A 72,089-nucleotide genomic window follows, 5' to 3' on the forward strand; every position below is an offset into this window, starting at 1 on the left:
GCTAGCGTGCTAGGGTCCAAGTCTCATCCAACGCAGTGGAGTCTGGACAAGACTCTGGACAAGGACCCTGATCACACATTGCACATAGTTCATATACAGTTTTGGCTGCAATTCCAGGAATGGGCCATTGATTCTATAAACAGGCATTGGCAAGACCGTAATTGGTCAATTTTGAGTGCCCGTGACCACTCCGGTGGTCATTCTCTCTTATCCGTGCCTACCCCAGGGGTCAGCCTCTATCGTCATGACCACCTGATGTCTAGGGACCTTTCAAGTCTCCTCTGATTGGCCGGCTCTGTCTAGGGTGTGTGGTGGCCTACTACTTCAGCGAAGCGGGTGCCTCATTCTAGGGACTGAAACTTAAGCCTAGCCTGTTTGAGGCCTGCCTGAGGTCTGTCATGGCTTTACCTTGGTTTCCCTTGTAGTAAGCGAAGCTTTCATTACAGAAGCCAGACTTAGCGGTCAATTGATCATTTAACAATTGATCACTCAGAATCATTCTAGCATCATTTATCCTATGTTCTAATTACCATTACTTACCCAACCCTCTGCCAATTGCTATCTCTTAGCACCTACATGTTTGTTTTAATTACCTTATTACTAGTTACTTATTTATTGCTGTCTCTTGGCCTTAATATCTATAATCACTGTTGGGGTCCGTGCAGTAAATGTGGGGGACATGAAGGGGTGAGGAGTGTTGTTCCATTGCAGGCAGGGCCGCAAGGAATTTCCTGCTGACTGGCAGGGCCCGCCCAGCAGATGTCACTACAACCACCTGAATGCAACTCCACCTTCTTTTGCATGGACACCGGACCACCCTGCGGAAGAATTCTAATCCATCCTGGCATCTGCTACTGGGAGGCTGACCTTTTGCTCAGCCTGAGCTTGGAGGTCAATGTCTTGCAAATGGGGCCCTTTATTATTCCTACTGTCTTGGCTGTCCTCATTGAGCCAATGCTAATCAAGGGGTCTAGATTTAGGCTTTCATTCTTTCCTCATTCTTTAGATTCCACTTTTCTTTGTGATACAAGATTGAGTTGTAGGATAGGAATTGTAGCAGGAACTTCTAATACTATGGCAGTTATCTTTAGAAACACCCACTTGACTGTGATGTAAAAAGTCTGAGCCAGAGTTTGATTTTGTATAAATAAAGCGGACAGCTTTTGTGCGTCGTCCATTATGATGATGAAATCCTAGTGGTCCGTCTCTTTCTTTGCGCCTCATCCACGCACCCTACTCGAGTTCTGAACTCAGCTGGAGCTGGACTCCGGCAAATCACCCAATGTTATCCTTTAACACTTACATATTTTTGGCATTAACTTTCCTTTCCTTATTGCTGGACATTCATTTATTATTGCACTATTTCTTCATACCCATTACTATCATTTCTTAATACTCATTACTATCATCCTACTACTATTTGTCTATTGCTTAACACAATATTTTCTTAATTCATCTATCTCTGCATACTTTAGTACTACTCAGTTCCGACTTCAGTTCCATAGCCTCACACTTGATACCCTGCTCCCCCATGGGAGACCCCAAGGAAGCTCCAGGCTTCAGTTCACTTCAGTTCTGCTCATTGTGGCCTCCTCTTCGCTTTGTAAAGCTGCCTGTTCAAACAGAAATAAAATAAATAATTTAACAAATTGCCTGCCACGACATTGCCCTAAAACTCATTTGAATGTTGTGCTGTTTTTGTGTTGATATTCTATCAAGACAAGCGTTTCAGACTCTGTGCTTTGTGTGTTTACAACTAAGGTGTCATTGCTGTCATTATGTGACTCTTTTAATGGTCCATGGGACCCTGCACTCACATAGTGAACATGGAATAGCTCCTGGCTCCTGAATTTCAATGGCTCTGCCCCAGCTATTAAGGCCATTTAGAGATTGACTCAATAGATGGAAGAGGTTTTACTGTGTGTCTCACTCTTGAGAGAGAGAGAAAAAGAAAGAAAGAAAGAAAGAAAGAAAGAAAGAAAGAAAGAAAGAAAGAAAGAAAGAAAGAAAGAAAGAATCCCAGGCGTGCAAGGCGAGGACCTTAACCACTGCGCCACCACGCCGGGCCCTAAATGATGCACTTTTTAAATGACACGATTTAAGGATGAACACACGTCCCATTCACATTAAGTGTTGAAATGACAGGTCACCTGTAGTCTTGGGAAGAAGATGAGAGATACACAATACCAGATGTAATCACAGCCTCATGCGGCTGGAGACATGAGGAGGCAGACAAGGCTTGTCAGCATAGGTTTCTGACACCCGGGAAGGAGTATGGAACATGCCACATAAACCAACACAGAATGTGGGGATCTACTTGAGTCTATTTAAAGCCTCAGGCGTGCTGAAGACCCGACATTGTGGCAATTCATTAACAACGTTAATAAAAATGTTGGACAGGACCAATGGCTCAGTGGCTAAATCCTCATCTTGCACATACATATGGTTGAAAGTTCTTGTCCTTGTGGTTCTATTTCCCACCCTTGTGGCTCCACTTCCCATCCAGCTCCCTGCTTGTGGCCTGGAAAAGCATTAGCAAATGGCTCAAAGCCATGAGACCCTGCACCCATGTGGGAGACCCAGATGAGGCTCCCGGATTTGGAGCAGCACAGCTCTGGCTGCTGTAGCACTTGGGGAGTGAACCAACAGATCGAACATCTTTCTTTTCTCTTTTTCTCTATGTACCAGTCTTTACGATAAAAATAAATGAATTTTTCAATGAACACATAAGTCAATATCAGTAAAAATCATTTAAAAGGAGAAATGAAGCAGAAACAATCACTTTCAGGAATATCAACATCATCCTTCACAAAATTGGTAAGCTTTCACCAGATCATAACAGTCTTTTCAGAAATACTTAGAAATAAGATGTTTTAAAGCAGAAACCAAAAGCGACTATATTTTTTTCAAAACAATACACTAAAACACACATATTTAGTAAAGAAAATGTAAACTACGCTGAATCAGAATTTGAAAAATCAAATCAACCAGTGAACAGAATTTACCATCAAAACTGCATGTTCACTGGTTGTTCAGCATTACATTGATGAGGACATGGAAAAAAAAGGAAGTTTATTTTTAGCAAATATTGGTAAGCTAACTATGCAAACAAATGAAATCAGTAACAATCAGGATATGCAAAGAAGATGCAAAGTGATTAATATTCCAAAATTAATCAAGTAATTCATGTGGGAGGCAAATTTTTAAGTAGTCCATTAATATCAAATGTTCAAAAAGTTGTTTAAATGAAATTCAGCTTCTAGTGATAAAAAGAAACTGCTAGCTGAATGACAGAAAATGGCAATTTCCCTGCTATAACTGAGGCTACACTGCATGTATAATGACCAGCATTGTTAACATGTAACACTGAGAGTCTTTCCCTTGAGTAAACCTAGACAAGGTTTCTTCTCACTTTGTCTCTTAAACATTGTTCTGGATGTGTAATCAGGAAATTAAACACAGAAAGGAAATTGTCCATCAGTCCGTACTAATGACCCTAAAATGTGCAGCGATAATCCAACAGATTAGAAAACCAAAGAGAACCTGATAAGAGAACGAAGCAAAATTCTTATGTACTAATCAGAAACAGATATGGAACAACGGGAAATCCAAAATACAGACCACAAAATAAACATTACCGAGAAATGACATTGAAAGGAATAATTTATGCTAATTTTTCAAATATTCTTCAGTTTTGTATTTTAAAAAGTCAAATGGACTAACGTCAAAAAGGCAATACAAAGAAGATAAGTCCCCAAGCCTACTGAGCATTCAGTGAGTTGTAACTCGCGTTGGGGTTTGTCACACATTTTTGGGATTCAAGACTTTGACAGGATCTAGAACTAGAGAGGGAAGGAGAGAGGCCAGCAGGTGGACTTATCTGAAAGGTGACGGCGACCCCTGCTGTTGGAAAGCTCGAACTGCAGAAGAGGAGGCTGCCTCAGCCCTTCCTCCCCCTCCCGCGGAAAAACACAGGTGTCCACCATTGAGACCAGGGTCGATCTCATTGGCTGCGCACAGTATGACGTCTGTGCAAGCCGCCCAATCACGCGCGGCCTTGAAAGCCTGTGGATGAAGGGGGCTGATGTGTAGAGGTGGCGCCATTGCCGCGGCTGGTGCTGCTCCTGAGAGAGGCCCAGGGAGCTGAGGCAGTGCTGCCCTGTGAACCCCGTGGCCCGCAGGAGCCCTCTGGAGGACACCCGACTCCTCAGGAGCTGGGAAGGGTGAGTGTGTGAGCGCATCTCCTCGGGCCCCAGGGCGGGAGGGGACGGCAGGGGGACCTTGTTGTCCCACTCTGCAGCCCTGACCTTGAACCTTGGGACTCCCATCTTTCCAAATTGTGCGGTGAGGAGGGGAGAGTGGCCAGGGACAGTCTGATCTTGATTTGGGACCTGATTTTCGTTCCTTTTTAAATTTGTTAAGATTTCTTTTCCCTTTGACGCTGCATTCTGTGAGTTGAGAAACAGGGTCTCAAGCCCACAGCTCAGTCCTCAGTGTAGCCCCTGTAAAGGTCTGGGCAGATTTCTTGTTGCTGATGGCAGCTGAGCACAGACTCCAGCCGTCAGAACAGACACGAACGCCTTTGTATGGAGTTTGAGCCTTGACTCTGAGGCCTCTACTACCTGTAGATGAAGGAAGAATTGAGTTGTTTGGGAATTCGTTGCTGGTGTCAACGAATTTAGCAGCATAACACATCTGGTGTTAGAAGTGCTAAGAGAAAATCCCAGTGGTCACACCTTCCCTTGGTTTGAATGTGCTGTTTTAGAAGGGAACTAAGATGCTGCAGGTGACGCTGCAGGCTGTGAGGTGTTTCCAGGCCACACTGTCACATTGCGTTGTCCTGGTCTTCCCTCCCAGGCCACAAGCAGGGAGCTAGATGGAAATTGGGGCCACCGGGACAGGAACCAGTGCCCATATGGGATCAGGGGTATACGCAAGGTAAGGACTTTAGCCACTAGGCTACAGCGTAGGTCTCTACTCCACCATTTTAATCCAGCTTCCTAGTAAAGCATCTGCGAAGCAGCTGGTGGTGGCATGAGTCCTTGAGTGTCTCCCATCCACATGTGACCTGCAAGGAGAACAGTGGGAGCCCAGTGTACACAGTTACAGCTGTTCAAGGCAATAAAAAAATGCGCAAAACATCTGTTTTCCATCATTCTTCCTTTCAAGTGCATAGGCACAATTGAACAAAAGCAGTGTAACTCTCTTTCTATCTAGGTTCAAGGTTAGCTTTCCCACAGTGGCATGCACAAAATACCAAGAAATTTTACTGCGAATCATGTACAAGAGGAGCAGGAGGTTCGATGAGAAAAGCAGCACTGTGGTTTGATTACAAGGTTGTGCTTGTTTGTGTGTGTGTGTATTTACTTATTTATTTATTACTTACTAATCTACCTATTTTAAAGATTTATTTATTTTTGTTGGAAAGGCAGCTATACAGAGAGAAGCAGATACAGAAAGATCTTCTGCCTGCTAGCTTACTCTTCAAGTTGTCTTAACACCTGGAGTGCAGCCGGAGCTCAGCCCATCTGAAGCCAGTATCTGGGAGTGTCTTCCTGGTCTCCCACGTGGGTGCAGGGTGCCAAGGTTTTGGGCTGTCCTCCACTGCTTTGCCAGGCCACAGGCTGCAAGATGGATGGGAACTTGAACAACTGAGATTAGAACTGGTGCCTAGATGGGATCCCTCTGAATGTGAGGACTTTAGCTGCTAGACTGCCATGCCAGTCCCAGGTTTTGTATACTTGAATCATCCTTGTTGTAAGATAGCATGTTACATTGCTGCATGCAATGTCAGCATGCCATATAAGGACCAGTTATACTCTGATGTTCCCTTTCTGATCTAGCTTCCTGCTACTGTGCTTGGAAGATTAACATAAAATGTCCCAGTTCCTTGGAGGCCTGCAGCCCTGTGGAGGATCTGAACGGAACTCCAGGCTCCTGGTTTTGGCTGGACCTTGTTTAATCGTTGTGTGTCCATAGGGGAGTAAACAAGTGGAGGGAAGATCTCAGTCTTTCTGTGTTTGGCTCTTGTACTGTGATTCTCACATTTAAGCCAATGATAAGTTGTTTTGAAAGAATTCAAAAGGGCCTGGCATGGTAGCATAGTGGCTAACATCCTCACCTTGAGTGAGACAGGATCCTATATGATTGCTGGTTCAGGTCCAGGGTATTCTGCTTTTAGGCAGTTCCCTTCCTGTGACATGGCAAAGCAATAGAGAATAGCCCAAAGTCTTGGAACCCTGTGTGTGCCTGGGAGACCCTGAAGAAGCTCCTGACTCCTGGCTTCAGATCATTTCAGATCTGGTTCTCGAAGCCAATTGGGGCGTGAAGCAGTTAATAAAAGCTCTTTCTGTCTCTCCTTGTCTGTGTAAATCTGAATTTCCAATATAAATAAATAATTTAAATGCAATTATGAATTAAAAAGGTGGTAACTGTACTGTATACTGTGTAGATTGGAACTATTTCATGGTTTCAGATGGCTCACTGTTAGTTTGAAGGGATGACTCTGATTTTAAACAAATTCTAGTGAATTTTGGTCGAGTCATCAGTATTTGAGTACATATATGTCATAAGCTGAGTAAACCAGGTGCCCAGGCTTTGTTAGACAGCACACGGGGTCCCCCGTTCCAGTGTCCTGCATAAGCTTATCATATTGTGAAGTGCAGTCACCACATGCTGGGATGGAACCCTGGATCTTGTTCCTTCTGTCTCAGTTTCTTTGCTAGCTGTTCCATCTCCCTCCTGTCCCCAGGCCCCTTCTTCCCAACCTGGAATAATCAGCATTCTAAGTCTTATCCTATCTGGTTTCATCTGTTCTGCGGGAAATATCAATATTTTATTCATTCTAATGGCTGAATGCAGTCTTGGCATTCATTGGACTTCACTCTTAATAAAATCAGGGGAAACAGCATTTAAAGCAAAAAGAATTGTGCCTTCATTCCTACTTCTGTGCCTTTTATTTTCTTCCTTTTGTTTACCTTTATTTTTATTTTTTAGAATGGTGTAAGTTATGTTTAATTAGATTTCTGGGGTATGAAAGGTTATTTCAGAAGAAGCATTAAGAAATAAATCTATAGAAGATCAATTGTGCTGCAATGGGGATTGCCTTTTTTTTTTTTTAACTAACAACACTTTTTATTCAGTTATTAGCCATACTAGCAAAAATCAAACTCGTCAAATTTTCCAGTGGCAATTTTTGTACACGAGATGGTTACCAATCTCAAAGAAGAAACAATTTGGATTTTTTTCCTGCCTTCATAATGTTTCCCAAATCCTGTATGTCAGGGTTTTGAAAACATGTAGGAAATGAGAAATATTTCAAGGAATGAAACATACCACATGTTCGTAATAAGAAAAACACATTCCTTTCGGCAAATGGCTGTTTTTCAAAAGTCCAGTCTGTATATGCAAAGCATAAGCAAGGATGTTCAGTCTTTTTTCTTCTTTGTAACTGCTATACTCCTGAAACACCATTCCACAGAATCGGAAGTGATGGACCCAGGGTGGGAGAAGGAAGGAAGGAAGGAAGCGGAGCATACACCTGGAACGCATAAGCTGAACAAACTCTAGCAGTTTATAACAGACTGTGTCATTCTCCAAGATGGGAAAGCCTGGTTGAAGGAATTCACCCTTCGGCAGGAGCTAAGGGTTGTATGCTGCATGATGCTCTGGAGAAAAATTCACTGCCTTGGAGCAAGGCCCCTGCCCACCCCAAAGCTGGGTTTCTGCGCCGTGCCTCCCCAAGGAGGACCTCTCATTCCCACCAGGGGCCCCCCTGTCCCCACAGGTGGTTATCACGATGGTCTCCTGAGCCATTCCATCGTGTTTCTCCATTGAAAACAGTCAGATGTAGGATAACATCGCCCAACTGCTGATTCAGTCTAGCTTTGAAATCTAAATATTAAACATTGGTGTTGCTTTGGTAGAATTTAGTCATCAAGACACCTGGTATTGACCTTCTGTTTGCAGTTTTTATTCCTGACTCGATGATGCTACTTACTATTGGTTTTATCAGTGTTTTTTTTTTTTTTTAAGCTTTGTTCATAGTATTGAAAGGCAGATATACAGAGAAAAGGAGATACAGAGAGAAAGATCTTCCATCCACTGTATCACTCCTCATGTGGCCTCAGTGATCAGAGCTACTGGAACTGAACCGATCCAAAGCCAGGAGCCAGGAGTTTCTTCTGGGTCCCTCACATAGGTACAGGGTCCCAAGGCCTTGGGTCATCCTCTACTGCTTTCCCAGGTCACAGGCAGGGAGCTGGATGGGAAGTGCAGCAGGAGGGATTAGAATCAGTGCCCGTGTGGTATCATGGCACATGCAGAACATCCATTAGTCAGTCTATCATGCCAAGCACACAGGAATTTTTTAATATTTGATTATTTTTATTGGAAATATAGATGTGCAGAGCAGAGGCAGATTAAAAGATCTTCCATCCAATGATTGATTCCTCAAGTGGCAACAATAGCTGGAGCGTGGCTGACCTGAAGCCAGAAACTGCTACTCCAGGTCTCCTTGCAGGTGCAGTGTCCCAAGGCATTGGACCACCCTCTGCTGCTCTCCCAGGCCACAGAAAGGGTGGTGGAATTGAACTGGAGCAACCGGGACATAAACTGGTACCCAACTGGTATCCTGCTGCATGCAAGACAAGGGCTTGAGCCACTAGATTACTGTGCTGGGCTTCGACTGTTGACATATGCCTTGTTAGAGTTATAAGCCAGTTTAGACTACCCCAAAAATCTGCCAAGTTCAGCAAAATTAAGCTGCAACACTATAAACTGCTGAATGCTAAAATGAAAATAGTCACGAGACAGCTGAGTAGTACCCTATAGCCATTTTAAGGTGTAGAGCAGCCAGTTCTGTGTATGAACTGAAATTGAAATGTCAATGAAGTAGTCACAGGATGTGGTTAAGAACTTGCGTTTTTTTTTAACATATTTGTTACTCAATACCAAGTCAATTAATTCCATAATGTTGTAAATTGATGTTGATGTTTTGTTGTGGCTTTTAATTGATCGGGATGATATTCTGCCAGCTCTGCTCTCAGACCAGAGATGGTCTCCCCAAGAAACCATTGAATTTATCTGGACAATAAGATGCTGGACTTTTTGCTTGCAATGAAAGAATCTTGACTGAATTTGAAATGTAATACTGCAACAAGGTGGAGGAATCCACCATGCGCAGGGGGTTTGGGGGTGCTATAGGGAGGGGTTTGGGGAATCCCAGAGCCTGTGAGACAGTGTCACGTAATGCAATGTAATCAATAAAAAATAATATATTAAAAAATAGAAAAAAAAAAGATGACTGCTGGGGCCGTGATGAGATTTATAAAAAAATTTTTTTTTTGTTTTTTGTTTTTTTTGTTAAATTGAAAAGTGAGATATACAGAGAGGAAGAGGGACAGAGAGGAAGATCTTCCATCTGTTGATTCATTCCACAAGTGATCACAAAGCCTGGAGCTGAGCCAATCCGAAGCCAGGAGTCCAAAGCCTCTTCCAGATCTCCCACATGATTGCAGGGTCCAAAAAATTGGGGCTTTTCTTGTCTGCTTTCCCAGACCACAAGCATGGTACCGAAGTGGTAACAGGGCTGCCGGGATTAGAACCGGAGCTCATATGGGATCCCGGCATGTCCAAGGCAAGGACTTTAGGCACTGAGCTACCAAGCCAGGCCCTCCTGATGAGATTTTTAAAGTCTTCTTGATTTAGTTTGGTATGTTAATACATATGCAGAAATGAACCATTTCTACCAAGTTGTTTATAATTTGTGCTAGTAGTCCCTAGTGATCCATTGCTATTTTTATTTTTTTTAATTTGTCAGTGAAGATTATTTTATCTATAGGGAAGGCAGCATTATAGAAAAAAAGGGAGAGTTAGAGAGATCTTCCATCTACTCATCCCTCTCCGAGTGACCATAATGCCTAAAGCAGGACCAGGTGGAAGCCAGGAGTCGGCGGCTTCCTCGGTTCCCCCCCATCAGTACAGGGACTCAAGCACTGGGGCATCCTGTGCATTCCCAGGTGCACCGTCGGGGAGCTGGATCAGAAAGGAAGCAGCCAGGACTTGAGGTGGAACCCACATGGGATGGCCACACCACAGGCAGTATTAGAACCCACCGCCACAGACAGCCCTGGGCCATGGTCCACTGATGAGAGCAATTTTTGTATGATCCTTTTTCCTATCTAAAGCATTATTAATTTTGTTTTTTAAACAAAATCAATGTTTCTGTTGTCTTGAGTTTTGCTTAATAGGGTTTATTCATTTCTTGACTAATCTTTATTTTGAGTTTCCTTTTACTGCTGTTATTTGGCTTTTTAGTTTGGGAGGGAATTGATGATCAGTATCTAGATTGCTTATTTGATATTTTCGTTGTTGTTGTTTAGGTGTTGGCTATCTGAAATCATAACCTTTGATTTCTGTGTCTCTGACGGTGGTGGGTTCTCTCTCATTGCTGTAGGAAGGACAGTTAGAAAGGAGAGTGTGCTTTGGTCATAACACAATAGAGCCTGTGTCCTGAATCACAGTCATCCATTTCTTGTGGTTCTAGTGATTGAAAATTGAGAGCAGGATGAGAATAGGTTTGGTTTCCCCTGAGGTCACTCCCTGGCCAACTCACAGCCTCCGTGGTGTTTCCTCTGTCCCTGTGCATCCTTAAAGGGACCGAAATCAGCTTGAAGTGGATTCACAGTAGCTATAGTTTCTGGTAATTACCCCCTTTTAAAATTTTAAAAGATTATGTATTTATTTAATTTGGAATATCGTATAGAGAAGATGGGAAACAGGGAAGATCTCCCATGCACTGATTCTCTCTGCAATGGATGAAATGACCAGACCTGAGCCGATCCAAAGCTAGCAGCCAGGAGTTTCTTCCGGGTCCCTCACACAGGTGTAGGGTCCCAAAGCTTTGGGCCATCCATGACTGTTCTCCCAGGCCACAAACAGGGAGCTGGATGGGATGAAGAGCATCCGGGACATCGATTGGTGCTCATATGACATCCCAGCAAACGCAAGGTGAGGAATAAAGCACTAGGCTACCACACTGGGTCCAGTAATTACGTTATTAAAGTGCTGTTTTGGCCCCAGTGCGGTAGCCTAGTAGGTAAAGTGGTTTCCTTTTACATGCCAGGATCGCATATGGGTGCTGTTCTAATCCTGGCTGCCCCACTTCCCATTCAGCTCCCTGCCTGTTGCTTGGCATGGCAGTAAAGGACAGGTCTTGGAACCCTAGACTTGTGTGGGAGACCCAGAGGAGGGTCCAGGTTCCTTGCTTTGGATCAGCTCAGCTCTTGTCATTGCGGCCACTTGGGGAGCGAATCAATGGACAGAAGATATTCTTCTTTGTATATCTGACTTTGCAATAGAAGGAATCCACCCTCCACGCTATGAAATTTAGGGAGACCCATTTCTGTCTGTAGCATTTAGAACGACCCGGTGATCTCACCCAAAGACAACCTTCTCTGCAATGGGTTTGGTTTTTGAAATTAGTATTATGATTGCTCATAGTTTCATATTAAATATTATCTCTGACAGCATTGGTTCATGCCTACCCATACCCACATATACCCAGAACCTCTGTATATGAATATATACACCGTTATGAAAATGCTTGATGATCATAGGCTGGTCATTGCTGGGTAATCCACAAAACATATAAAGTAGAAAGAATGATAAAAATTAACATGTGTGCTAATCAACATTTATAGTTTTCAAAATATACACTCTTAAATTTGAGAAATGAAGCAATGCACAACCCAGACATAACAATCCTACTCAACAGTCAGCATGAGGATGTCTTCCTGTGTCTGTATATACTTTATTTTTTTAATGTTTTGCAATAAATAAAAATTTAAAAATTGTTTTAATTTTTATTGGGAAGTCAGACAGACAGACAGGAGAAAGGCAGAGAGGAAGATCTTAGGTGCAATAGCCAGAAATGAACCTATCTGAAGCCGGGAGCCTCTTCCAGTTCTCCCACATGGGTGCAGGGTCACAAGGGTTTGGGCTCTCCTCAACTGCTTCCCCAGGCCACAAGCAGGGAGCTGGATGGGAAGTGGGGCTGCCGGGATTACCACCGGCGCCCATATGGGATCCTGGCATGAGAGAAGCGAAGATTTTAGCTGCTAGGCTACTGCACTGGACCCCTATTCTTCTTCTTTGTAGTTTTTTTTTTCCCTTCTTTTTATTATTATCATTTTATGATATAGTTCCTTATGCTCTCCACAATTCCCTCCTCCCTCACTGAGTCCCCCCATATCATTACTACAGTATAATTCTTCATACACAGTCATATGTCCATCATTGCGGGCATGGACAATGGCAGAGAGCCCAGCATCCTATTGTCAAGATATATTGAACAGTTTCATTGGGAGTCCATCTTTGATCTGGAAGTAGAGATGCATACTGCATTGTATCCTCACATCTGGATATGATAGTCTCCATTACTCAGTTACTATACATCCCCTTAAATGAAAAGCCACAGAACAAACCCAACAACAGGAAGGAAAATAAAAATCAACAACACCATAAAGTTAAATAAGATGCTACTTAAAGACCAATGTGTTGCTGAATGAATGAAAAAGAAAATCAAGACTCACCTTGAAGAAAACGCTGCCACTGTATGGTCTATGAGTCAGTGAAGAATTTAATGAAATAAAAGTGTTTTGAAGAGATGAAACGAATAAAACAAAATCCACGAGATATAGTTTCTGCTGATCTTTGTTGGAAAAATGTGTCTCCTGTAGGCAACAATTAGATGTTTGTTTGTTTGTTTTTAATTGCCGTTTAAGGCAGTTACATTCAGGATTAATATGAATGGGTGTTAATTTGGTCCTGCCATTTTAGCAATGAGTTAGTCTTCTGTTGTTATTGTACTGGGATGTTCTTCACATTTGGCTTTGTTTTTGCTGGGTGCTATTCCTTTTCTCTGCAAGAGAACATCTTGAAGTATCATTTGTAGGGCAGGCTTGGAAGAGGAATATTCTTTCAACTTTTCTTCACCTGGTAAAAAGTTTACCTTCATTCTCAAAGACAAAGGAAAGCTTTGCTGGGTACATTATCCTGGGCTGACGATCTTTTGCTTTTAGAATCTGGAATATGTCACTCCATTCTCTTCTTGCCTATAGAGTTTCCTGTGAGAGATCTCCTGGGAGTTTAATTGGCATTCCTCTATATGTCAGCTGATTTTTTTCACCTGCACATTTAAGGATCTTTTCCTTATGTTCAATTGATGAGAGCTTGATAATCATATGTCTTGGTGAAGATCGCTTTTGATCAAGCCTGTTGGGAGTTCTGTGCCCCTCCTGGATCTTGTTTCCCAAGTCTTTCTCTGGATGAGAGAAATTTTCCCTTATTATTTCACTAAATATATTTGTAAAACCAGCTTCTCTTGCTGCACCTTCTGGGACTCCCATAACTCTTACGTTAGGCCTTTTAATAGTGTCTTTCAATTCTTCAACATTTTTTTTTTTTTTTAGCTTGACCCAGCTCTGCTTCCAGCTGTTTGCTTCCCCCTGGTGACACGAAACATCTTCTAATTTTGAGATTCTTCTTTCATTCTATTTTGGAGACTCTCATCTGTACTTTTAATTTGCTCCACTCTATTCTTTATTTCTGATCTATCAGCTTTCATTTGATTCATTTTCTGTGTGATGTATTCCTTAAATTGCTTGAATGCCTGCTTTATGTGCTTCTCATTGTTGATAAGAAGCTTTATAACAGGTGTTTTGAATTCTGAATCCCCCACTTTCTTAATGTCTTCCCAAGGTAACTCTGAGTTTGGCGAAGGGTTTTGCTTCTTTGCAGGGGAGTCTTCAGTAATATTAGTTTTGCCTCTGTCTCTTATTTGCTCTTGGTCATTGTACTTCTGGTTATCAGATTCTTCTCCTTGGGAGTTTTTTAAGCTCTGTCACCCGCAGGTCTACAGTTTGATAGTATATTGCAGTTGTTACACAGCTCTTTGTTTACAATCACTGTGCTACTCCCTCCAGTAATTTCCAGGTCTGGATTCTTATGTTAGATTTCGACCATGGTCTCTGCAGCCCCAACTCCTGGCTCACCAGCCTTTACCTCTTGTGATAGCACGTGAAGATGCACCATTGTCTGCATAGCCTTTCTCCCACTTCTGGTTGGAGCCTGTCCCAGGATTAGGGAGAGACCAGGAGATCTGTATAGCTAGGTTGTTGGTGATGCTGATCTTGCAGAACTTGTTGGCTGTTAGGTCTGAGGGCCACACCACCTATTTTGACCCATACAATGCCACAGTCGGTATTATTTTCAGTTCTCTCTGAGCTCAGCGCATGAACAGCTCACTGTTGTCCCTGCAGCCATAAGGCCTTTGCCATACCGTACAAAATGACGCCTGATGCACCACTGCTAGAGTTCTTGATCTCCAGATGTCAGGTCTGGTGGCTACCCAGACCTGTCTTGGGTGGAACCTGTAGGATGCCATGTGGTTGCAGTTCAGTCAGCCAGAAATGAGTTCACTCCCAGCTCAGTGCATGTGCAGTCCTGTCCCATAGCCTTTGCCTCCTTTTCCCTTACCACCTTGTTGCTGGTGGAATTTTGGCTGCTGGTGCAATTCAGATCGCCACTTTCTGAGCGCTGCTGTGTTATTGGTCACTGCAATATGACACTGTTGTCTCCTGCTTTCCTATGTCTGTCAGTCTTCAGGTACCCCTCTGCTGTTGCTCTGTCCTCTCCTTTTTCTTGAAATGTGTCCTCTCTGCTTCATAATGGCTAACGTTTCTCCGTCTGTTTAAGCTTGTCCTTATCTTATTCTGCATTCTTGCTTCTGTTATCTGTATTACTCACCAAGATATATCCACAAATCAATCTAAACTTTGTAGTTTTAGGTACAGCATAGATTTTGTAATTATTTTTAAATAAATGTGATATTTGTTTTAAAGGTAAATTGCATAGAGCAGAGAGATGATCCTTCAGCAGGTTGATTCACTCCCAAGAATCAGGTCTCTGCCATGCTTAGTCCAGGAACAGGAATCCACCTAGGTTTCCCCAGGGCTCCTGGAATTTATTCAAGTGTTCTGAGAAAACAGCAGGATACTGCATTGGAAGTGATAAATAGCCAGTAGACATACACAGGCATTTGTGCATCAGATGTGATGTATCCCTGACTGCAGCCCTACCTCCTGTATCATGACATTCACTCCTCCAAGTCATGGTTTTCTCCGATTGTTGTCATAAGGTCGCTATTTAATGAGGTGCAGTAAAAACACTTTTAAAAAAATATATATTTATTTTGTTTTTATTGGAAAGTTAGATATACAGAGAGGAGGAGAGACAGAGGGGAACATCTTCCATCCATTGATTCACTCCCCAAGTGACACCAATGGCTGCAACTGTGCTAAGCTCATGCCAGGAGTCTGGATCCTCTTCCGGGTCTCCCACGTGGGTGCAGGATACCAAGGCTTTGGGCCATCTTCTACAGCTTTCCCAGGCCACATGCAGGAAGCTGAATGGGAAGTAGAACAGCTAAGACATGAACCAGCGCTTGTAAGGGATCATGGCATGGGCTAAGACGAGCTGCTAGGTTATTGTGTCCGGCCCCCAGTAAAAACCCTTTTCAAACTATGTTGCCAACATACTTATGGATATCCTGTAGGCTAAGGCAAATAGAATCATAAAGTCAAGTGTCATTGACAGTGTAGGAAATGGGAAATGGCATTGAAATTTGGAGAACATTAAATTAAAAAAAAAAAACAAAGAAAGAAATTTTCAGACCATTAATTTGGGACAATTACTAGAAAGCTGTATAGAATATAAATATGTGTTATATCCATTTAGCATATATAGGTGCAGACAAAATTGCTGGTCAAAAGATGCTTGCCTTCTACAGATGTTAGCATTCACAGCAAGAAGTGTTCCAATGGAAGTCCTTACCTGGAGTCCTACGCAACTCATTGTAGAAATAGAGAAATACTTTATACCTTCCAATCTTTTCTCTGTAGCATACATTTTAGTGATAATATAGTAACAATATTTGTAGAAAAAGTGAATCATTGCTTGGCAGTCACATCATTATCGTTGTTGTTATTATTTAATTTTCATTGGAAAGTCAGATTTACAGAGAGGAGAAATAGAAGAGCTTTTGCTCTTATCACCTGGCTCACCCTCCAAGTAGCCCCAACGTCCAGAAGATGGCTAATCCATGGCAGGAACAAGGAGCTTCTTCTAAGTCTCCCATGTGGATGCAGGGTTCCAAAGTATTTTGCAATCCTTAACTGCTTTCCCAGGACACACGCAGGGTGCTGGAATAAAAATGTAGCAGTCAGGATATGAATCAGCATCCATCTGGGATCCTGATACATGTAAGGTGAGGACTTTAGCACTAGGTTATGGCGTTGGGCCCAGTAACATTTAAAATAAGTAGTAGTAATAGCTTGCATTAACCTAATGATATCTTGAGTTTAATCACTGCCAATTGTTGAAATTGCTGATACTGCTTCTAGGAAGCCTTCCTGGCCCTTGTAAAGCACTACTCTTGCCCAGGGAAGCTGATTGCTTTCGTTTCTCCAGGCATTGTGTCTGCTCCCTGCCTTGACATTACTTAGCGCAGTAGGAATCACCAAGGAGACCGGGAACAAGCAAGAAAAACTCATCACTCCCTCTGCCCACCTTCTCTTGCAGGTGTAGCCCTGTGGCGTGCTTCATGCTTCCAAGGCTGGAGAACACACACGCACCTTCAGTAAGTTGTTTGTTTACTTCTCACCTTGTTTTACATTTCATTTTAGGAACTTTATGGTGGTTTGTAAAATAAAATGAAAAAAACAAGTGTGAGAGAAAGAAGGCAAAACTGTGGTAGCCAAGATATTGGAGCTGTCAAAGCTGATTGAAACTCTTGAGGTTTTCTGATGCCATAGCCAAGACATGGTTATTACTACATGAATCAAATAGAAACTAAGAATTTGTAAATGACTGTGGGATATCAAGTTTGAAATGGTGTTTACTGATCATCCTATTTGTTTATGTTAAAGACTGACTTGCAGCAAGAGAAGGAGAGACAGAGCCAGACATGTCTGCTCTCTGCTGATTGATTCTCCCAGTGATCACAGTGGTCAGGGCTGGACCATGTCATAGAAGAACCAGGAGGTCCATCTGAGTCTCCCAGATGAGTCTCCCACCCAAGTGCTTGAGTCATCTCCCACTGTTTCCAATTCACATTGACTTAGAGCTGGATTGGAAGTGATGTAGATGGTAGCTTAGGCTGCTATGCCACAATGCCATTCCATTTTGCTATTGCAAGGTTTCTTTTCATTTGTTTTGTTTTTAAGATTTATTAATTTGAAAGATGGGTCTACTAAGAAAGAATAGATGGAGAGACATCTCCCATGTGCTGGTTTACTTCTCAAATAATCAGAATGAACAGAGGTGAGCAAGTCTGAAGCCATGAGCCTGGAGTGTTGTCCAGGTCTCCTACTTGATTACAGGAACCCAAGTGCTTGATCCATCCTCCACTTACTTTCCAGGCCTGTTTTCAGGGATTTGAGTCAGAAGTGGAGCATCCAGGATATGAACCAATGTCCATGTGGGATGCCAGTGGCTTTATTTGCTAAACCATAGGGCTGGACCCCCCTCACATTCTCTTTGATTTTTATTTCAAATACAAGTTTTTTCCACTTGGCTGCAATGGCAAGAGCTAAGCCAATCCAAAGCCAGAGCCCTCTTCTGGATCTGCCACATGGGTGCAGGTGCCCATGGACTTGAGCCTTCCTCTTTGGTTTCCCGGGGCAAAAGCAGGAAACTGGATTGGAAGTGGAACACACAGGACATGAACTGCACCCCTAAGGGAAGCTCAACCCACCAGGCCACAGTTCAGTCCACAAATATTGACTTGGTTCAAAGGAATCGGGCAGACCATGAAAACACTGACGTGCTCCCTGCTTCTTCCATCTGATACCCTGTGCTGGTTCCAAAGTTTGTGAGATGGTCAACACAATAGGCAGTCCTTGAGCACCATTTGTAATATTAGTTTCACCACTTTACACTTAGATCCACAATGCCTAATTTCCATTTCTCTGTGAACATTTTTGAATGAAGGACATTGCAATGGATATGAAGTGGTATCATTGTGGTTGCCATTTTCATTGGCCTAATGATAAATACGCTGAGAATCTTCTTGTGCTAATTAGCTTTTAGTGATCTTTGTAGAAATGGGCTGTTTAGTTCTTTGTCCATTTGGGAATCTGTTTTGATTGCTTTTAAGTCCGGTGGGTTTTTCCTGCCAGATGCCACTGAGATTGCTCATGGGGTGAGGCACCAGTGTTCTTCAGCTGCAAAAACCAATGGGGACAGTTTGAGGGCACGCCCATTTATTGTAAAGCAAGCACCACTCATATGGACTCGGAAAGGAGATGGCAGAAGTGTGTGGAAGTGCGCCTCTGAACCAGTTCATCAGGTGCCTGAGAATCCCAGAGCTCATATGCTCTCAGCAGACTGAGAGTGCTAGCAGCAGAGAGATCTCTTGCATACGACCGTTGCTGGCTTGGTAGCCAAACGTGGCTGGAAATGAGCAGTGCCTGCCCGTGCCTGCTTTCTCATTAATTGCTTGTAGCTAATGATATCCTCTTCCTCAGCTGATTGGTTTGATTGTTAGAATCCATCTCTGAAAATCGTGTTTACTCGTTTGCTGCTAAGGTGATTATTACTTCATTTCTTTGTTGGCTATTGTAGAGGGGCTTTCCATGGCTGCCTAGGTAATCTTCCCAGTATATATATAGATACCCTGTTGAGCTCAATAAATTGTGCATTGCTTCCCTAATTTGCATCCCCTGTGTCCTGATCTTTCTCAGTGTGGTTTTCACACCTCAGGTCCAGGTCTCCTCAGAGATCAACCACACAATCCCTGACAGGCTTCCCACCCAACAATGACACTGTAATTGAGTAGAAGGCATGTCTATCCCCTTAGACCCTCCAGTCATGTCACAGGTCATGTTCTGCACACATGGGTGGAAGCCATGCCTCAGGTCATGGGCAGATAGGCTGTTAGTGATGCCTACCAGGTAGCAATTGAATTGACAAACATACTTATAGTGCAATACAAAATTAATTTAGAAGTGATGCACAAATTAAATTAAGATAATTAAGATTGTCCTGAAACTCTACCACCTAATGACACTTAACGTTTTCAATGTCATGGCTTAATATTGGGAAAGCAATTCCTAAAAGCCATCAACACTGAATGTTCTGTAATGTGTGATGGAGTGAAGTCTTGATAACTACAGATTGTTTTATATTGCCTTTCTTAAGGCACAACTCGATAAGCTGATTTTCCAATTGCTTTTTTTAAAGATTTATTTATTTTTATTTGAAAGTCAGATGCACAGAGAGGAGAAGAGACAGAGAGGAAGATCTTCCATCCGATGATTCACTCCCCAAGTGACCGCAACGGCTGGTACTATACCGATCCTAAGCCAGGAGCCAGGAACCACTTCTGGGTCTCCCATGCAGGTGCAGGGTCCTAAGGCTTTGGGCCGTCCTCGACTGCTTTCCCAGGCCACAAGCAGGGAGCTGGATGGGAAGTGGGGCTGCCGGGATTAGAACAGGCGCCCATATGAGATCCTGGGCGTGCAAGGCGAGGACCTTAACTACTAGGCCATTGTGTCGGGCCCTTCTAATTGATTTTGAGTGGAAAATCAGATTTACAGAGAGAAGGAGAGGTGGAGAGAAAGATCCTATATCTATTGGTTCACTCCCTGAGTGGCCATAACAGCCAGAGCTGAGCTGAGCTTAAGCCAGGAGACAGGAACTTCTTCCAGGTTTCCCATGTAGGTGCTGGGTTAAAAGGCATTGGGCCCCCCTCTTCTGCTTTTGCAGGCCACAGTTAGGGAGCTGGAAGGGAAGTGAACAGCCAGGATATGGACCAGTGTCCATATGTGATCCTGGAGCATACAAGGCAAGGACTTTAGCTACTGGGCTACTATGCCAGGTCCCAAATATATTCATTTCTTTTTGGTAATTTTTGTGTGTGTGTGATGCAATTTCACAGATAAAGAGATTCCCCACCAAACTCCCAGCCTCCGACAGTCTTTCCCCAAGTTGCTACGATAATATAGTGCTTCAAAGAAGTCCTGATTCCATCAGTCTCTTATGTAAGTTTGCCCCAAGTTACCTGGTAAAGACAATGTCAGACGGTCCAGCATCCCATTGTCTATACATTTTCAACAGTTTCACTGGGAGTCCATCTTTCATTTGGAAGCAGGGATGCATATTGCATTGTATCCCCCACATCTGGATACGGTAGTCTCTATTACTCCATCTCTACACATTCCCCTTCGTGAGAAGCCATGAAGTAAGGTCAACAACCAGTATGAATTGTAACAACAACAAAATTACAGCACCATGAAAAAAGATGCACCACCCTACAATACATGAGCTAGTGATGAATTTGACAATAAGAGAAAAGAAAGTATTTGGAAGAAATTGAACTGAAATCAAAATACATGGGATGCAGCCCCCCCCCCCCAAGAAAAAAAGGAGTGATATTGAACAAGACTTTGCATGATGGTCTCTAGTTGGGACCATCTAGTTGCAAATTATACAGTTTCATTCTTTATTCCATGGAGCAGATGTACCACAGTTTCTTTGGTTTTTTTTTTTTTTAGCATTATTTCATTTTAATAGGCAAAATCACCATAATTCATTTTTCAAGGGAGAACAAATGAAATTATTAGAAAAGGGCAATTATAAATATTAATTGAATTAGTACATGAATTAACATTTAAGCCTAATAGAAAAACTCACAGAAGTCCTGGATTTTTCTCTCGGTCCCATTCAAAGATGACAGCCCAGCTGGCCCAAGATATACCTGCCAATTCTTTCCTAACATATGAAAAATCAACTTTATTGGTTGTTAGAGCAAATTTATCCCTAGTTAAAACATGATTTAAGGATGGACATGCACATATCCACATGTATACACTTGTATACAATGCAGTTTGAGCAATCCAAGTGATAGATCCTCAATACAGAGTAATGCAGAATACCAAGAAGAATAAATAACCCCAAGCCACACTGATTTCATTGCGGACATAGCGCTTAACACTGAGCCCTCCATGTTATGGATATCCAATAATGAATACAAACTGTGGAGGGAGGTTGGATAGGAAGGGAAGAAGGAGAAGAGGAATGATGGAGGAAGAGGGAGAAAGGAGAAACCTTTGGTATTCCAGGTATCCAACCCCCTGGTTCAAAGCTTCAGTCCTAATCTAGCTTCATTATTGTGTTTCACATGTGTCCAGGCTCTCCCACCACTGAAAATACATTCCTATAAAGAGAAGAGACATGGAATTAAAGAAAGTCCTCAAAAACTACTTGCTCAAGTAAAATGAATTACTGAGGCTGTGGACTGAAGAAATTAATCTGGTTATTTTAAATAAATTCAAACTCGCTGTGCTCCTTTTTTTTTTTTTTTAACTCAGCTATTCACTTTACTTCGAAAACTAGTTGCAAATGTTTGTGAATGGTTCCGAAAATCACACTTACTGATTAAAATGTCATCTAACAAATGATAACGGAATGAAGGCAGAGCTTCCAGTGTTTCAACAACCTAAGCATATATTTAAGATCTTTGGGGAAAATGATTTTTTTATTACTCAGATTCTAGACTGAAGAAAAAAATCAACTGTTTACTTAGCAGTCATAACTTGAAACTTATTAAAATTACAAATTCTAGCTTATCTAGTGGATCTTAGAATGCAGGAGCTAAACTAAGTTCTTTCTTCAATCAGGTTTTAACTAGGTGATAGATTTCTAAATCTAGACGCGAGCAACCTCCTACTGTCATCATGGGTTATGTTATCAAGGCTACAGGGACCATCTGTATTTCTGAGATCTGCCCTTGAAACGTGTCCCCAAGTTCAGTTCAGTATGCATTTTGAGATCCCAGATGACACGTCTTCGTTAAGTCTGGATGCAGCAAATCACCAAAATTTCCTATTGGATTCTGAAAACCTGGTTCCACAGTTTCTTAAACCACTCCTCTTTGGACACACACCTGGTTTGTTTCCATGTCTTTGCTATTGTAGATTGTGCTGCTGTAAATACAGGATTACACATGCCCTTCTCAGATGCAAGTTTCATTTCTGTGGTGTATGTTCCTGGGAAAGGAATAGCTGGGTCTTACGGCAGGTTTATTTGCAATTCTCCAAGCACTCTCCGTATTGATTTCCACAAGGGTTTTACTAGCCTACACTCCCACCAGCAGCAGTGAAAGAAGGGTCCTTTCTCCCCCCCGCCCATGCACACCAGCAGGTGTTGTTAGTAAGAGTTTTCAGCGTGGGCCAGTCTCATAGGAGTTCGGTGATGTGTCAGTGTGGTTTTTGTTTTTATCTTCCCGACTCCCTGATGGCTAGGGAGCCTGAGCATCTTATCATATGTGTGTTAGCCATTTGAATCTGTTTTGAAAAATATCTTCTTTGACCATTGTGGTTACATTTTTTTTTTAACTGTCCTTGGGCTTCTGAAGCTTTTGGTGTCTTTTCTAAGTGCTTTCTATGTTTTCCTGTAATAGTCTGATGGTTTCTGGCTGCGGATTTATGTCATTGATCCATTTAGAGCCGATTTTTGTATAATGTGACAGGTGTGAGTCTTGCTTCCTGTGTGTGCAAGCTGCTATCCAGTTGTCCCAATGACATTTGTTGAATAGACGAGCCTTTTGCCTGGATTGTTTTCAATTTTCTTATCAAAGATTAGGTGAGCATACATGTGTGGGCTCCCTTCAGGTGTTTTTATTCTGTTCCACTGATCTTTTTTGCCATTGCACCGGGCCCCAATTGTTTTCCTTTTAGAATGATGCTAGCATTGGATTTTGCATAAGTTGCTTTGATTGTGTTGTAGAATGTTCCTTCTATGCCTGTCTTGCTTAGAATTTTCAGCATGAAGCGGTGTTGGATTTTATTAAATATTTTCCCTGCATCTATTTAGAGGATCATATGGTTTTTATTTTCCATTTTATTAATGTGATGTAAAACATTTATTGATTTACACATGTTGAAACATCCCTTGATACCTCGGATGAAACCCACATGGTCCAGGTGAATGATCTGCGTGATGTGCTGTTGCACCTGTTGGCTAGTATTGTGGTTAGGATGTTTGCATCTGTGTGCATCAAGGATATCAGTCTCTAGTTCTCTTTTTCTATTGTTTCTCTGTCTTTGGTATTAAGGTGATATTAACTTCAAAGGAAGAGTTTATACAGATTGCCTCCCTTTCTATTGTTTGGGAAAGTTTGTGTAGGATTGGGGTAAGTTCCTCTTGAAATGTTTGGTTAAATTCAACAATGAAGCCATCTCGCCCATGACTTTTCTTGGTTGAGATTAAATCACTGATTGAATATCAGTCTATGTTATAGGTGTATTTAGACTGTTAAATGTTTCTTGGTTCAATTTTGGTGTATTTTATGTGTCTAAAACCTACGTTTTTCTGGGTATTCTGTGTTGTGTGAATACAATTGCTTGTAATAGTTCCTAATAGTTCTCTGTATGTCCAAGGTATTTGTTTTCTTATTTCCTTTCTTGTCTCTGAGCCTGTTGATGCATATATTCTTCCTCCTTTATTTAATTAGTTGAGTTAATGGGGAGCGTATTTTGTTGATTTTCTCAAAGAACCAGGTCTTTGATTCATTGATCTGATGCACAGTTCTCTTGGTTTCTATTTGGTTTATTTCCTCCCTTATTTTGATTTTTTTTCTTTTTCCTACTAATCTTGAGATTACTTTGCTGTTGCTTTTCTAGTTTCTTCACTGTAAGCTTAGTTTATTTAGTTGGTGTATTTCTAGTTTCTTAACATACACATTGTTGGGAGTTCTGTGGCCCTCCTGTATAACACTTTCTAATTTTTCCTCCAGATTAGAGAAGCCTTTGTTTATTACTTCATTGAATAGGCCTTTAATCCCAACTTCTTTCTTTCTGCACCTTCAAAGAACTCCCATGACTCTTATGTTGAGCCTTTTGATTCCTCAATACATATTTGCTTGCCCCACTTCTGCTTACAGCATTTTGTTTGTTTCTTCATGATGACAGGAAATATTTTCCAATTCTGAAATTCTTTCTTCTGCTTCATTCATTTTGTTTTTGAGACTTCATTCATTTTCTTTTGTACTTTTAATTTATTGCACAGTATTTGTAATTTCTGATATATCTTTGATTTGAGTCATTGCTGCTATTTCCTGTGTAACATATTGCTTAAGTTCCTTGAACTGCTGTTTATGCTTATTGTTGTTCAGAAGCTTTATCATGAGTTTTCTGAATTCTGTGTCCCCCATTTTTCCATGTCTTCCTCAGTTAACTTTGAGGGTGGTTGAGGCTTTTGCTCCTGTGCTGGATTGTCTTTAGTAATATTTATAATGCCTCTGTCTCTTCTTTTACCATTTGCCATTGCCATTCTGGTTGGCAGATTCCTCTTTAATGGAAGTTTCTAAGATGTATTACCTACAGGTCTACAAGTTGATTTTTATGTTTAATCGGTTCCTTGGATTAGGAAAACACCAGTTGTCCTAAATAACTCTTTTTTGGCAGCTCTGATGTTGTCAACACCTGATGGCCATTAAGTCTGAGTGCCTCTTGGAATTATTTTGGATGGAGTTTGTAGGGTGCCATGAAGGCACTGTTTTTTCCTGTGGAGCCTGTGCAGTGTTGTAAGATGGAGGTGATCTTGTTGCCAGCTTAGCTCTTGGGCAGCTCTGCTGTCCTCCCTTCAGTCTAACAGTGCCTGGTCCCTTGACACTGGTATCTGAGCACTACAGATTTAGCACATGCACAGTTTATCACTGCTCCTTCTGCAGATTACCAATGCTGTGAGCCCTTGCTACTCTGTGCAAGATGGTCCCCATAGGGGCGCTGACAGAGGTCCTGGGCTGTCAGCCATCAGTTCGTTTCAATTAGCTAGAAACAAGCTCATGGTAGGCCATCATTAGAAATCCACATTTGCTGCCCTGTTTCAAAACACAGGGTCCAGTTTCGTGCTGTCAGAAATTGGATTTGCTGGCTTTAACCTCCAGGGACCACACAGACCCTGCAGGGCGCAAAGCTGGTGCTACCCTCCCCATGGGATCAGTTGGTTCTGGAGTCTAGCCCAGTCTGGTGGGTCCAGGCCCAGTCTATGCTTGTGCCGAGGAATGTTGCAACCATATACAGACTGGAATGTAGCTCCCACTCTGGCCCCACACTCACCAATGAGAACCAGGATGTCTGTTAGCTTCCCAACCAGCCTGTTCCAGCCATAGATGCACTTGTCCCAGTGTTTGCTTTGACAAAGACTGGCATAGCCCCTCATCTAGCTTGGCTCTTGCCTTACATGCTATAGCCTGGCCTGACCCCCATCTTGATTCTTGCTGGTGGGTGATGGAACCTGACTCTGTTCAGTCTACTCCCATCCCTAGCTCATGTAAACCTGTAGGTGTAAGAGCCTAGCTCGGCCCTTCCTAGTCCACCCTCTTCCATAACCAACCCACACATTATGAAACAGGTGGAGCTACTTTGCCCAGCTTGCCCAACCCCCAGGCGTGGATCATGTGATCACCAGTGGCAGTTATGACCCACTAGGTGAGTTTCCCAAGTTTCCCCACTTGGCCCACTCCCAGACCCAGATCTCATACATGCCAGCTGCTGTTAGGCCCTTATCCCCAGCATAGTGTACCCTTGCATCTTTACCTTGTATGTATGAACTGGTGAATGCTATGGCTTGTCACACCCTACACCCTGTTTAAGGATGCACATTTGGGTGCTGCAGCTTGGATCAGCCCAGGCTGTTATCAGTTCCTGAGAGATGGCAGGTTCCATGGTCATACCTAGCTCCAGCCATCACCACCCCAACTCTTGAGCTAATCAGTGTTACTTATATTTCCATGGGTTTGCACCTCCACATGCCCCATAGAGTCTATCCCCAGACCTGGTTCTCTCACATGCTGGTTAGTGTCATGGCCTTGCCTAATATGACCTGTTCTGACATTCTGTCAGATACTAGGATCTAACCCTACTAGACAGACCTTCAGCCCTAGCTTTCACATGGACTGATGTGTGGTTGTCGGCATTCTCTGGTGATAACAAATCCTACTCAGGACTTCCATGTGGGTTGGTGTATCAGTCTGACCTGTACAGATCATCTGTCCTCTCCCCAAATAAGCATCAGGTCTCAGTCCCCTTTCTTATTGGCAAGCAAAGTGACCCCGTAATTGGAAATCCCTCAAGACTGATTTCTCACCAACGTGCACAGTGGCCTTATTCATGGACGTCTCTGTTTAGTAATTGCACATCCTCCAAAACCCCAGAGCTTGCCCCTGGGTGGCCACCAGGCTCTAGTTGGCTCACTGGCCAACCAAAACCCAGGACTTGCTCATTGTGTGGCAGCAGTAGCTATGGCCATGACCCCATGCAATGAACTTGACCTGGCTTGGGTACCCCCAGCAGCCACCATGCTGCCTGAAGCTCCCACCACCTAGTCCCCGAGGTCAAATTCTCCTAGGTGACTCCTGCTGCAAGATGGTGGCAGTGGGTGGAGTCAGGGGCCAACTTTGATCACAGGAGTTTGCTTCACAATATACTTAGCACAAAGGGAGAAACATGTTGGATCCAGGCAAGCCCAGGATTCCACTCAGCACTTGACAGTGGTGGCTGTGGCCAGGACTCCAAGCATTGAGTTCAACCTGTTGTTAAAATTATGTGTATTAGCTGCATTAATACTGTTTTTATATGAAAATTAGTAAATAAATAACTAGAGAAAAAACAGATAAATGAGTAATGTTAAAAGGCTTCCAAACTAGCTTTTTTAGTGTGGCATTTGCTTTGTATGTATATGTTCTGTTCAACTGTCCGATTATGACTGGCTGCTATTTGCTACTTGTTAACAGAAGATATTTCATGATGCAGTAGTTTGTTTTCCTGCTAAGCTGTATTTCACTTGGTATTAACATTTTAGTTTAAATATTATTTCATAAAAAGTAAAACAGATCTCCCACCCACCCCAGGTCCCAGATGTGGGGCATGCTCCGTCATTCCTGCTCAAGGGGTTTGACAGTTCACCACTTGACTGGTGAGGCTTCTCCCTTAATATCCCCCTTTACTTCCGGTTCATGAAGGAAACAATATGGAAATAATAGTCTTACCCACTTTCCTGTAGTCCTTGAACCTTTTAAGCCTAATTAGCTATATATAAAGATTGTCAAAAATATAATAAAAATGGCAAAAAATAAACAAAAAAGCTAAAACAGATAAAGTAGAAAGGATTTTAATGTGTACAAAATTAAAACAAAAAAAATACATAGCATACTTGTATATATTAATATCCAGATTAAGCTGTAGGAAATTTTTCCTCATTGATGTACATTTAGTTTAAAAATACTTCCAATATTTCATTATTTTATGTCGGAATAAGAAAGTTAAATTTTACTATTGCTTTGTAAGATGTTTAAATATCTCAGGATGTTTGAGAAATCATTCATAAATTATTCAAAAGCATTCTCATTATCCTGTGCAGTATTCAGCATGTGTCTTCCCTAGCTAATCTAGCTGTTACTTATCTCATGTATTTTTGTATGTGTGCAGATTACACATTGAACTCATTTTATAATTATTATAGGAAACAATCTGATACAGAATCATAATGGAATTGTAGTTTTGGAACTGCAGAAATAACAGGATAAGATATCTTATTTTGTTTTTATCCTGTGTTGCAATATAGATTCTGAATTAAGCTACATCTCATAAAGCTGCAAATTAAACAAACAGAAGAATTGCACTCAGCTTATGATTACAGGTACTGAGTTAATAGTTAGGCTCAGTGTTTATGTGATTACTTATTTTAATTTAAGTGAAAAGCAAAGTGGCAATAACAGACAAAGTAATGTCTTCCACTTGCAGGATTATTCTAACAATGCCTTCAACAGTTCCTCACATTCAGAATGTTTAGAGAATACAACCTTTTTTTTTAAAGATTTATTTTATTTTTATTGGAAAGGCTGATACACCGAGAGGAGAGACAGAGAGGAAGATCTTCCGTCCCATGATTCACTCCCCAGGTGGCTGCAACTGCTAGAGCTGAGTCAGTCCGAAAGCCAGAAGCCTCTTCCAGGTCTCTGCAGCGGGTGCAGGGTCGCAAAGCTTTGGGCCCTCCTCAACTGCTTTCCTGGGCCACAGGCAGGGAGCTGGATGGGAAGTGGGGCTGCTGGGATTAGAACCGGCGCCCATATGGGATGGCCAGGCGTGCAAGGCGAGGACCTTAACCACCTGCACCATCGCACTGGGCCTGAGAATACAACCTTTAAGAGAAAAATAAAGATATTCTATTGTAGTATTGAAATTGCACAAGTAATAAAGGACAAGATATTTTCATTTTGTTGTTACTCTGTACAGACTGTAAATTAAATTGCATCCATTAATGTTGCAAATTAAATATATACATACAGTTCACTGTCAGTGTTTTTGCGTAATGATCCAGAACTGAGGAGACATGTGCTTTATAGATGTTGGTGTCATTTGAAGATGTGGCTGTGGACTTTACCCAGGAGGAATGGCAGCACATGGACAACACTCAGCGGACCCTCTACAGGGATGTGATGCTTGAGACTTATAACAATCTGCTGTCCTTGGGTGAGTGAAACTCTGTCATGCCCAAACAGGATACTTCTTTATGGTTGACAAGTAAAAGGAGAGTTTATTAAGTTTAGTAGTTGGTAGCTCAAAATCTACATCATTTTCCATGAACAGGGTACAGCTTGACAAAGCCTGATGTGATCTTGAAATTGGAGCAAGAGTCAGCACCATGGACAGTGGACAAAGCTGTAAACCAGAGACTTCCAGGTAGGTCAGCACTTAGTGGGCATTGAAGTTGACACATAGCTCATTAAAGGTGGACTGGAACTCTCGTTTTTTTAAAATGTTTTTTCCTAAAGGACAGCTGTTGAGACAAAGGCATTCTACAGTTTCCATATGTAGGTTTATTCCAGCAATGCCTTTCAAAATTGGCCAGCCTGTAACCATACATCTAGCACTCCTTATTGCTCTTTTCATGATCCCTAGCACTTGAATCATCATCTGCCACCTGCCAGATACATTCTCAGGAAGTTGTGCTTGAGTCAGAGTACTCAAGCCAAGACAGATTGGTGCTCTTACGGGATGTAAGATATCCCAACCTTATGTTGAGTTTCTGTGCCACATTTTCACTGCCATCCTGCAGCAACTTGAAATGCACAATTCCAAGTAATTGAAATTTTCATTTAAAAAAGTTGTTATGTTAATGCATCAATAAAGAAGAAGTAATGTTCATTAATTATGCTCATAAATGTCCACATTTCACTAATATTAAATGTGCTGTATCTAGACTGGCAATAAACCTCATTGGTCGTAATTGAGCATTTTTAAGGAACACTTAAATGAGATTCATTGAGATGGTTATTCTTTTCCTCATTTCAGATTCCTACAGACAGAATGAGCTGCTTGGAGATAATCAGGAAAGTCAAGAAATAATCTTCAGGCAAGTTGTAATCACAAAAATTGTATAATAACCCAAAAGAGAATAAGATGTCTGTTTTTCTTAAGATTTACTTATTTATATTGAAAAGTCAGACATACAGAGGTGAGGAGAGGCAGAGGGGAAGATCTTCTGTCCATTGATTCACTCCAAGAAGCCACAAGAACTGGAGCTGAAGCTAGGCGTGCGAAAACTCTTCCAAGTGTTCCACACGGTTGCACGGTCCCAAGCTTGGGGCCGTAGTTAACTCCATTTTAAAAAAGAGATTTATTTATTTTTATTGTTAAGTCAGATATACAGAGAGCAGGAGAGACAGAGAGGAAGATCTTCCATCCAATGATTCACTGCCCAAGTGATCGCAACGGCTGGTGCTGTGCCAATCTGAAGCCAGGAACCAGGAACCTCCTCCAGGTCTCCCATGTGGGTGCAGGGTCCCAAAGCGTTGGCTGTCCTCAAATGCCTGTCCAGGCCACAGGCAGGGAGCTGGATGGGAAGTGGAGCTGCCGAGATTAGAATAGGCTTCCCATATGGGATCTCGGTTCATTAGAGGTGAGGACTTTAGCCACGAGGCCTCCTCACTGGGTCTCATAGTTAACTGCTTTCTTACGTCACATGCAGAAATTTGGATGGAAAGCAGGGCTGCCTGGGTTAGAACTGGTGCCCATATGAAATCAGGGCAATTCATGGGAGCAATTTATCCACTAGGCTAGAATTCTGAGCCCTGCCAAAGATGCTTAAGACATTTCCCTTTGGTTTTCTCTCAACCAGCCAGGAAATAGCTCCTCCTTTCAGCTCTAAATCTGCCCTTACAGTTCTATGCCTTTTCAGATCTCAGCTGTAGGAAGTCACATGAGTGCTCACATTGAGACAAGATACCCAGTGCAGAAACTGGTCTTTTCTCAACTCCTCTATGATCTGTAGAGTGTTTCATTTATAGGCATACATAGTTTATTTCAAAATTTTAAACCCAGGGCATTGCACATGCAGGGATCTCATATGGACACTTACTCGCATCCAGCTCCCTGCTTGTTGCCTGGCACAGCAGTAGAGCACAGCCTAGATACCTTGTGATCCTGAACCTGTAAGTGAGACCCAGAAAAAGCTCTTGGCTCCTGGCTTTGGATCATCTCTGCTCCAGGAGTTGCAGTCACTTGGGGAGTGAGTCAATGGATGGAGCATCTTCCTCTCTGTCTCTCCTGCACTCTGCATATATGACTTTCCCGTAAGATCAAGCAGAATACTTGGGGGTGCAAGGAGTCTCATCACTCCTCCTAAGAGGATAAACCAACCTGAAACATGAGAAAGGAGGCCAGAACTTGGGTATTATGTAAGATGCTTGGCATTCAGAGTCCACCTAGGGTGTTTCAAGTCATGCAGAAACGTGCCCTCTGCCAGCGATTGTCAGTCCTCTGTAAGGAGCTTCCAAACACAAGCACCCAGAGCCTAGAGTCCAGTATGAAAATTGAGGTGATAGGAAAGGTGCAGATAAGCAGTTGGTGATTTGAAATCTGAATTTGTAAACTGCTGTGCTTCCTATCTCCACCCCTCTAAAAGTGTGATCCATCTGGAGGTTTAGCTAGAGCTAGGAAGTGGTTGGGGTGTGTGTGTGTGTGTGTGTGTGTGGCTATGTTTATGCAGAGCCATGGGGTGCCAAAGGTCATTTCCACAGATTCAGTCCCACTTTACAGAAGGTATACCAGCCTTGTGAAGTATTCTCTATACTGAGCCAAGCCACATAGCTCTGGTCTGAGAACCACAAATTTGTTAATATTTTTTATTGGGCACCAGAGCAAATGTTACCAAGAAAACTCAGTGCTTCTTTCCTGAACCTACCATAGGTACAGAAACAGGAAATCAGTTGTTGACAGAAGTTTTACTTGCTAAATGACCTTTGGATGAAGGGCAGAGAAAGTACCTCCAAGAAGAGGTCTTAGAAATCAGGTTCATTTTGAAAGGAGAGAAGAAAGACACCATAGCTCATTGGAAATCTTTTCTTCCCCCAGGATGCCTGGTGAAATACCTCTTGAGATGAAGCATGCCTCTGATTTCCCTGAGACCAAACTCCAGAGTGGGGAAAATCTCAGTCAGCACGATAAGATGCACACTTGTCAGCAGTCTTTTGAACACAGTGGGAAAGAAGAAACTTTCAGCAGGAGGAAGATATTCCTTGTGAGTGAGAAAGTCTATACCAGCGACGCATGCAATAAGCAACCTGTCAGTGTGGGAGAGTCTGTGCAGCTTAAAGAGAAAATGTTAAATAACAATTCTGACTTTGACAATCATCCACAAACACACTCAGGAAAGAAATCCCAAGAGCATTTCCAGAGTGAGAAATCACTTATTTATAAAACAGCTGTGGAAGTCAATCAGATAACCCAAACAGCTAGAAGTCACTGTATATGTGGTTACTGTAAAAAGCCTTTTCACTATAAATCTTGCATTATCAGCAAACATAGAAGTGACAGAGGAGCAGATTTCTATGTGTGCAACGAATGTAAAGAAAACATCGACCAGAAGTCGGAACTCATAGGAGATCAGATCCTTGGCACTGCAGAGAAGCCATATGATTGTGATGAGCACAGAAAAGTCTTTCACCAGGAATTCTCTCTCATTAGGGATCAGAGAATTCACACAGAGGGGAAACCGTATGAATGTAATGAGTGCGGAAAAGCATTTAAAATGAAGTCATACCTAATCACTCATCAGAGAATCCACACGGGGGAAAAACCTTATGAATGTGGGCTGTGTAGCAGAGCCTTTACTGATCACTCAGGTCTCAGTAGACATCAGAAAACCCACTCCAGGAGAAAGCCTTATGATTGTAGCTACTGTGGAAAAGCTTTTTCTCAGAAGTCACACATAATCCTACATGAGAGAATCCACACAGGGGAAAAGCCTTATGAATGCACGGAGTGTGGGAAAGCTTTTTCTCAGAACTCACACCTAATTAGACATCAGAGAATCCACACAGGAGAAAAACCTTATGAGTGTAGTGAGTGTTACAGAGGCTTTACTGACCGCTCAGAGCTCAATAGACATCAGAGAATCCACACGGGGGAAAAGCCTTATGAATGTAGTGAGTGTTCAAAGGCCTATACCACAAAATCACCTCTAATTATACATCAGAGAACACACAGCAGAATATTTTGAATGCAGCCAGTGTGGAAAAACCTTTACCAACCAGGGAAGATTCATTAGACATCAGAGAATCCACACGGGAGGAAAGCCTTATGCATGTAGTGAGTGTGGAAAAGCTTTTTCTCAGAAGTCACGCCTGATCAAAGAATCCACACAGGGTAAGAATCGACGCAGGATAAGAACGTCCCGTTTATTGGAAATCCTTTTGCACGCGGTCACTTTTCGTTAAACATCAGAATTCAAATGGGAGAAACATTACGAATGTAGATATTGTGCAGAAGCCTCTTGGAAGCCATCAATTTTCATCACAAAACCATGCAAACAAATATTAGCTACCGTAAACATACTGTCGTGATCTCTCTGCTTACAGAGTGAATGAAACAAGCCTTAGCAACTTTGCAAATAGAAAACACTAAACGTGCAATGGATGTGGAAATACACTTTCCAAGTCTCAGCAAATGTTCCATAATTAACAGTATTTCTGTTCACATGGTATGTGTTGCTGAAATAAAAGCAGTTTGTACAGGATCTTTTTCGGTGAGGGGTAAAATGTGAATGAGTTCTGCTTTCACATGTTTATGCTGTGAATAAATGTTCAGTGCACAACGCTCATTTGGAATATCATCTTTATCATTTGCAGATTGTATGTAATGCGATTTTGTTAGAATCTCAAAATTCCACATTCTATTACGGACTGCTATTGGAAGCACAAACATCAACTGACGCATGTGGCAATTATAATGCTAAAGATCCAGCTTTGAGGGACGAATCTTGACCAGAGTGATGATTCTCTTGGGACATCAGACCAAATGTGGATCCCGTTTAGCCGCTGTCACTCCTTGAATACTGTTGTGGGAGATCACCCCTGGACTCTGCCTACTTGGTCCCCGTAAGAGGTATAGGCACATGGCACATGGTGTTCCTGGCATAACCCCTGACAGTAATCTTGGCTGATAATCAACTCCAACAAATTAAATCCAACCCTCATTCTGTTTTCCAGTCACATGTAACGAACATGTCGCCAAGGCATACTTAATAGTCCTGGCGCTAGCTTGTCTTGGCCTATTGGCATGTGGCTTGAAACATAGCCTGCAGCCCTGTGTGAAATGTGACCTGTGCCTTGATTATTGGTTTGGGAGAGGTAGGCATGCCTACTAGCCAGGTACAATGTCTTTGTGTGGGAGTACTGTTGAAACTGCACTTCTACCTTCCCCTTTTTCTACTCTATATAAGCTTGTAAGTTCTTCCCAATCAATGGACATCCCTCACCAGTTTGTATCTGGTGGTTCTTCAGCCAAAGAATAGCATCACCTTGCCCCTCAGTGGTCTCGGGGCCTGCTGGTCAGGAAGCCCCTGACTCTACGGTATATACATCAGAATTGTCTGACAGCAGCCAATTCTAATAAGAGTTTATGTATCAGGTGCCACCACTGCTGCTCAGATTCACACTGCTTTTGTGCATCATGGCTTTCCACAGTAAGTATCTTTGCATTGGATGAGCAACTCCACTGGATACCAGCCTGTGTCTGAAGCCTCAATTGTATGGGTGAGCACCAGGCCCAGCACTACTGTGGCACAGTAGGTAAGCTGTCTGAGGAGCTGGTATCCCAGATGGATATCACTGGTTCACATCCTAGTGGATCCTCTTCTGGTCTTGCTCATGGCTTCTGGCTTCACATCAGCTCAGCTACTACAATTCAGCCATTTGGGATGTGAACCAATGAATGGAAGATATCTCCCTGCCTCTGTTTCTCTCCTTATTGTAACTCTGCACTTCAAATAGAAAATCTTGTTTTTTCTTCCCAGTGTATACCATGACTAGTGTTGACATAAATCAAATGCTTTATGTGAAACCCACTGACATGTATCCCATTTGTGACAACCCGAAGCAATTTCCCTACTTGCTATTTAGAGTCAAGACCCTATCAAGCCCCAAAATGGTGAGCATTGAGTGCAAGAAAGGCAACTTTCTCTGCAGAATATGCCATGTAATCAATGCCTTACTTGAAGTGTACATTAAAGTTTGTACACTCCTAACTGCTTCCCACCAGCATTTTCATGTGAGCTGTGAACCATCTGTTGTTGCTGGTCCCATCTCCTGGCACAGGCCTTCCCTAGGAACACTCTTCTGAGAGCCTACCTTGCAGTTAGATTAATTTAGTATTTTGTAATTGTTTTCAAACATTCCCAGTCTCTGACAGTCTCCTAACAACCTTTGGTTCTTGTGACTGTCTCATAGGAAGGTGGAATAGGGCAGAAGGATGGGATTAATCGGGGTTGACATAAAACAGAGAAGTGAGGTATGTGTTTGGGGTTTTAGATCTTGGTTCAGTTATGAGAGGTTGGAACAAAGTACACAGGTGCCTCTCCCCTACTTTCAAGAGGCCCATCCACACCTTGCTTTCTCTCAGAGTGGGCTTTCCCCTTATGTTTTCTTTCCCCACTCACCTGGCCATTTTATGACTAAAACTTTGCACAAAAAATTAATGGTAAATGAAAATTAGAAATCCAATTTCCATATCTATCCACCTCCTGAATGTTGGCAACTGGGACTTGATCCAAATCTCCATATTTTCCCTTTCTTCCTGTGAACTTGCTGAGTTTTTTTGTTTGTTTTTTTGTTTTGCTTTGTTTTTTAATATTTTTTTATTAATTACATTGCATTATGTGACAGTTTCATAGGCTCTGGGATTCCCCCATGACCTCCCCCCATGGTGGATTCCTTCACCTTGTTGCTGTATTACATTTCAAATTCAGTCAAGATTCTTTCATTGCAAGCGTATACCAAGCATAGAGTCCAGCATCTTATTGTCCAGGTAAATTCAACAGTTTCTTGGGGAGACCATCTCTTGTCTGAAGGCAGAGCTGGCAGAATATCATCCCAATCAATTAAAAGCCACAACATAACATCAACAACCATTTACAACATTATGGAATTAATTGATATGGTATTGAGTAATCAATGTGTTTTTAAAATGCATAAAAATATGTTTAAAAATCAATATGTTCAGGAAAAGTTGCTGTTTTTATCTTTTTTTTTCCTCAAGTTTTGGTTTTCTGTGTCTTTTTTTTTTTTTTTTTTTTGTGGTGACTTTACTGGAGACCAGCTCCAGCTGAGTTCATATCTCGAGAAGGGTGCGTCGAGTAGGCCTAAAGGGAAAAGAAATGAACCAGTGCTATTTCAGCATCATAATGGACAATGCAAGGAAGCTGTCCCCTTTATTTATACAGATGCAAACTCTGGCACAAATTTTTTATGTCATGGTCAAATGTATGTTTCCAAGGAGAGTTCTGCCATTTGTTTCAGCTCACAGCAGGATGTTATCCACCCTGAACCTGTGGTCAGGAAGTTCTCAATAGATGGTGCGTATCAATCAATAACACATTCCTGCTACAATCCTCATTCTACAACTTAATCTTGACTCAGTTTAGGGATGAAATGCATCACAGAAGGAGGCACCTAAAGATCCAGAATGGTCAGTGGTGGCAACTAAGACAGCATGAAGTGTAAAACACTCATTTGCCAATGAGCAACATCAACTTCCGTTTACTATCACATTGAAACAACAATGCCTCGATGGATTACAGAACTCTCAGCGGGTGGTCGGATGTCCTTGCAAATGGGGGTGGAACTGCCTTGAGGTGGTTGCAGAGACATTTGCTGTTGCCTTGCAGCAGGGAGCTCCTCATGGCTTTGCCTGCAGGGGAGCAGCTCTCCTCACATCTTGATGTCATCCCTGTCCACTGCATGGACCCCAGCATCCTTATTTGCTCTCAATGTATGTATCATCTTTTTTTTTAAAGATTTATTTTTATTATTTTTTTATTGGAAAGGCAGATATACAGAGAGGAGAGACAGAGAGGAAGATCTTCCGTCCGATGATTCACTCCCCAAGTGAGCGCAACGGGTCGATGCTATGCCAATCCGAAGCCAGGAGCCTCTTGCGGGTCTCCCACTCGGGTGCAGGGTCCCAAAGCTTTGGGCCGTCCTCGACTGCTTTCCCAGGCCACAGGCATGGAGCTGGAAGGGAAGCAGGACTGCCAGGATAGAACCGGCGCCCATATGGGATCCTAGGCGTGCAAGGCGAGGACCTTAACCACTTTGTGCCACCGCGCCGGGCCCTGTATCATCTTTTTTTTTTTAAAGATTATGTTAACATGGTTGACCAGAGTGAGATGATTCAAGTGTTAGGCAAAAGTGAGTGTGATCACTATATTCAAAATTTTCTATTTTTCCTTTCTGTTTTCGGGGAGGTGGATGATAGCTACCATGGTAACCAGGGAAGGGAGGAGTTTGCCTCCAACCAAACCCGGAATGGATGGCGGCACTCTGGTGTGAAACCACCACAGGCTGTGAAACCACCTTTGTACCAATGAGGGTCACAGACCCACATCTCCCTACCAAACAAGGGCTGAAGCAACCCTGGTTGCAGTTCTGTGTCAAGCAGAATTTAAGAAGGCCTCGTCTGCGCTGGTTTTCCTTTTTTGCAGCCCACTCCTTCATGTCTGTCTTTCTGCTGCACGGTGAGGGGAAGCCTGTGACTGCGGTTCCCTGAAATAAAGGCCATCTAAATTCTTTTTACATATTCGGTTGAGTTCTTCTTTCCCTGGTGGTTTGCAAATCTAACCTTTGCCGAGCCAGCCAGGCGGAGAGGTCGCTAAGCTGCCCACCACTCACGGGGTTGTGGCTTCCCTCCCTCCAAACCTCATCCACTGCTGAAGACTGCTGCTGGTTGCTGCAGGGGGGGGAGTTCCAATGGAGCCCCTGATCGTTGCCTTCAGATCTGCCTAGTCACATGTACGTCAGACCTTCATTTACGGACCTGCTGCAAGCAGTGACACATCCCAGCTGGCACCCGTCACACCAGACTTTGGAGCCCTTGCAGATTTTGGGATGCCGTGTTTGAGCCCACTCCTTGGGAAGAAACGAGCTTCCAGCCTAGCACAGGTTTCAGGGCACTGGACGCTTTTTTGGAGTAAGATGAATACACCATTAGGTCCAAAAGCCTGTGAGATAACACCTCAAAGTGGCCAGTGAAGGGGACTTTGATTTTATAGATTTGGACAATTCATGCCGTCGCTACAGCGGTTGGCCTGAAATACCGTAATTTCTGGGTGTCGTGGTCACGACTGTCTGCTCTCATTGTTCTGTTCCCCAAATTCTTCTAACTTTTAGGACTTCATCCACTCCCACGTCATATCCACAGATGCAGCCGATGCTGTTTTCCCTCCCCTGACCTGCTCCATTATTCTGCAGGCACTGTCTTTTTTTTTTTTTTTTAATGTTTTTGAGGTTCATGCACAGTTTTTCATAGTGTACATCTGCTATTTAACATTTTTTAAAAAAGATTTATTTTAGTTTTGTTGGAAAGGCGGATATACAGAGAGGAGAGACAGAGAGGAAGATCTTCCATCTGATGATTCACTCCCCAGGCAGCCACAAGGGCTGCAGCTGAGCCAATCTGAAGCCAGGAGTCTCCTCCGGGTCTCCCACACAGGTGCAGGGTCCCAAAGCTTTGGGCCGTCCTCGACTGCTTTCCCGGGCCACAAGCAGGGAGCTGGATGGGAAGCAGGGCTGCTGGGATTAGAACCGGTGCCCACATGGGATCCCGGGCATGCAAGGCGAGGACCTTAACCACTTGCGCCATTGCACTGGGCCCAGGCAATGTCTTTAAATTCGTTTCTCCCACTCCACTTTCAAAGGAACTGCCCAGGGGCCAAGCACCACCTCCCACTTCCCTGCCAGCACTAGAGTCCAGAACAAGGGGACTGGCCCGCCCTTCCCTCCCACTCCTGCTCCTGTCTTTTCCCTGTTCTGCTCTTCTTTAAAAAAAAAAGAAAAGGAAAAAGAAAAAGAAGGAGGAAGAAGACTAGAAATGACCAAAAAAATTGTAATGTGTAACTTGAGTTCACAGCAATAAGCATTTTTCTCAAGATTTTGATTCAGACTAGGTTAACAAATGTTTAGTTACTAATTTTTTTTGAGATTTATTTATTTTTATTGCAAAGTCAGATAACAGAGAGGAGAAGAGACAGAGAGAAAGATCTGTTATATGATTCATTCCCCAAGTGAGCACAATGGCCGATGCTGCGCCGATCCGAAGCCAATAGCCAGGAACTTCATCCAGGTCACCCACGCAGGTGCAGGGTCCCAAGCTTTGGGCCATCCTCGACTGCTTTCCCAGGCCACAAGCAGGAAACTGGATGGGAAGTGGAGCTGCAGGGATTAGAACCTGTGCCCATATGGAATCCTGATATGTTCAAGGCAAAGACTTCAGCCGCTAGGCCACTGCGCTGGGCCCTTAGTTACTAATTTCCTGCAAAGTTTGTAGTCCTGACCAAGCTTGGTTTTAAATGTGTGTGTGTGTGTATGTGTGGCACCACACAGTGTGTGTCTCAATTTTGTCTTTTGTAAAAGTTTGAAATTGTTATCATGTGTTACTATCTGTGTTTATTGAAAAATGCTTTGTGTTTGTGAATTAACTCTAAGAGATATTGTAACAAACAATAGATTGGGCAAAGATAAGAAAAAATTATTTGAGATTTTTCGTATGCCATGTGAGATGAACTGCTGTCTTGTTCAGGAGTTGCTATGATTATAGGCCACAACTATGTGAAATCTGACTGCTTAAAGTTTTTCTCACAACTTACAAGTTTGTATCTTATTCTACCTACATCTGTAGCTGATCAAACAAATTTACAACGTAGGGGAAGTATAAACTTTTACTCTTTCATTTTTATAGCAGACTTCATGCTTTTGGTAAATGTTTTCTAGAGTTTTATTTGACAGTTTTCACTTGACAATGTTATGTAATTGATCTGGTGTTTCCAAACCCCCTCCCCTTTCTTTTAATCTTTTTTTTTTCTCTCTCTCTCTCTCAGATGTTGAGTACTCAGGCCTCATACTTTGATCTCCAGACCTTACCAGTGTGGCTAATTTATTAGCCTAATTATCTCCTCATGGGCATCTCATTAAAACTGTCAGTATGGGGCCTGGGGGCGTGGCCTAGCGGCTATAGTCCTCGCCTTGAACGCCCTGGTATCCCATCCAGCTCCCTGTTTGTGGCCTGGGAAAGCAGTCGAGGATGGCCCAAAGCCTTGGGACCCTGCACCCGTGTGGGATACCCAGAAGTTGACCTTGGATCCTGGCTTCGGATCGGCTCAGCACCAGCCGTTGTGCTTACTTGGGAGTGAATCATCAGATGGAGGATCTTCCTCCCTGTCTCTCCTCCTCTCTGTATATCTGACTTTGCAATAAATAAATCTTAAAAAAAAAAACTATCAGCATGTGCCTGTGACTACAAATTTCTAGCTCAGTCCATTACAGAATTTAGGGATAGAATTGAGCATCCTCTTGACATCCCAACACTGCCTCTGTGGCCCACTTTAACCAGGGCCCAGAGGAAGAGTAGTGAGCTAGGCAGCAGGAGACCTTTTAATGCGTCTTTATACAGTAACCTGTTCTCAAGGAGACCCAGCAAGGCCAGTCTAGCCTTGAGTGGCACCTGCTTGCAGTGTGGCCAGCTAGAGGATGGGGAAACCAGCTGCCAATCATGGAAGAGGCTTTCAAAAGTCAAGAGCCAAGCCACTAGAAAAGGAAGTGTCCTGGGGGGGTCAAAGAAGTGTCCCTGGTGGGCTTCTTCAAAGAAACCGTGGCGGGCCACCAGCTAGGAAGCCCTTCACTCTGCCCAGCTGCCGAAGCATTCATCGCTGTAGAGTAATGGACGGGGTAGCAACATTACAGGTAAAGCTGTATATTTCATCCAGAGACACCGTCTCCTCTCTACTAGCCGCCTTTTCAGGCCAGCTCTCCTCTCTGTCCAGCCAGATCATGGGAGTCTAAGGGACGTCTGCCCATAGAATTTTGCACTTCCTTTATGATGTCTCTTCCAGTAAAATTCCAGTACACGTGTGTATAAGATATCAGAAATAATTTTTGTTAGCTGGCGCTGTAGCCTTAAACGCCACTGTTAACTGGAACCCCGGCCTTACTGTAGCCCATTACTTTGCTCCTGCTCAGCCCAGAAAAACCGAAACAATCAGCCTAGCTCTAGCTAGAAGTCAGAGTCCTCATGAGCAGAGGGAGCGAAAGAGCACACGACAGTGCAGACTAGTCTGTCTCCACCAGAATAGGATCAGAAATGTATTCTCTTTCCCACAACCACACGTGTTATTTTGCTGCTTCTTTTTATGCCTTTGATTCTTTTTCCCTCGTTTTTAATTATATTTTTGACAATCTTTACATAGTTAATTAGGGTAAAAAGGTTCAAGGGTACAGGAAAATAGGTAAGGCTATTATTTCCATAGTGTTTCCTTCATGTATCTGAGGTAAAGGGGGATATTGAGAGAGAAACCCCACCCACCCCAGGTCCCTGATGTGGGGCATGCTCCGAGGGTCTTGGTCAAGTGGTTTTGATAGTTCCCCTGGTATGAATCGCCGCCCATCTTGCCACTCCAAGCACGATGAGGTCATTGAACAATCCACTGATTGACACAGTCTATCCTAGAGTCTCCGTTTGCCCAGTTTTTCACTGCCACCCTGTAGCTGAGGTGGTTGATTGACTTGATCTGGCTTCCGTCTTTTTTGGTTAGGGTTCTGAGTCTGGCATATCAATAGGGGAGATTCCCCAAAGAAATTTTGTCTGAGATGTTCCCAGACAAGATTCTTTTTTAAATTATTTTTAAAAAGATTTATTTTTATTATTTTGTTTATTGGAAAGGCGGATATACAGAGAGGAGAGACAGAGAGGAAGATCTTCCGTGCGCAACGGCTGATCCTATGCCAATCCGAAGCCAGGAGACTCTTCCGGGTCTCCCACTCGGGTGCAGGGTTCCCAAGGCTTTGGGCCATCCTCAATTGCTTTCCCGGGCCACAGGCACGGAGCTGGAAGGGAAGCGGGACTGCCGGGATAGAACCGGCGCCCATATGGGATCCCGGGCGTGCAAGGCGAGGACCTTAACCACTTGCGCCACTGCGCCAAGCCCCAGACCAGATTCTTGTATGTACTAGCAAGTACAGGGCCCAGCACAGTCCATCGCCCTGATCAGCTGATGGCTGCAATTGCTGGGTTGGTTCTGTTTCCAGCCCCGACTTTCACTGGAACCAAAGTGTGTTGCAGTCCAGCCTGGTTCTACCCAGCACATACCGGCCCTCACATAAACCAGTGGGAGCTGCAGCCTAGTCGTAGTGACCCACAATAACCCCCACCAGGCCTGCCCCCTACCCTGGTTTGCCAGTATGTCTAGCAGACTAGTCCAGTCTGTCCCACATCCCATTCAGCTTTCGTGTATGTCAATGGGTATTAAGGTTTGATTCCATCTAACCAGCTCAACTATCCAGCCCCCATGGATGTTGTTACGTGCCTTTCTGTCTAGCCAACCCAGCCAATGTCCTAGTTTTCTTGCCCTCTCATGGAACTGGTAACCCAAGAGGGAGGAGCCCACTATTTCCCTCCCAGGCCTCTCCCACTCCCGGATTATGCACTCTCCATGTAGTTCTGTGGTTTGACTTGACAGAACTAATCCCCAGTGCCAGCCTCTGCCAGCTGATGCTGTGGCTAAGCCCAAAAAACCCTCACCCACTCTAATTTTGTTTGTACCAGTAGGAATAATCAGCCCAGCCTGGCTTTCCCTGATCTAGTCCACATGAGGCCCACAGGTGTTGTAGCCTGCCTAGTCTGGTCTGCCTCCATCCCAGCTCATGCTCTCAAGTGGGAGTAGCTGTGCAGCAAGGGAACCCCCCGTTTTTCCCCGGCAACTCTGCCCCCTCCCTTCCTGGTTCTCACACCTGCTGGTTGGGTGCTGCGATCACATGTAGTACAGGCCACCTCACCTTGGCATTCTGTATTTGTCATGACCAAACCTGGCTCGACCCACACTCTGTTTTGATGCTCTGATTTACCAGTGGGTGGTGTGAACTGGTTCAGCCTGGTCTGCCCCCAACCCATGCCAAATGTATGCCTGTGGGAAACTTTCCATGGCCTGTTCTGGGCTGTTTCCTATCATGCTTCTGGCGCTCACCTGCCAGAGGAATTGCCCAGGCTCCTCCATCAGAACCCCTCCCAGTGCCAGATTTTGCGCATACCAGGGGCTCATGACCCAGCCCTACTCAGTTCACCTCCTGTCATAGCAGGAACAGTGGCTTTTCTAGACTGGCCTTCAACCCAATCTGGTTCTTGCTGTTGGATGTTTCAGCCCAGCCACGGCTTGTCCATACCCATATACGGCTCACACATGGTTCAGTAGGGGGTTGAGACCTAGCCTAGTTCGTCCCACATCTGCCCTGGTCCTCCAGAACACCAGAGGGTGTTGCAGTCTGGCCCGGCTTGGTGCTTCCAGTCTCAGTCCACACTTGTGCCAAGGGAGACTACAACCATAGCCTGATCAGAACACAGCCCCCATCCCAGCCCATAGGCCCTTGGTGGGAACCTCAACCCAGCTAGGGTTGTCCCCTTAGCTCCCCATCCGGGCCTGTTCCCAGCCATAGATCACGCGCATGCCAGTGGTTGCTCTGACTCAGCTTGGCTCATTCCCTCACCTGTCCTGACCTCTGCCTTAGACACTGTGGCTTAGCATCCCTGACTCACGCAGACCAGTAGGTACAAGAGCCTAGCTTGGCATGACATGTGCTCCATCCTGGTTTCTAGTTTCAGTTGTGGGCTAATGTTTGCTCAGTCCTACCCAGTACACCCTGTTCCAGTACCAATTCACACAATGACCAGCTGTTGGAGCTACTTTGCCCAGCTTGTCTGACCCCCAGGTTTGGACTACATGTTCACCAGTGGTAGCTATGACTCGCCTGGGGAGTTTCCCAAGTTCCTCCACTTAATCCACTCCCAGACCCAGTTCTCATATATGCCATTGGGTTTAGGCCAGTGCCCGGCGTAGTCTGGCCTTTCATTGGCCTTGTATGAGCTTGTGAACGTTGCGGCCCGGCCCACCCCAAACTCTATTCAGGATGCACATTTGGGTACTACTGCCTTCACCAGTCCAGACTGTTGGGGGTTACTTTACCTGTGATTCATGGTAGGCTCCTTGGTCACACTTAGCTTAGTCCATCACCACTCCAACTCTTGAGATAAACAGTGGGGTTAGAATTTCGACAGGGTTTGGCCCACACATCCCCCACAGAATCTACCCCAATATGGTTCTTGAGTGCCAGTTAATGTCATGGCCCTGTCTAGTGTGACCTGTCAGCTGATCCATCATCCTGTCAGGTAATAGGATATGATCCTGCTAGACAAGCCCCGAGCCTTAGCTTTTACATGGACTGCTGTTCGATGGTCAGCATTGCTCAGTGATTACAAGTTCTTGAAGAGGAGCTACCTAAGCAGTGATTCAAAGAACCAAAACCCCAGAGCTCCTGGTCGGGTTGCCAGCAGGCAGAGACTTGCACCAAATGGCACACTGGCCGCCCGGGGACAGCTCACCATGTGCTCGTGGTGGCTGGAGTCAGGGATCTGAGCATGGAGATGCCCTGGCCTAGCACACCCCCCACCCCCCAGCAGCTAGCATGCTGCCAGAAGTTTCTACTCCCAGGCCCAAGGTCGCGCCCCTCCCCAATCTCATCCACCACTCAATGAGGGCAGCAGGTGAGCCCCGAGCCTGCCCAGCCCCTGAGACCTACCCCTAGGTGTATTCAACCCAAATAGAGCAGCCCCTGGAGCCCAGGCAGGCCCAGGGACAGCTCACCACGTGCTCACGGTGGCTGTAGTCAGGGATCTGAGCATGGAGACACTCTGGCCTGGGACCCCCCCACCCCCACCCAGCAACCAGCATGCTGCCAGAAGTTTCAACCCCAGCCCAAAGTATGTCTTGTTTGTATCTTTTTTTTTTTTTTTTAAGATTTATTTATTTATTGGAAAGTCAGATATACAGAGAGGAGAAGAGACAGAGAGGAAGATCTTCCATCTGATGATTCACTCCCCAAGTGAGCACAATGGCCAATGCTATGCCAATCCGAAGCCAGGAGCCAGGAAATTCTTCCGGGTATCCCACACGGGTGCAGGGTCCCAAAGCTTTGGGCCATCCTTGACTGCTTTCCCAGGCCACAAGCAGGGAGCTGGGTGGGAAGTGGAGCTGCCGGGATTAGAACCGGCGTCCATATGGGATCCCTGGGTGCGCTCAAGGCAAGGACACTATAGGCCACGCCGCTGGGTCCTGTCTTGTTTATTTCTTAGGGCCTTATTATACAGTCTTAACCAATCTTTCTTGCATGTTTCAGCCCAAGCCTCCCCACTAATATCATACACCAAAAGGCTTGGATATTGAGGCTGAGTAGAAGTGACCCCAATTCCCTGCCAAATCAGATGGACACTCCAGCCAAAAGCAGTGGGAATGGAGAGTCTGCAGAGAAGGTCAACACCCTCCGTGTTAATCCATCTGCCATCACAATGTCACCCCTGAGAAGCTCCTCAAGACCCACCCTCAGAGACTCCATATTCCTCTGAGCTTCAGGAAGGACACAAGCAATTCTTTCAAAAGGACTTTTGATAAGTAACCACTCCCTCCATTCCTGTGTCCCCACTCAAATGTAACATTTTTTTTTTCTATCCAAACCATTAACCAGTTTCTTTTGCAGGGTTAGGCACCTCCCTTTCCTCCCCCATCAAACTGCAACAACCACCAAGAGAACAGTGTGCCCAAACAGCTTGAAGATTCAAATGGGAGAAATATCATTGACTCCTACTGGCCTCCACAGTCGCCGGACCTCACTGCCTTTGTGGACAGTAGCTTGATGCAGGGCCATGATGGTTGCTGCTATACAGACACCTAACTTATTTTTAAAGACTTATTCTCATTGCAAAGTCAGATATACAGAGAGGAAATCCGCCATCTGATGATTCACTCCCCAATTGACCACAATAGCCGGTGCTGCGCTGATGCAAAGCTAGGAGCCAGGAATTCCATGTGGGTACAGGGTCCCAAGGCTTTGGATGGTCTTTGACTGCTTTCCCATGCCACAAGCAGGTAGCTGGATGGGAAGCCAGGCTGCTGGGATTAGAACCGGTGCCCACATGAGATCCTGGGGCGTTCAATGTGAGGGTTTAATTTGCTAGGCTACCATGCTGGGCCCAGACACCTATTTTTCATCAAAAACCTGGATATCACTCTGGCCTGATCACTACCACTCAATCCAACCTCCCTTCTCCCAACTCCTTAGGAACCACTCAATACACACTCCTGCCCTTAAATTATTGATTTTTATTTGTCTCCTAGGGAAGGCTTACAGGATCAACCTCTTCCATCACCTCATCTCACACTCTTCGTGGATGGCAACTCAGTTTGTGGGCCTGACAGACATTCCCTTGTGGCCTGTGTGACAATGACTTCGGAGTGCATCCTTGAGGCACAGTGCCTCCCCCGAAGAACTTCCCAAAGGGCTGAACTAGATGCACTCATTCAGGCATTGACACTGACTCAAGGAAAATGGGTCAACACATATGCTGACTCCAATATGCTTTTCTCGTTGCTCACTCACACTCAGCCATCTGGAAGGAGGGAGGATTTCTCACTAACAAGGGTAATCCTATTGTTAATGCGTCTTTGATTAACTGATTTCTTCAAGTTCTCTGTCTCCCAACACAGATGGTGTTTAGTCACTGCTGGGCACATCAGTCTTCCATGGACCTGGTGACACAAGGCAACAACAAGGCTGGCCAAACTCTGAGAAATCTAGCCACTCAGATAGCCACTGCCCCCATAATGTTTCTTTCTACTCTTTATTTAGGTTTCTTGTTCCATTATTTTGGTACCCTAATATGTGTGGACTTCTCAGATCCATGCTTCATCCCCAACGTGCTCTGTTGTCTCTTCACAGGGAGCACTTAAAGCAAGAGTACCAACTCACAAACTGGGTCTCCAACTGGGCCGAGTGGAAGCAGTGAAGTCCAGGACTTTTCTTTGTTGGGAGGGCTTTATTTACTGAGTCAACCTCAGTGCATTAAAGAAAATGCCAAATAGTCTTCCAAAATCTTCCAAGGCATTTGACATTCCTACCAGCAACATGTGAGCATTTCTGTGTTTCTACATCCTCGCTGACATTGATTGCCCGTCATTATATTGTCAACACAGCAGGTAGGGAAAGGGGTCTTCCATGACTTTAGTTTGCAACAAAATATATTCTTCAAGTCCTCAAATATTGGCTGAGCATCAGTATTGACTGAGGTAGCCTGTAGAAACAGACTCTGGAGCTGGACTGCAATTTCATGTAGTGAGAACAACGAGGCCTGTGTAGGACAGGGTGACGGAATGCAGTGGGAATGCAACAATCCAGCATTTATTAGTAGCAATTTGTTACAATGATGAAATGTTCTTACAGTTTCCAGGACTCTTGCCTACCCCACATTTTGCTGCCATTACTGATTTTACAGGAATCTGTAACAGCCTTGGCTTAGTCTGTCGCCTATATGCATATCAGCTACATGTTTTCCATTTGTTGTCGGCTTGGTCCTTGCCTGTATTGATTAGCCTTTGGGAGTTTCAGGAGAGATGTCATACTTGCAAAGCCTTAGCTGGCTGATCAGGATTATTTAGAGTCTCCATCTTCCTTTGCTATCCTTGTGGTTTTGAGTCTTTTGTTGCTGAGTGTCTGTTTGGTGTTCTCACTAACAACTTGTGAAATACAAATGCAGAGTAGAGCCGTTCGATGTGAATGGATCAGTGATGAAGCCACAATGTTTGAGCTGTGTTACTGGTGCTTATGAAGTATACTAGAGAGGTACTTGCAGATACAGACCATGGTTGATAACCAGACACTCAGCTCCATCCTGCTCCTTGCCCTATGCCTCTGCTTCCTTTGCTTCTTATTCTGCATTGGTTGTTTCAATGCAGTCACCTGTCTTCTGCAGGCAAAAAAAAAAAAAATTAGCCTTGTGTTCACAGTGGCTGTCTCTTCCATGCTGCCCAGCAGCGATAGACTTGATGCACTGATTCAATAAACATACATGTGGACTACTGACTGATGGTCCATAGCCAAAATTCATTAGTAGCATCAAGCTTTTATAGACTGAGGGTCACACAGAATAAGGGAGAAGGGTTAGACGAACTTACACGTAAGTACCCTTGCCTGGAAGTATCAATCTTGGCTTTGTCCTACAGGTCCAAGAACTCCTTACAGATACCTATCCATAGTCCTCTGACAGTTCCTTAACTACCTAATTTGCTAAATGTTTTGAAAATCATAAATGGATGTTAAATGTTAATACTAGGAAATAGTTTTCCGCATCTATTAAGATGATGATATGATTTTTTTTTCTTCATTCTATTGATGTGGATTTTTAGAGCTGTTCATTTGTGAATGCTGAACCAAATTTGATTCTTGGGATAGATTCCACTTGATCCAAAGGAGTAATGTTTTGATGCATTGTTGAACTCTGCTTGCTGATATTTTGGGGTGGGGGGGGGTTTTGCAACTGGTTTTAAGTTGGTCAGTAGTAATCTTTTTGTATTGTATCTGTGTTCATTTTGGTTTCGGTCAGACTGGCCTCATTCAGAGAATTTGACTTAATTCCACCTTTTCCAATATTTTTGAATAATTGCACAAGTGTTAGAGAGTTATTTTTTCTTTCAATGCTCTGTAGAACCCAATTTTGAAGCTATTGTCCTCTGGATTTTATTTGCATTTTTCATTACTGCTGCTTATCTCATTCAAACCATTGCATTTGGAGGGTTTGCCCAACTAGGCCACTACACTGAGAACTCCAACCACAGGAAGAATGGAGGATCTGTGATCCGACAGTGGAGCGCATGAATCTGGATGCGGCTAAAACAGTGACAAATTGTTCAAATACTCTAGAAATACTTGACAGCAAATTTCTTGTCAAATGGAAAATCAGGGAGGAACTACATCTGCCAAAGAACCTTGGAGGTAATTCCTCATCCTTGGATTGGCAAGTTCAACCACATATCAGAACTATCAAAACCACTTGAGCAGGTCCCTCAGAACACGCACCACACTGGGAAACCTGGGATGACCTCGGGTGCCATTTCCCATCCCTGGGTATGGGGGCAGTTGGGAGGCTGGGTGTGGCTTCTCCCTCTGTTGGTCCCTCCCCTTTATCCCAGAAGTAGAAGAAGCTAAGGTATTTGTGGAAATGGTAGTCTCACGTGCTTTCTCCTTGATCCTCCCCCCATAACCAACTGTGTAAACATCTTCAAAACATTTTAAATCAATCAGTCAGTAAATCAATTGATAAGTGGCATAATTGAATTATACAATAAAATGGGTTAATTTTGTAGTAATAAATTATATCTCAATGAAAAAAATTTTAAAAATCAATGCATTTTTTTCTAAAACAGATGATAATCAAAGGGATGCTTTAAGTGAAATGTAGGAAAAGGGGAAACATAGGAGGGAGAGTGTACCTAGGAAATTGTTTCAATTTTATTTTTGATGATGTATACACAGTTAAAAAGGGAGAATGGTCATGTGGACCAACCATTAGGGTGGGAAGGGTCAAGGGTTGGACAAAAATGTATATGACCATTGTTTCCAAATTGTCCTTTTCTTTCTCTTGTATCTAGGGGAAGGGTGGAGAGAAGACAGCAGCCACACCCAACATCACAACCACATCAGTACCCAGGGATGGAGAAGGGCCACACAATGTTATCCCAGGGTCCCCAGGGTGAAGATGCTCCGACAGTTCTGCTGACGTGGTTTTGATGGTTCTGAAGTGCTGTTGATCTCACCAATTCAGTGATGAGGAATTCCTTTCAAGGTCCATTGGCTGACATAGTTCATCTGAGAATCCTCACTGCTCTGATATTTGCTGTAAATGTTTGATTATGGTAGTTACCCAATATGTTCTGTCCTCCTTCCTCTGCTATGGTACCAGATGTCCCCTGAAGACCTTAAGAAACTGCCATATCCTCCATGAGCATCTGATGATGCTGTCCATTGCTCCATCTTAGCCACTGAGAAGGCCCAAACCTGATACATACACTCCATGGTCACAATGCTGTCCACCAACACTGGTCCCTCACGCACACCAATGGAAACTACAGCCTAGTTGCAGTGATGGCCCATAACCTCCATTATGCCTGCCCCCAGCACTGTTTCCTGGGCGTGCTGTTATGTCCATTAGACTGGTCCAGTCTGTCCTACATCCCACTCAACTCTTGTTCATACCAGTGTATGTTGGAATCCAGCTCAACCAAACTGACACATTATCCAGGCCACACTCATGCCGACAGTTCCCACCACTGTCTAGCCACGTCCACTCCCCACTCATGATACTCATGTTCACTAGTGGGAGATGCAGCCCATCAGAGGTCCCATAGTTTCCTTACTGGGGCAAATCTCAGTCCCCAATCTTGCACATTCCATGTGGTTCTGCAGTCTAGCTTGACAAGACTTACCCCCATTCCCAAAATTTGCCAGCTGGTGCCATGCCAAAATATGACCAGCCTACACTTACTTTTGCTCATACAGTTACCAGTGGATACGTCAGCTAGCTCAGCCTGGTTCTCACCTTAACCCAGCATACAGGCCAATAGGTGTTGCAGCCCTGCCTCAACTCATCTGCCACTGGTTTCGGTTTTCATGCTCTCCAGCGGAGCAGTGGCCGAGCAGTGGAGTCCCCTTCATTCTCCCTACTGGGATTGTACCCACACTGGATCTCACATGTGAGAGAGAGAGATGGAAGGGTACTTCCACCATTTGGGTCTTGTACCCATGGGGGAGACATGGCAAAAGCTCCTGGCTTCCATCTTTGCACCAGCTCAGCTCCAGGTGTTGCAGCCATCTGGGGAGTGAATCCATGGATAGATTTCTTTCTACCATCCCCTGACCAAACTGTAAATCTGCCCTTCACAGAATTAAATCCCAAGAAAGTCTTCTTCTTGTTTTTTTTTTCTTATGTGTATGTGTGTGAAAGACAGAGTTCTTTGAATAGTAGAGGAATGATAAGTGTTTTTGATGAAACATATTTTCTATTAAAAGTTCATGAATAACAGACAATTTTCAAAGGGGAAGAAAAAAAAAACCTCAAAGTATTAAGTTTTAAAGCCTGTTTCCATTGTGGTTTGCTACGTTAGTATTTTTTCAGATTTATTTATTTTTATTGGAAAGTCAGATCTGTAGCAAGAAAGGGCAAAGAGAAAGATCTTTCATCTGCTGGTTCACTCCCCAAATGGCCACAATGAGCCAAATTGAACCAGTGCAAACCTGGGAGCCAGGAGCTTCCTACAGGTTCTCAGTTGGGCACAGGGGCCTAAAGCCTCAGGTCATCCTCCACTGATGTCTCAGGCCATTAGCAGGTTGCTGAATCAGACACGGAGCAGCCGGGAATCCAACTGGTGCCCATATGGGATGCCAGCACTCACCCACAAGTGAGGAGGGTTTAGGCTGATTAGTCATTGTGCCAGTTCCTATGTTTCCCTTTTGAAAGGAAGTTTAGCTGCTGTCAGGATAAATAGGGACATGGCAGGTAGATTCTTCTTACATCATGCTTACTATTTTTCTTACAGATTTATTTATTTTTATTGCAAAGTCAGATACAGAGAGAGGAGGAGAGACGGAGACGAAGATGTTCCCTCTGCTGATTCACTCCCCAAGTGACCGCAATGGCTGGTGCTGTGCCAATCTGAGGCGAGGAGCCAGGAACTTCTTCAAGGTCCCACGTGGGTGCAGGGTCCCATGGTTTTGGGCCATCCTCCATTGCTTTCCAAGACCACAAGCAGGGAACTGAATGGAAGTGCAGCTGCTGGGATAAGAACCAGCGACCGTATGGGACATTCAAGATGAAGACTTTAGCTCCTAGGCCACCGCGCCAGGCCCCAATGCTTACTGTTCTAACACTGGGCTTTCAGTCAGGGCAAGTTTGCAGTGAAAGCTTTCTCTTAAGTCCATTCCTGTTCAAAATGATTGCAGAAAGTAACTGCGGTCTTACAAAATCTCAACCAGGGCGTGCCGCGGGCCCAGGCCGGGCCTCAGCCGCCACTGTGGAACACGGCCAGGGTGCAGCCTTCGCCATGGCACAGATCCTGCAGATGGAGATCCCGAACGAGTGCCCCAACGAGCAGCGGCTGCAGGGCCTGAACTGTGCCGTGTGGGTCGTGGTCAAGGGGCACGCCTTCAAGGCTCACCATGCTGTGCTGGCGGCTAGCAGCTCCTACTTCCCGGACCTGTTCAACAGCAGCCGCTGTGCCATGGTGGAGCTGCCGGCCTTCTTGCAGCCGCAGTCCTTCCAGCAGATTCTGAGCTTCTGCTACACAAGCTGCCTGAACATGAACGTGGGCAACCAGTTCCTGTTCGTGCACACGGCCGGCTTCCTGCAGATCATGGGAAAAAGGCACCGAGTTCTTCCTCAACCTCAGCTCACCTAGCTGCGACTCGCAGGGTCTGCCCGCTGAGGAGGCGCCCTTGTCCGAGCCCCAGGGCCCCGTGGCAGAGACATCCGGCTGGCCGCCCTGCAGCACGCGGCTGCCCCTCGTGTCCCGGGTCATGACGGAGCAGCAGGACTCAGTGCAGTGCACACCGGTGGCCAAGCGCCTGTGGGACGGTGGCCCCAAGGCGCTTGGGAGTGGCAGTGGCAGCTGCAAGATGGCCAAGTTCTCCATGCCGGTCCTGGCTGCCAACTGGCAGCCGCAGCAGGCGCTGGTAGTGGCGGCAGCCCAGCCCGCTGGGGCGGCCGTGGCCGGGTGGTGAGAGCTGAGCAGCTGGCCAGCGGAGCGGTGGCAGCAGCAGTGACAGCTGCCGGGGGCATGGCGAGCGGGCCCAGCATGTTGGAGCGGACCAGTCGGGGCACCTCCAGCGCCTACTCCAGTGACAGCCCCGGTTCCTACCACAACGAGAAGGATGAGGGTGGGGAGGAGGGCTCGGACGAGCAATACCGCCAGATCTGCAACATGTACACCACGTGCAGCATGATGAAATTGGGTCCAGCAGGTGAGGCGCCGGCCCCCTTGCACGCACCGCCCGGCCTCCCTGGCGCCCCTGCACACACATGCCACTCTGCCTCTCCTGGTAGCCAAGAAGGTGGAGGCCCTGCCCGAACCCGTGACTCCAGAGTCCTGACATGGTTCCCCACCGAACTCATCAATCAGATCGGCAACCGCTGCCACCCCAAGCTCTACGACGAGGGCAACTCCTTGGAGAAGCTGGAGCTGGTGACAGGTACCAACATGTACATCAACGAGGGCGCAGCTCAGGAACTGCCATGTGAGCGTGGGAATGTGGCACAAGGTATTGCTGCAATGGCTCCTGGCCGCCTTCTTCCACCGGAACATATTGGCCAACAGCTGCGGCACGGGTATCCGTTCCTCCAGCAACGACCCCAGCTGCAAACCACTGGACAGCCCTGTCCTACACGTGTCAAGTACGACTGCCAGAACTTCTCCCCCAACTTCAAGGAGAGCAAAATGAACGCTGTCACGGCCGACGTGTGCACCAATGATTGCCGTGGGGTGCAGGATTGCTGGCTCCCCAAGCTGAAGCTGCTCACAGCTGAGGGCGACGCCTACACTGCCTTCAACAGTGACACGGGCAAGATCGAACCCGACATGATGGGCGAGCAGCACGGCTTCAAGCCGGCCAGCCAGGAGAGTGCGGTGGGCCCCTCGGCCGAGGCCCTCCAGTGACCCGTCCTGGGCAAGGGGGGTGCGGGACCACACTCCTCCCCCCACCCAGTCCCGTCTCTCTCTCTCTCTCTCTCTCTCTCTCTCTCTCACACACACACACACACAATCTTGGTCACAAGCTACTGTTTGTCCCCCCTCTCCCTGGGTTCCCCCCCTTTCCCCAGAGTGAGCAGGGTGGGGCAGGGCCAAGTGCGGAGTGACCTATAACACTGCACCCCTATCCTCACCCCCACCATCGGCTCCCCCCCTCACCTGTCAGGGCCTGACCCCTCTCTATAGCCAGCTCCTGAGGACTGGCAGTGGGCAGAGGAGGGGGTCCGGAGGGTCTCAGGACCCTCTCCCCTGCCAGCCTGCTCACCTCCTGTCCCCGAGTGCGTCCATGGCTCCAAAGGGGCTTTCCTGACTCCCTCTGAGTGCCTGCACCGCAGGAGCTGGGTGGGCGGTGAGGCTGCGGAACCTGCAACCTAGGGTGGCTGCATGGGGATGGCAGGGCCAGCACCTTCCCTGGCCTTCACCCCCCTCACCTCCACTCAGCCTCACACACACACTCTCTTGGTCCTCCTGGAGCCTGGGGGAGGGCGATCCTAGGTGACAGGAGGGGCCAGGACACACGGAGGGTCTCTGGATCTGGGCGTGTGGTGTGTGTGTGTGTGCCCGAGTGCGTGCACGCTTTTTCTTCTTTCTTTCCAAACAAATGAAGGTACCAGAGGCAGCTGGACCAGGGTTGGAACCTAGGGGGAGCAGGCTTGAGGGGGTTACTGCCCTCCCCTTCCATGCTCCATCCTGCCCCTGCCCTGCCCCCACCACCCACCCGCCCTGAGTACACCGGGGAAGGGCCCCCCTGAGCTCCACCCATGTACATATTTTTAAGACTTTTTTTTTTAGTGAGCGAAATACTCAAGTATAAGATTTCCTTTTATTTTTCAAACCAAGGGGATGGTGTCTTCTGCCCCCCACCTCTCTCCACTCCATGTTCTGGGAGGCTGTGAAAGGCAGGATGAGGGGATGGGAGGGGCAGGCTGAAAGCCTGTGTGGGTGTTGGGGTGTGTGTGCGTGTTTCTGCACGGCTCCCGGGGTGGGGGTCTGACCCTCACCCCTCCTGTCTCCCCCTCCGCAAGTCACACAGCTCTGTCTTAGGGGAGATGGCTGGCTTAGGCCATTGGGTGAGCCGGGATTCCGGGTTTGTGGCCGGAGCGGAACTTGTGCTCTTAGCGGTTGCGGGCAGTTTTTTTCCTCTCTCTCACCATTCCTTTTTCTTACCCAGGGCAAGTGTGTGTGTGTGTGTGTGTGTGTTGGGGTGTGTGTGTGTGTGTATCTATGAACATGGAAATTTCTTCCTCCCATTCCTCTCTTTCCTCTAGCCTCTGCACCGCCCCCCTGCCCTCTGCCTACCAGCAGCCAGGCTTCCCAGGCAAGGGGTTTGGTGGGGGGTGCGGGCGCACCCTGCACAGAACCATCAGCCAGCTAGGGGCCCCTCCCAATACCTGCTTCCCCTTGCGAGGGTTGGCACGGCAGCCCAGCTTGGGGTCCTTAGCACTGCGCTCTCCCAGGCCTCCAGCCCAGCACTTTCGCCCCCAGGCAGCCCAAGTGTGTGTGTGTGTCTGGGGGAGGGGACCCCCTTCCCGCTGAAGCACAAGCACCTTAGTCTCCTGCCCGGCCCTCCCCACCTCCACCCCAGCACCAATCCCAAAACACAATATCCTGGTCACTTGGCACGCAGCTGGGGCCTGGGGAGGTGGCCCGCGCAGCGCTCGGGGGCAGTGGGGGTTCCCAGGCATGCCCTTCCTCTTGGAGCCTGCACATGGGGGCAGGGAGTGTGACCAGCTGTCCAGGACCAGGGGTTCTTCTCCCTCCCCACTTTTCCTGGAGTGGGGGGCTTCCTGCTGTGCCTCCCGAAGCTCCTGCTGCGCTGGGCCTTGTGGCAGAGCCCATCTGTTCAGGGACCCCAGGAGTTGCCCCCCATCCCAGGCTTCCAGAACTCCCAGTGATGTGAGGGGGGAGGATGAGGGGAAGGGCAGCGGGGCTGGGCAGGGAGAGGCAGGGGGAAAACTCCCCATCAGAAGAGCCAAAGACAGGGTTGTGCCTTAGCCCAGGGGCCGCCCCTGTGTACCCCGCCCTCGGCACGGCCCACTGCCTTCCTCCCTACCCTGCCCCTGCATGCCCCCCCATGTCCCTCCCCCACCCCGGGCAGACAGGAAGGATTGCAGGAAAAGAATCATTCACGGACATTAAAAATTATTGAGGGGAATAATACTCAAAGACTGTGGGGCCCCTCCACCCCATCCCTCCCTGCCCCTTTGATGGGGAGCCCCACCGCGCCCTGCCTCTGCCCCCCACGTGAAGTGCCAAGGCCCTCCCCGATTTCCCTCGGGCTTGTGAGATTGCACATAAACTACTGTGAGGAGGAGGGGCGCTGGGAAGTGTGAACCGCGAGACAGTATCTGTGGTGCGAGAATAAACTAAATGCCTTTGTGTAAAAGAAAGAAAGAGAGAGAAAGAAAGAAAGAAAGAAAGAAAGAAAGAAAGAAAGAAAGAAAGAAAGAAAGAAAGAAAGAAAGAAAGAAAGAAAGAAAGAAAGAAAGAAAGAAAGAAAGAAAGAAAGAAAGAAAGAAGAAAGAAAGAAAGAAGAAAGAAAGAAAGAAAGAAAGAAGAAAGGAAGAAAGAAAGAAAGAAAATCTCAACCTTCTTAATCCCAGCCTCTAGGGAATGCTCACCAAGTTCATGTTCCTTACTATCCTTGTGCCTAAAGATCAGGCACCTGTGTTCAGATCACCTGTGCTTCTGCAAAACTATTCTGCCGTTCTCCTTGCTACAGTGTCAGGATACAATTAAATACCAGCATGATGGACTTATGACTGTTTCTGAAGAACTGTACTAGTGTGATAATGTGGGGGAAATCGGTGTGTGGGAGGATTTAGGGAAGGTGAAAAGAATGAAAGCAGAAAGGAAGACCTGTGCTCGGATTTGGAGTGTGTTTAATATTCCAGCACATCCGCTGTTCTTCCTACGGTCAGCAGGTGGTGCTAACTACACGCCGACCTCACGCGTGGAGTCAGTGCCTTGAGTTCCTCACTAGCCACCTTTCCCACCTGCTGAAGGAGCATTTCCTCCACCCATCAGGCCTGCAGTGTGGCAAGAGCTTTCTGACGAATAGATTTGTTAGGCTGGTATAAACATTACTTGCAAGAACTGTATCTGTAAAAGCTGGGCTGTTCCATGGCAATAGCAACCCAGCCTTTCAAAGGACTGGCCTTTTTCCCCCTGGTTTTTACAATTTGTTCTATATTTACACTATTGTTACAGTGATATACAATGAAGTAATCTCTTTGATGTGTGCTCCCCTGATTCCAGACACATATATAAATTCACATATTGTACCACCCCAAAAATATTGCCTGTACTGCAGTGAAACCCTAACTCCTGTAACCATTTATCTCTTCTTGGTCCCTGGTTTTGCTTTGTCCATAATGTCAGATCAAAAGAACCTGCAGCGGTGCCAGTGTGATGATGCAATTGGGTAAGCATCACCCTGCAAGTACCGGCATGCCATATGGGTGAGCATTTTTGTGCTGGCTGCTCCGCCACCCATCCAGATCCCTGGTTACGGTCTAGGAAAGCAGTGGAGGGTGGCCCAAGGCCACGTGGGAGACATGAGCAAACTCCTGGCTCCTGAATTCAGCTCAGCTTAGTTCCAGCTGTTGTGGTCATTGGGGAAGTAAACCAGTGGAAGGAAGCCCTTTCTTTGTCTCTCTTTCACTCTGTAAATCTGCCTAATAAAAATAATTTTATTTTTCAATAGAACAACTGTGCGATCTTTCCCTTTTTCATTTTTACTATTATGATTTTATAATACCACAGGCCCTGTGATTTCTCTTATCCCAACAAATTCACCTCCCCTCCTACAGAGTTCCCTATATTATTACTATAGTATAGTTCTTTTTTTTTTTAAGATTTATTTTTATTTTTATTGGAAAGGCGGATATACAGAGAGGAGAGACAGAGAGGAAGATCTTCTGTCCGATGATTCACTCCCCAAGTGAGCGCAACGGTTGATGTTATGCCGATCCGAAGCCTCTTCCGGGTCTCCCACACATCCTATTGCCCAGCATCCTATTGTCACGATATAGGTAACAGTTTATTTGGTAATCCATTTTTGGTTGGAAATAGAGATGAATACTGTATTGTATCCTCACATTTGGATATGATAGTCTGCATTACATAGTAATTATACATCGCCTTAAATAAAAAGCCACAGTAAAAAATCAACGAAGGGAAGAAAAATAGAAATTTACAATGCAATTAAATTTTCAAGAGGTTCTGATAGTTCAACAGTCCTGAATTGCTGTATATATATATATATATATTTATATATATTTATATTTATATATTTTATATATAAATATATATAAATATAATAAATATAAATATAATATATATAATAAATATATTTATATTTTATATATTTATATATATATATATAAAGCTCTTTAATGTCTAAGTCCTCGAGAAGCAGAGAAACACAGACAGGGAGCACAGGTTTGCTGGCTTCCTGTGAAGACACACGGAGCAGCCTGCTCTGCCCCTGCCTCCAACATAGCAGCCCCTGCATCACCCTCCTCGGTTCCCTACCCAACCTTATCTCTATCGTGGTTCTGCAATCACAAGGTGACTTTGTCAGCAAGCCAACTCCCTGACAGCCACCCACTGGGATATGAACAGGTGGCCCATGAGGCATCCTGGCAATTGCAATGTGAGGACTTTAAGTGCAATGCTACTGTGCCGGAGCCTGCACTGTTTCTTCTAAGCCCAGCCCTGTCATGACCTGGAAGACTGAACACCTGGCTGGAATTGTCTCAGTACCAAGGACTCTTTACATTGTTTTATTCTTCTTAAAGGCTGTCTAATCCATTCTAGAGCATCCCCACACATAAAATTGGCATTTCACTAGAAATGAAGTGGAAGGCACCTGCTGATGCTGAGGGTCTGCTTGGGCAGTGCATGGTAGAGACTGAGAGCCTATGGGATCATCAAGGCTAGGGTGGAGTTCCACAACAGGCACATGTTTGCATTGGGAACTTGACCTCTGAGCCTCATGTGTCATACCTATCTCAGGACAGATGTGCTAAGTGAAACAATACAAAAAAATAGCACAGTGCCTAATTCTTAATGATCAATATGCTTCCAAGCACTCATTATTCAATACATATTTCTGAGTTATTATTAAGAAAGCTACTGTTCCCATCTAGGAAATGGGGAATATGTATACTGCACCCTATTCTCAAAGTGTCATGAGGAAATGCTCTTCCCATTCTCAAGCAGTTCCTTCATTTCTTTTTTTTTTTTTTAACAAAGATTTAGTTATTTTTCTTTGAAAAAAATTAGAGATAAGGGCATGCAGTGAGAAAGAGCCTCCATCTGCTTATTCACTCCACAAGTGTCTGCAATGAACACAGTTGAGCCAAATTGAAGCCAGGAGCTTCTTTCAGGTCTCCCACATGGGTGTAGGGTCCCAAAGTTTTGTGCACCATCCTCTACTGCTATACCAGGCCACAAGCAAGCAGATGGATGGGAAACAGGGCCTCTGGGATTAGAACTCATGTCCATATAGTATCCGTGCACGTGCAAGGTTACCGCACCAGGCCCAAGGCCTTTTCCTATAAACAGCTATACAGTGCCTCCCATGGAAAGGGAAAAAGACTAAGAGAAACAATGGCATCATTGAAGCTCAACTGCCAATATGGAGGAACCGGGATGGAGGTGATGGGGCTGAGGACAACAGCACAGGATAACGGGTTATCACCTTCCTTTGGCACAGAGACCTGATAACCGTCATGGGCATCCACAGACACACTGCAAATGCATCTTTTCTCTCTGCCTTTAAGAGTATCTGGTTAATGCTGATTCTGGTATCTAGGGGTCCCTAATTCCTTAAAAACCACACTGTGCATATCCCATCTGAATGGAAATCTCCAAGCTTCAGTCATAATTGTCAGGGAATCTTACAAGAATCACTGCAAATATCCATTCATCTGATTACAATTTAAAGCTTTGCACAATCTATTCTCAGAAATTGGAAGGCTACTGGTACATTGGCATAATATTTATATTCAGGTCACAAGGGAAAACCAAAGTAGTCTTATTTAATCTTGATGTAAAAAATGTATTTTATTTTTTTATTATGTTTTCATAGTTGACCAGGATAGGAAGAGTGTAGAATTAGGGGAATGTGGGTGAGATCACTGCTGCCAGTTTTTCCTCTTCCTCCTCCTGTATCCTGGGGAAAGGGAGAAAGTAGAGGAGAAGCTGCACCTAACCCCCCTGCCTCACCCACCACCCAGGGGTGGAGAATGGCCACCCGATGTCATCCCTGGGTCCCTGGTGTGGCGCGTGCTCTGAGGGTTCAGCACAAGCAGTTTTGACTGTTCTGATATGCTGTTGATCTCGCCAATCCAAGGATGGAGAGCTCCTTCCTAAGTCCATCGGCACTGACACAGTCCACCTTAGAGTCTCCACTGGCCCAGGTATTCACTGTCCACACCTGGCTGGGGGAGTTGTCCAACTTGTTCTGACCTCCCTCCTCTGCTATGGTATCAGATGTGCTCTGTGAGCCACAATGGACTGCCATCAGCCTCATGTACTTCCGGGCATGCTGCACACTGCTCTATGGTAGCCACTCCAGTTAGTCTGCAGATCGTGCGATTCTCCCCATGGTCGGAGTTCAAAGTCCAACAATAGGGTTGTGGGGATCTCCCAAAAAACCTTTTCTTAGGTGATCCCAGACCTGACTCTTGCACGTGCTTCACACTATGTGGTCCAGTTCACCCTGTCACCCGTGTCAGCTTACGTTCACAATTGTAGTTGCAATTGCTGCGTTAGTTGTATCTCAAACCTGGCTCTTACATAAAGCAATGGTTCTTGTGGCCCAAGCCAACGCTGCCCACAACACACTCAGCCCTCACATCACCAGGGGGAATTACAGCCTAGTCAGGATGACACTCAATAACCTCTGGGAGTAACGCTTCCAGGCCTGGGTCTCCAACAGGCCAGCATGTGCAGCATAAACCAGTCTACCACACATCTCATTCAGCTCTCACACCGATATGGGTGTTGGAACCTGATTCAACCCAATGGACCCTGATAACCAACTCACGCTCATGCCAGTCTAGCCAGTCATGCCTGTCTAGTTTGGCCCACCCCAGACTTGATTCTCATTCTCACCAGTGGGGGTTGCAGCCCATCTGAGAGGGGATCACCACTTCCCTCTTGGGCCCAATTCCAGCCACCGATGTTGAATTCATCAAGTGGTTGTGGAGTCGTGTCTGACAGGAACTGCCCAACATGTGCCAGCTGATACTGACGTGAAGCCCAAACAGCCTGCACTTATTCTGGCTCATGCCTACACCAGTGAATAGAGTTGGATGGCCCAGCTTGGCTCTTCCCCTAACTCAGCTCACATGTAGAGCTAAAGGTGTTGTAGCATTGCTTAGACTGGTCGGACCATGTTTCAACTTCTCTCACTCACCAATGTGAGCAGTGGCACAGCAGCAGATCACCAAGAAGTATCCCCCACACCCGGGCTTGCATAATCTAACCACCCACGTCTCACACGTTACTGGGTGTTGCAGCCCAGTCTGGCATGACATGCCTCAACTCAGCATTTTCTAGCAGGTGTTGGAGCCTGTTCTGGCCCAATCTGCCCAATGCTCAGTCTCCTGCTGATGATGGGTGCCATTGCCTGCCTAGCCCACCTGAACCAGTCCCCAGTCCTAGCTCTAATGTGGAGTGGGTAGTGTTGGGGACTGATTGGGCCTGTTCTGCTCCCATACCTGGTTCTCTTATCCTTGAGTGCATGTTATGAAATGGTCCAGAATGGCCTGACCCCAGACCTGACCCACATGTATACCAGGTTATGGTACCTGGCATAACCTGGCCTGTTGTGGGCTGCTCCCAGCCTTGGCACTTGCACTCACTTACAGGGACTGCATCCTGACAAAGAAGTTCCACAAGCTGTTCTATCAGGTCTGCTGCCAGTAGCAGATCTCAAACACACACTGGTTGGTCCTTGGCCAGACTAACTTAGTCCACTTTTTGTCCTGTCAGGAACAATGGCCTTTCCCAGGGAGCCCACATCCATTCTGGCTCTTACTGTTGTGTGTTTCAGCCCACCCACATCTGGTCCACACCCAGACACAGGTCTCATGAGGTTCAGTGAGTACTGAGATTTAGCTCAGACCATCCTGCAACCACCCTGGCTCTCATGATCACCAGTGGGTGCTGGAGCCCAGCCCTTTCTGGTACTCCCCTGACACAATCCACACCCATGCTGAGTGACATCACAGAAATGTCTGGTGGAGGCTACCACCTGCATTCCTGCTCTTGTGCTCACCATAGGGAACATCAATGCATTTATGGCACCTGCTTAACTCGCCATCCACACCTGTTCCCAGCCACAGATCTTGCACAGTCCAGTGATTGCTCTGACCTACCTCAGCATAGTCTATCTCCCATCTTGGTCTCTGCCATCAGATGCTGCAGCCTGGCCTGGCCTGGCCTGCCACCAGTCCCAACTCCAGAACACAGCAGTGTGAACCGATCAGATAGGACCCTAGCCCTAGCTTAATTGAACCGCTGAGTAGTGCTCAATGTTTAATCATGGTAATTTACCTATCTCAGGTGTGCCCGTTGGTTGGTGTATCTGTTTGCCCAATACAAGTCCCCGGCAATGAACCTTCAAAGTACTTGTTTTCAGCATCCCTTCTAACCTGCAAGCACAATGGTGTTGTCGATGGAAGTCCCTCAGTAGTCATTCCTCATCTGCAACATATTTCTTTTTAAGGTCTACCCTCTTTTTCACTCATTTCCTTACCCGTTTCCCTACTCAATCCATAGATCATGCACATGGGGAATCCCCCGACTTGTCCTGCCTGCCTTGACGTGATGCACCAGGTCTGCCCATGACACTGTGGCAGCATCTCCAAAGCCTCGGCAAGACCACATCCCCAGGCTCTCGCAGGCATGCCACCTGGATCCAGGCCACACACCACAAAGGGTAGACAAATGGTGTCTTCACTCCATAGCATTTGGCAGTCAGTTGAATAGTGAATGGTCATGGGGAGCCCCACAAAAGGACTTGTGGAGTGAAATCCCAAAATGACAAAAATTCTAGACAAAGATTTTTCTCTGTAAATGGCTTAAGCTCAGTCAAATGTCATAGACTAGCAGACTGGATTAAGAAACAAAATCCATCTATTTGTTGTCTAGAAGAGACATAGGTCACCAGCAAAACTCAGCGGAAACAATATCGCATGAGTTTTGATGTTTTCTGTTAGTTTCATCTCTTCAAAACAGTTCCTTCTGATCACATTCTCCAGTGACTCATAGATCATACAGTAGCATCATTTTCTACAAGAAGGTTCTTGATTTTCACTTCTTCAGCTGCCCTTTACTCATTTAGTAGTATGTTATTTAACTTCATGGCATTGTAAACTTCTATTTTTCTTTTTATTGTTGATTTTGAAAATTACTTATTGCTAATGTAAGTGTAAACTGATGAAATTCACATTAAACATGGTACTCAAGGACTGCCTATGGTGTTAACCATCTCACAAACTTTGGAACCAGTACAGGATATCATCTGGCAGAAGCAGGGAGCATGTCATATTTTCATGGTCTGTCCAATTCCTTTGAAAGAAGTCAGTATCTATAGACTGAAGTGTGGCCTGGTGTGCTGAGCTTACCATATTGGTGTAGTTCATGTCCTGTGTGTTCCACTTCCAATCCAGTTTCCTCCTTTTGCTGTTGGAAAACAAAAAAGGATGGTTCAAGTCCTTGGCCACCAGCACCTTGTATGTGAAATAAAAAACCAAAGAGAATGCAACAGGGGCCAGCCCTGTGGTTTAGCAAATAGAGCCACTGGCATCGCACTTGGACATTGGATCATATTCTGGATGCTCCACTTCTGACCCCACTCTCTGAACACAGGCCTGGAAAACAAGTGGAGGACGGCTCAAGCACTTGGGTTCCTGGAATCAAGTAGGAGACTTGGACAATACTCCTGGCTCATAGCCTCAGACTTGCTCATCTCTGCACATTCTGGTTATTTGAGAATGAAACCCGCACATGGGATATGTCTCTCCATCTCTCTCTCTTAGTAGACCCACCTTTCAAATTAATAAATCTTTTGCAAGAAAGAAAAAACTAAACTATTTCAATGGCAAAACCATTCTTCAGTAGGAAATGGCATTGTGGCATAGCAGCCTAAGCTACCATCTACGTCACGTCCAATCCGGCTCTAAGTCAATGTGAATTGGAAACAGTGGGAGATGACTCAAGCACTTGGGTGGGAGACTCATCTGGGAGACTCAGATGGACCTCCTGGTTCTTCTGTGACATGGTCCAGCCCTGAACACTGTGACCACAGGGAGAATCAATCCGCAGAGAGCAGACATGTCTGGCTCTGTCTCTCCTTCTCTTTCTGCAAGTCAGTCTTTAAATAAATGAATAGGATGATCAGTAAACACCATTTCAAACTTCATATCCCACAGTCATTAACAAATTCGTTCTTTACATTTTAATCATATAAGAATAATCATGTCATTTCTGCATCAGAAAATCTCGAGAAAGTTTCAACAACTTTTGACAACTCCAATACCTTAGTTAACAATTTTGTTTTCTTTCTCTCATAACTTCTTTTTCATTTTAGTTTTAAAACCTTATTAAAGTTCTTAAGATACAATGTAAAATAAAGTAAAAACTTACTGAAGGTGTGTGTGTGTTCTCCAGCCTTGGAAGCATGAAGCACGCTGCAGGGCTACACCTGCAAGAGAAGGTGGGCAGAGGGAGTGATGAGTTTTTCTTGCTTGTTCCCAGTCTCCTTGGTGATTCCTACGGTGCTACATAATGTCAAGGCAGGGAGCAGACACAATGCCTGGAGAAACAAAAGCAATCAGCTTCCATGGACAAGAGTAGTGCTTTACAAGGACCAGGAAGGCTTCCTAGAAGCAGTATCAGCAATTTCAACAATTGGCAGTGATTAAACTCAAGATATCATTAGGTTAATGCAAGCTACTACTACTTATTTTAAAATATCATTGGGCCCAATGCCATAGCCTAGTGCTAAAGTCCTCACCTTGCATGTGTCAGGATTCCATATGGGTGCTGATTCATATCCTGACTGCTACATTTTTATTCCAGCACCCTGCTTGTGTCCTGGGAAAGCAGTTAAGGATGGCAAAATACTTTGGGACCCTGCACCCACATGGGAGACTTAGAAGAAGCTCCTTGTTCCTGCCACGCATTGGCCGTCTTCTGGATGTTGGGGCTACTTGGAGGGTGAGCCTGGTGATAGAAGAGTTTTCGCTCTGTGTCTCCTCTCTGCAAATCTGACTTTTCAATGAAAATTAAATAATAATAACAATAATAATAATAAAAATTAATGATGTGACTGCCAAGCACTAACTTACTTTTTAACAACTACTGTTATAATTGTTCAAGTTAGAAAATACCAAAGAAAAATATAATACTGTCACTAAAATACGTGCTACAGAGAAAGGATTGGGTGGCATAAAGTATTGCTCTATTTCTACAATGAGCTGCATAGGACTCCACGTAAAGACTTCCACTGGAACACACTTGAGCTTCATGCAAACATCTGTAGAAGGCAAACATCTTTCCATCAGAGCAATTTTGTCCACACAATATATGAAAAATGGATACAACACACATTTATTCTATATACATTTCAATGACACTTGCCCACTCCTAAACCCACAATGACACTTGACTGCCATTTCAGTGGCCTTAGCCCATAGCATATCCATACACATTACAGCAAGATAGTTTAAAATGTATTTTTACTGGGGGCATGACGCCACAGCCTAGAAGATAAAGTGTTTGCCTTGCACATACAAGAATCCAACAGTGGCATCAGTTCATGTCCTGGCAGACCTGCTTCCCATCCAGCTCCCTGCTTGTGGCCTGGGAAAGCAGTCAAGGACAACCCAAAGCCTTGGGACCCTGCACGCACGCTGGAGACATGGAAGAGGTTCCTGGCTCCTGGCTTTGGCTCAGAACAGCTCCAGACATTGCGGTCACTTGGGGAGTTAATCCTCAGATGGAAGAGCTTCCTCTCTGTCTCTCCTCCTCTCTGTATATATAACATTCCAATAACATTGAAATAAATCAGAACAAAGAAAGAAAAGTGTCTTGACTGCACCTCATTAAATACCTTCGTTAGGGCAACAACCGGAGAAAACCATGACTTGGAGGATTGAATGTCATGATACAGCAGGTAGGGCTGCAGCCAGGGATACATCACATCTGATACCAAATGCATTGTTTATTTCTACTGCCTATTTAACACTTCCAATGCAGTATCCTGCTGTTGTGCATAGAACACAGTGGGTAGGTTCCAAGAGTCCCAGGGAAACCTAGATGGATTCCTGTTGCTGGACTAAGCATGGCAGAGCCCTGACGTCCTTGGAGTGAGTCAATCAGCTGATGGAACATCTCTCTCTTGTCACAATCTACCTTTCAAACAAATATATTCATTAAAACTGATTATGACAAACATGCTGCATCTGTGGATATAATCTTGATGAGTAACAAAGAATTACATTTCAAATTCAATTCTGAGAACTTCACAAAGACACTCACAGAATTGATATTTTTTTACAGGTACCAGGGCACTGTACTTGCTTTTTCCCTTCTATTTTATTTTCAATTTTATGATAAAATTCCATGGATTCTGGGTTTCTCTTTACCTGCTACTACAGCCATATCAAATCCTATGCAGCATGACCAGCAGTGGGCTCACACACTATTCCCAAAAAGGCAGCCCCAGCAATTAGTTTTTTCACTCATTACTACTACAGACATTCTCATATACCATTGGAGTCTGATCATACATTTTTTAAAGTCAATTCATTTTCGAATCCCATTTTTAAAATGACAAACACATTATATCATCTTTCTCTTAAAGCTCTTGTACCTGAATCACTCACTGTAATTCATGTAATGTATGTGTTACCAACCCTTACCGTCACACTTACACTCATGTCAATAAACAATCATGCAACATAACCTGCAGAGCAAAACCAAGTTTAGTGTGCATTGGAGATTTTATAAAAATATGTATTTATTTTTATTGAAAAGGCAGATAAACAGAGGAGGAGAGACAGAGAGGAAGATCACTCCCAGAGAGGATGGTTCACTCCCCAAGTGGCCTCAAGTTTGGAGCTGAGTCAATCCAAAGACAGGAGCCAGGAGCTTCTTCCGGATCTCCCATGTGGGTGCAGGGGCCCAAGGCTTTGGGCCATTTTCAAGTGCTATCCCAGGCACAAGCAGGGTGATGGATGGGAAGCAGGGCTGTCAGGATTGGAACTGGCAACCATATGGGACCCTGGCGTGTGCAAGTGGGGACTCTAGTTGCTACGCTATTGCACTGGGCCCATGGATTGTAGTTTGACATACTTAAACAAATTGAAAATTTTGAAATAATTCATAGCATCCTATTTCAATGCCAAAAATAATCTCCATGGAACTCAACCAGAAAATTTATAAATTAAATTCACGATTTCTTAATTATGATATTTACCACCATCAACTTTCAGTTATTTTTATCTTCTAAAAACTGTTGAAGTTGACCATAGTGGTGAAGTTTCTGCTTGACAGCAACACAACCCAGATTGCCTGCTCTGAATGCAAACACCACGCCTGATTCAATCACAGCTGTCTGCACAAGGCCACCTGGGACACATCACTGAAATGTGAAGTAGATTTTCAGCTAGGTTGTATATTTACATTTTAACATGTAACTTCCAACTATTAACAATGATTTCACTGATTTGCAATGCAAACAGAGCTTATATCTGGCGGTTCATGCTCCCCACACACAAGAGCCAAGATGAGTCAAGCCAACGCTAGAAATGAGGAATTATATCCATGCTCCCACAGGGACGGTAAGATACCCAGGGAGCTGGGCTATTTCTGCTGTCTATCCAGGAACAGTACAATGAAGCTGCTAACTGCAAGTAGCCAAATCCTGAACTGGCATGCTTGATAGAAAATACAGGTATCCAAATCACTGGCTAAACTTGCTGTCCTGCCATACCTGTCTCATCAGCTCCCAGTTTTTAACTTAGTCTAATATGGTACAAGAATTTGGGTGGTGAAGCAGCTTCTGAGAGCACTATCTTCACGCTCTCTGTCCTTGGATCTAAAACAAAACCAAACAAAAGGGTCCAGTGCAGTGACCTAGGAGCTAAAGTCCTTGCCTTCAAAGTTCCGGGAAGCCATCTGGGTGCTGGTTCTTATCTGGTCATTTCCACTACCCGTCCAGCTCCCTGCTTGTGGCCTGCCATAGCAGTGAAGGATGGCCCAAAGCCTTGGGACCCAGCACCCACATGGGAGACCTGGAGCAAGTTTCTGCTTCCCGACTTCAGAACAGCACAACACAGGCCGTTGGGGTCACTTGGGGAGTGAATCATTGGACAGAAGATCTTCATCTCTGTCTCTCCTCCTCTCTGTATATTTGACTTTGCAATAAAAATAAATAAACCGTTAAAAAATACATAAAGATGGAACCAGCGTCCTGTGGCTAAGCATCCAAATGCATGCTGGCATCACATATGGTGCTGCTTTGGGTTCAGCTGCTACACTGACAATCCAGCGCTCAGCTCATGGCTAGGAAAGCAGCAAAGCATGGTTTAAGTCCTTAGGCCACACTACTCATGTCAGAGGGCTAGGAGAAACCCCAAGCTCCTAAGGAGGACCAGCCCACTTTCAGCTAATAACGACACTTAGGCAGTGAAAAACCAGAGGGAAGATCCCTGTCTGTCTCTACCTCGTTTTCTGTAATGCTGTCTTTCAAATAAAAACAAATTTTCAAACAAAATTTATTTTTAAAAAAGAGGGATAGGGGAAGAAAAGGAAGGAAAAGCTTCCCCTTTGGACTTCTCCCTGATTCTTTAAGACTTCCAATGCAAAGTCACTGCAAATGTGCTGCTTCTATATAGATTCCTCCTCAGTGCACACAGCATATGGTGAAGATGGGAGCCAGGTGTCCTCATGCTCAATAAGAGCCTCATCACCCTTGCGGGCCCTGGGCCCATTCCTCTCACACCACTCAGCAGAGCATGGTGATGACAACAGGTAACTGAGGACAGAAAAAGTGCTGATGTCATCTTCTGCTGGCACTCAGCACGAGGGGGAGGTCTGTGTTCTCAGTTGCAATTGCCTGGAGAGCAGTTCCCACTTGACCTGGTCCTCATGGGGGAGGGAGGATCCAGTTCTAGGTTCAAATAACACTGAGTCTCCCTGCCGTGATCAAATCTTGATTTTTCCTCAAATATGTCTCCATTTGCTGTCTCTCTGGCACCATTTTGAGAAGCTTCATAAGAATTTTTTTTCTCGTTAAACTCTTTTTGAAAGGGGGGTTGTCACTGAGACACAACAGGTTGAACCACCACTGGTAATGCTGGCATCCAGGTAGCAGAGCACCAGTTTCTGTACCAGCCATTCTCTTTCTGGTCAGTGTATAAAATACACCTGAAGTAGCAGGGAATGATGCCAGGAATTGGGCCCTGATACCTACATGGGAGACCACAATGTGATTTTTTGTTCCTGGTTTGGACCTGGCCAAATTTGGAATTGCAGACCCTCGGGGTCACGGTGGGAGTGACCTGGTGAATGCAGAGTCTTTTTATCCTTTCCACTCTCATGAGTGTTTGCATACTCTGAATTTGCATGTCTCTACTTGCCACACAAGTAGGACAATCTTGGCAATAGGAAATTAAACTTGATGGTATGTATCCCGTTAATGACCCTCATTGTGTGTGCTTCAGAGGCTTTGACTATATTAACATGTTTTAAACTTATAAGTACGATAGAAATCTTCTTTTTAAGCTTGCAAATGTCACCCCAAGCTCACTACATGGGCAATATCAGCCTGTGTGTTGACAAATACACCTATGATTCACTTGACAATTTGAGTATTGCAATTGCTTATCAAAGAGCAGAAATCCTACACTGATTTGTCATTGGCTTACTTTAGTAGATAACTCATGAAGTAAGCAGCATTGCCTAAATTGTGTGACCATGGCATTAGGCTTACGCTTTTGGAAACACATCATTCCATGTTTGATTTAGTCCCAAGTACTACTTTCCAGTAACTGTTATTTAAAGTAGGTACAGACATAGGAAGACATCCTTCATGCTGACTGTTGAGTAGGATTATTATGTCTGGGTTTTGCATTGCGTAATCTCTCAAATTTGAGAGTGTATATTTTGAAAACTATAAATGTTGATTAGCACACGTTAATTTTTATCATTCTTTCTACTTTATATGTTTTGTGGATTACCCTATGATGACTTGCATATGATCATCAAGCATTTTCATAACAGGGTAAGCATGCATATACAGGGGTTCTGGGTATATGTGGATATGGGTAAACATGAACCAATGCTGACAGAGAAAATATTTAATATGAAACCATAAACAATCATAATACTAATTTCAAAAACCTAACCCACTTCAGAGATCACTGGGTCATTCATGCTGCTATAGAGAGAATGGGTCTCCCTAAATTTCACAGCATGTAGGATGGATCCCCAATGTGTCTACTTTGAGACAGCACTTTTTTTCTTAAGGAGATGCTTTATTTTTTCATTGCAAAGTCAGATATATAGACAGGAAGATCTTGTGTGCAATGATTCACTCCTGGAGCAGCAGCAATCACTGGAGCTGAGCCGATCGAATACAAGGAGCCAAGGCTCTCTTCTGGGTCTCCCATGCAGTTCACGGTCTTAAGGCCTATCCTCCACTTCTTCCCCAAACCACAAGCAAGGAGCTGAATGGGAAATGGGGCACCTGGGATTAAAACCAGCACCCATATGGATCCTGGCAGGTACAAGGCGAGGTCTCTAGCTGCTAGACTACCAAACTGGCCAGAAACTGCACTTCAAAAAGGGTCCAGTGTGGTAGCCTAGTGCCTTTAGTCCTCGCATTGCATGTGCTAGGATGCATATGAGCATCAGTTCTTGTCCCAGATGCTCCACTTCCAATTTAGCTCCATGTTTTGGGCCTGGGAAAGCAATCATGGTTGGCCCAAATCCTTGGGACCCTGCACTTTTGTAGGGGACCCAGAAGAAACTCCTGGCTCCTAGCTTTGGATCGGCTCAGTTCTGGCTATTTCACCCATTTCATTCACAGTGAATCAGTGCATGGAAGATCCTTGTGTTTCCCCCGCTCTCTGTCAATTGAAGTTTTAAAGATTTTTAAAAGGAGGTGATTACCAGAAAATGTATTCACTGCAAATCCACTTCAAGCTGATTTCCGTTCCTTTAAGGATGCACAGGGACAGAGGAGACACCACGGAGGCTGTGAGTTGGCCAGGCAGTGACCTCAAGGGAAAGCAAACCTATTCTCATCCTGCTCTCAATTTTCAATCACTAGGACCACAAGAAATGATGGCTGTGATTCAGGACACAGCCTCTATTCTGTTATGGTGACTAAAGCTCACTCTTCCTTCTAACTGTCCTTCCTACAGCAATGAGAGAGAACCCACCACCGTCAGAGACACAGAAATCAAAGGTTATGATTTCAGATAGCCAACACCTAAACAACAACAACAAAGTACCAAATAACCAACCCAAGTACTGATCTTCAAGTTCCCCCCAAAATAAAAAGCCAAATCTGCGAGTAGTATAAGGAAACTCAATATAAAGTTTAGTGAGGAAATGAATAAACTCTGTTAAGCAAAACTGAAGACAATGGAAACACTGATTTTGCTTTTTAAAGACAAAATTAATAACTATTTGGATAGATGAAGAAAAAACTAGAGTCAAGTACATAGCATCAAAAGGAAAAAAAAGATCATACAAAAATTGATCTCATGGAAGGACAACGTCCAGGGCTGTCTGTGACAGAGTGAGTTCTGCCACTGCCTGTGGTGTGACTATCCCATTTGGATTCCACCTCAAGTCCTGGCTGCTTCCTTTCTGATCCAGCTCCCTGATGGTGCACCTGGGAATGCACAGGATGTCCCCAGTGCTTGAGTCCCTGTACTGATGTGGGGGAACTGAAGAAGCCACTGACTCCTGGCTTCCACCTGGTCCTGCTTTAGGCATTATGGTCACTTGGAGAGGGATGAGCAGATGGAAGAGCTCTCTAACTCTCCCTCTTTCTTTATAACGCTGCCTTCCATATAGATAAATAAATCTTCACTGACCAAAAATAAAAAATGAAGGCAACAGATCACTAGGGACTACTAACACTAATTAATTATAAACAACTTGATAGCAATGGTTAATTTCTGGATATGTACTAGCCTATCAAACTAAAACAGGTACACATTGAAAATCTCATCAGAAGGGCCCTACACAGTAATCTAATGGCTATAGCCCTTGCCTTGCATGCACCCGCATCCCATCTGGGCACCAGTTCATGTCCCGTATGCTCCATTTCAGATCCACCTCCGTGCCTGTGGCCTGGAAAAGCAGAAGAGAGTGGTTCAATGCCATGGGACATTGCATCTGCAAGGAGACCTAGAAGAAGCTTCTGGCTTCAGTAGAGTTCTGCTCCAGATACTGCAGCCACTTGGGGAGTGAATCATTGGTTGGAAGATTTTTTATCTCTGCACAATTGCATTTCCAATAAAAATAATTAAATATAAAAAATACTTGAGGGCCCCACATGTCAGACTAATGGATATTTCGCATTGCAAAGATACCAAATGAGAATTGGTTCTAATCTCTCCTGTTGCACTTCCCATCCAGCTCCCTGCCTGTGACCTGGGAAAGCAGTAGAGGATGACCAAAAGCCTTGGGACCCTGCACCTATGTGAGGGACCCAGAAGAAACTCCTGGCTCCTGGCTTTGCATCAGCTCAGTTCCAGCAG

At 44.8% G+C, this 72,089-nt stretch overlaps 1 long non-coding RNA gene and 1 pseudogene across 1 annotated transcript; both read left to right on the forward strand.

Moving 5' to 3' along the window:
• The first annotated feature begins 16,641 nt into the window (after positions 1–16,641).
• On the forward strand, positions 16,642–28,750 carry LOC121153179. Its single transcript, XR_005883347.1, has 3 exons — positions 16,642–16,699; positions 28,469–28,595; positions 28,713–28,750. It is a non-coding gene; the product is annotated as an uncharacterized LOC121153179 (long non-coding RNA).
• A 22,835-nt stretch (positions 28,751–51,585) lies between these two features.
• LOC121153180 lies at positions 51,586–53,193 on the forward strand (annotated as a pseudogene).
• The last annotated feature ends 18,896 nt before the right edge of the window (positions 53,194–72,089 follow it).

This window comes from Ochotona curzoniae, unplaced genomic scaffold (genome assembly GCF_017591425.1).
Source record: "Ochotona curzoniae isolate NIBS_2020 unplaced genomic scaffold, NIBS_Ocur_1.0 contig_2688, whole genome shotgun sequence".
Lineage (NCBI taxonomy): Eukaryota > Metazoa > Chordata > Mammalia > Lagomorpha > Ochotonidae > Ochotona > Ochotona curzoniae.